The sequence below is a fragment of the Astyanax mexicanus genome, chromosome 12 (genome assembly GCF_023375975.1).
Source record: "Astyanax mexicanus isolate ESR-SI-001 chromosome 12, AstMex3_surface, whole genome shotgun sequence".
Lineage (NCBI taxonomy): Eukaryota > Metazoa > Chordata > Actinopteri > Characiformes > Acestrorhamphidae > Astyanax > Astyanax mexicanus.
The window spans coordinates 11,903,965-11,976,053 of NC_064419.1; the positions used below are offsets into that span (position 1 = coordinate 11,903,965).

Below are 72,089 nucleotides of genomic sequence, written 5' to 3' on the forward strand. Positions count from 1 at the left end.
ATGTTGTGGGAGTAACTGTCTCTGTTGTCCAGGTAAGGCTTTGAACTAGATTAGTTTGAAAGCATTTAGTGACAGGAGCATTAGTGAAGTCAGGATCTTGGATGATCACCACCCTACCTCATCCCCAACTCCCCAAAACCTTCCCGAAAGTTTGAGATGAAGTTCCATCATTCCAGAAAACATAGTTCCACTGCTCTAAAGCTTTATATCCCACTAGATTTGTGGTGATCATCTCCAGATAGTCCTATTCTATTGGCAATAAGACTAGACAACAAATAACTGAAATTATTATAAGATGTATCTTTAAACATTCAGACATACAGAGAGGTATAAAGTATTTGAGATGCAGACTTGAGTAAAAATAAAGTTTTTAAGCTCCACATTTAAGTGGAAGTACTAAAGTATTCAACTTTATTGTAATTATGTATTGCGAGTAGTATATTGTATAATTTAGTACTGAAATACTGAAATTAAAAATACAGTACATATAAACACCTGCATTTTAGTACTTAAGTACAGTAGCGAAGTAATTCTACTTTGTTACTATGCATCTCTGCATATAGTATATTGTATATGTTTGTGTGTCTACATTTACTTTAGATTTTATTGCACAATTCAGTATTTTTGTTAAAATCTGATTTTTATGTATTGCCAGTTCAACTTAATTTATACTTAAGATATAATAACCATATTTTGTGTTTGCACATAAAACAAACTAAAGATGTCCCACATGTAAAGGGTGCATACTGTAGGACACTCAAACAATGTTAAGTGTCCTGCTTGAAAAAAACATACAGCATAACTGAAATGAGGCAATTCCAAAACCTCATATCTGTTATGCAACAGTCTTGATGCATTACATATATGCCCACATAACTTACAAACAAACATAAACTCAGCCCATTAGAGAAAGCACTGCTAGCACTTATCAATTTTTAATTAACTAAAAAATTCTATAGGTTGTTTTTTGCTTTGCCAGTAAAAGCAGAGCTTATGGTTTTATTTTTACACTTTTCTTTTGTAAATGGAAAATCAGCATGTTTTATTCTAAGGCAAGACAAAAGGTTTGTAAATAGGTCCCAACAAAAAAGTAATATATTTATTGTTTTATATGTCAAAGAATAGCCTAAAATAAACACTCAATAAATGCATTCTTTGGCACAAAACAGATTTATGTCAGTCCAATCCTACAATGTAAACAATGCATCATTTTAACTAAATACGACAACTGAGTGGAAAGCCCAGCATTATTTCCCCGTCCTCATTTCTGCTGAACAAGAAGGAGGGGGAAAGACTCTTCTGCAAGAACAGCATTTATGCCGGAGGCTGTAACCATCACCGGTGCAACTGACTGGTCAAGAGGTCTCAAACGGGCACAGTTACAGTTCTGACGAGTGGTCAGATGGAGCAGGCTGTAATGTGCCCCACACTGTAATGTGCTCCCGTGGGGTTGAGAGGTGGAATCCAGGGCAGGTAGGAATGCATGAGAAAATGCTCGCTGCAATTCAAACCTCCGGAGAACGAGAGTGACACAGATTCTAGGACCATTACAGATACAGTTATACATCAGCCCACTTCCTAGGACCTTCACAGATACTGTTATACATCAGCCCAGGTCCTAGGACCTTCACATATACTGTTATACATCAGCCCAGGTCCTAGGACCTTCACAGGTACTGATGTACATTAAAGTCAGGGGTGGCAGTAACCCCCTGGGCTACTGAGTGGGATCAGTCTGGTGGTGGTGGGAAGGATAGCAGAAAACAACATAAATATTAGCATCTGCATGCAGCAAAGCATGTGTTCATGTCTTTTAAAGGAAGCTGGTGATTGGTTAAGGTGAAGGTGACCTAATATTAGAGTTGTTTAGCACAAGTTTAGCACTCCAGTTACAAAGGTAACATGTCTAACAAACACTAGACCACACAGTCCAATGAGGGAGGGTTCTGTGTGATCTTCACTCAACCACTTCAAAATTGTTAGCACTAAGCTGCTTCTAGAGACTTAAGAAGCAGATCTGATGGAATACTTAAAAAGGAAGCAGGAATACATGAAAAAATGCTATTGCTATTGGCAAACTGACATAGGTGTTCTATGCCCTGAGCTAAAAATACCCAGAGTCCATTATTGGCCTACATAATAATAGGTCTCGCTCATAGCTACAGCACATAAGTGAGAGGTTACACTAAAATGGACATAAAAAAGAAAATACCTAAGTGGTCCACTCGAACACCCATTTGTGAATAAAGGAAAGAACCAAGAAAATGACTAGTCTGCCAGAAAAAAATGCAGCACTTACAAGTCAACCTAAAAACAATATGGAAATTTTTTCTCCCTCTTATGTCATGTCTCTGTCATTATTTCTGTATAATAAATATAAATATACAGCTCTGGAAAAAAATAAGAGATCACTTAAAAAATTATGAGTTTCTTTGATTTTACCACATTGAAAACCTCTGGAATATATCAAGAGTAAGATGGTTGATCACAAACCATCAAACCAAGCTGAACTGCTTACATTTTTGCACCAGGAGTGACATAAAGTTATTCAAAAGCAGTGTGTAAGACTGGTGGAGGAGAACATGATGCCAAGATGCATGAAAACTGTGATTAGAAACCAGGGTTATTCCACAAAATATTTATTTCTCTTAAACTCTTAAAACTTTATGAATATGAACTTGTTCTCTTTGCATTATTTTTATTTCAGCCTTTTCTCATTTTCTGCAAATAAATGCTCTAAATGACAATATTTATTTGGAATTTGGGAGTAATGTTGTCAGTAGTTTATAGAATAAAACATATTCATTTTAAACAAACATATACCTATAAATAGCAAAATCAGACTGATTTCGCTTTTAAATGGAGACACATTGTAAGGAACATGCATTAGTGTGATGAGTGTCAGAGATGAATATGTGCTGAGGTTGCGTTAATTTTTTTTTTGGCCAAATCTTCTCTGCCAATGCCGAACAGCTTATTCTGCTGTTGCTATTGACACTTATTTTGAACCTTTGGTTCCTTCAGGTGCAGCCAATCCAAGCCAAGGTTCCTGATCAGTTGTTGTCTGTCTACTCCAAGAATCAGCATCATGCCATGTTTGGCTGATTTGGATAGGGCCATGCGATAAGACAACTTCAAGCTGGTGTTCCTCAAAACCAAGTTGTGGCAGCATTATTTGCAGTGAGCCCTGGTACCAGTATCTCCAAACTGAAGGCCAAGTTCTATATAACGGGGGATGGAAACAGTATCAGAGAAAAGTGGGTATCCCAAAGAGACAAAACCTCAAGAAGATCCTCAAACACCAAGCAAGTCAATGGCAGAATAAGTTGTTCGGCATTGGCATAGAGGATTTAGCAGATTTTTTATGTGCACAACCTCAGCACAAACTCAGCTCTGCTGCTCTTCCTACAAACACATGTTCCTTACAAATAACAAAACATACTTTTCAACAGTATAAGAAATAAATAATATACCAAACAAAAAATTCCTTACTTTTTGTGCTATGTTTAATATATATCTTATGGTATTATTATATAGTACACAACTGGATTTATCTGAAAAAGGGAAATATTTCGTATTGTTGTTTTTAGTCTTGATGATGTCAGCTAGTTCAGATGTTTCCATAATGTTAGTGTTTGTCTAACTGTGAACATTGTCAGAAAAATGTTTTTAACAGTCATTTTAGAACGTTCTGTGAATGTTACTGCTGTACTGTTACAGGCTAATGTTCCAGAAACCTTAGAAAACGTTGCTGAACGTTGTCATAATGTTCTCTGTTAGATGGGAAGTCACTGGCTGCCCACTCTAATCTCTGTACTTCACCTGCTTATTGTGTTCTGAGTCTCCGCCCACTCATGCATATTTATAAACTGCGCATGCCTATTTGCATACAGCCCTTCTGACTCCAGTATTAGTTGTGTTTTTTCCTCTTTATTTAGTATTTATTTATTTATTTTGGTCAGCGTATTTTGGAAACTTTTTGTACTCTTATGGAAAACTCAAAATTAAGATCGAACATCGGACTAATGTTAATCTATTATCTGTGATATAAAAATCAGATCAACTTCTCGTGAGGAGTAAAAACGGAGAGAGAGAGAGAGAGAGAGAGAGAGAGAGAGAGAGAGAGAGAGAAAGAGAGAGAGAGAGCACTGTTGTTATATAATAGCTGTCGTTTTAAAGTCGTGGCCGATTGAATCTGACGTTGTTCTCTCGAAGCAAACAGCGCGGAGAGAGAAGGATTACAGAGAAAGAGAGAGAGAGAGAGAGAGAGAGAAACAGAGAGAGACTAAAAGAGAGAGAAATAAATAGTATAGTGATAAACATAGATACAGACAGATAGTGTGTGAGAGAAAGTATGAAGGAGAGATACAAGGGAGAGAAATAGAGAGAGATGAACTGAGTAAGAAAGAAACTGAGTGAGAGAGAGACAGGGAGAGATAGAAACAGAGAGACAGTGACTGAAAGAGAGAGAACCCGTAAGTACGAGAGAAAGAGAGAAACACTAAGCAAGAGAGAGGACTGAGTGAGAGAGATACAGAGTGGACAGAGATAGATACAGAGAGAGAAACAGTGAGTAAGAGAGAGAAAGAAAGAGAGTAAAAAAGAAATAAGAGATAACTGAAAGAGAGAATGAGTGAGAGAGTGAGAAAGATAGAGATAGTGAGAGAGACAGAGTGAAAGAAGAGAGAGATGAACTGAAAGAGAGATAGAGATACAGAGAGAGATACAGCGAGAGAGAGAAAAGGAGAGTGAGTAAGGGAGAGAGAGAGAGAGAAACACTGAGTGAGTGAGAGAGAGAGAGAGTGAGGGAGAGATAGAGCGCGCGCTGGTGCTGGTGGTGTGGGAGAGTGAGTTTAACGCAGCGCTTGGAACTGAAGTTGGCTGAGGGGTCGGATGTATTCTGAACATGTCTGTTCTCGGCGGTTCTCTGTGTTCAGCTCCTCTAACCCGGGTTTATTAGCCTCTCCTGCGGGGAAAAGTTGAAGATGGACGCGCTGACTCTGCTCCTCGTGCGGTTCCTCGCGCTGTTTCTCGGAGGGAAGCAGGTGGTGAGGTAAGGTGGTGAGATGCGCTGCTGAGTGGACACCTCGTGTTCATATACCAAGCCTTCATTACAGGAATTACATTACAGATTTCTGCAGTTCTCTCGTGATTTATTGACTAACGATTATTACTGTGTAAGTCTATTTATGTGTAAAAACAGCTGCTGAGTGTGTACAGTCAGAAGAAGGCATTTTATATCAGATTCATTGGTTCACACTCCATTGTGTACTTTATGATTTGCTTTTATTAAGCTCAAAGAGACTGTAACACTAGTACATTTTTATTTATAAGGGAAATCTCTTTTGGATAAACTCCATCATATTCATGTAATCCGCTCTCTCTCACTTCTTAACAGTCCTTATGATTCTCGCTCTTCCTTGAAGCTCTTCTACAAGGTCCCTAAAATGAGTTTAGAAAAACGATTTCTCCTAAGCTTTCTCATATTTTTCTCCATGGTCTTGGAATAACCTTCAAAAACAATTACAGCTTAATATGTTTAATAGTTTTCTTAAGTGAGTTTAAAACTTTATTTTAAAACATAATTATGTTATGGATTCTGTTGGATTTGTGTTTATTCTAATAATCTTATATCTATATATTATATATAGATATATTAAACTATATGTAAATGCATAGTTTAATCTTCTGTTACTGGAAATGGGACCTTCTGGTTAAATTAAGGTTAAATAAAATGTAGCTAAAGTTAAAACTGCGTTTCATACAGTTCACCTTATTTTAATAATCAGTTATAGTGAAATTATACAAGTAAGGAGAAACCTAATCCCGTGTGACTCTTGGCTTTATCTCTATGGCTTCTCCAAAGACTTTTCACGAGAATCACTGAGCTAGCTAAGATTTGAAGAGTCTAAAATGCTCTCAAAGCTGTTTTTTTACATGTGGAGTTTCACCCCGTTAATCTTATAAAAAACACTTTATTTGGATGGTTCATCATACATCCTTCATAGATGTTGACCTAACATTCAACTAACATTCTCCCTATTAAATGCAAGTAAAGTAAAATGTGAATGATTCTCTATAGAACCCAACCTAACTCTAACCATACACTTTTCCTCAACCAATATTAAACCATAAAACTTAAACCTAACCCAAATATTAACCTAAACCTTAAATCTTTACCTAGCCTTGTTAAAATGTTAATATTTGAGTTTGGGTCAACAGAGAATTATTTAACCTTAAATTTTAGTTGCATTTAATAGACATGCAGTTGAATGCTAGTTAAATGTTAGTTAAGCATCTATAAGGCATCTATAAAGGGCCACACAAGTAAAATGTTATCTAAAATTAATTTCAACACATTGTTCCTTTATGTTCTGTATAAAACATAAAACAAGCCTATTGATTTCTCTATGTAGCTATTATACATACGTTACATGTTTATTCACTAGGTAGCCGTATATTTGTATGCATGTGGACACCCTTCCAATGAATGCATCAAATTAACTTACTTCAAAGCGCATACATTGCTGACACAGATGTGCAAATGTACATATACACACAGCATGTGTAGTAGGCCTACTTAAAGTGACATAGTACATATATATAAAGTAGTAGCTACTTTCTGGATTAGATAAACATGAACCTATTAACACCCCCGTCAAGCACTGAGCTGTGAAACAACCTCAGGAACCTGAGAAGCTCAGTATCCTGACACCCTGAATTCAGTCTCTAGTAGGAACCCCTTTCTTGGCAGTAAAAACAGATGCACCAACAAAATCAGGATACACTCATTTTAACACCCTTGATTTTGGAAACAGTGAAGAAACTAAACAGGTGTTTCAATACTTTTGTTCATAAAATGTATATGGAATGAAAATTGCTGTAGTTTGTGGAGGGAGGGAGGATGGGCGTCTGAAAAGAGTGTGATTGGTTGTTGGTTGACCTATTACACAATAGGAATACATTTTGTACCTGTCTCTCAATACAAACAATATGATTATTGTGAACATTCATCTCTAAGTTAAAAATAAAACAGCTTTATAAAACCAAAAGAAACCCTAAATAATAGAACCTTATATTTGGAATTATTATGCGACCCAACCCTCGCGTTATGTTTGGTCTCAGTTTGATTTGATGATCTTATGGGTGACCCTTAAACGCCCCCATGGTTATCTATTCAGCCTCTGAGCGCTGGGCTGTAGCAGGAAGGCAGAAAGAGAGAAAAGTAGCTGCTGGGTTCTAAGTGGCAGCAGGTTGAGAAAATCCTCTGCAGAAGTGTTGAGAGCAGGAGAGTCGAGGAGCTAATATTGGAATTATACATTTTAGCTGAGACCCACAATAGAAAATGAGAGAGAAATTGGATGATGCGCCATTTTGTCAAGCTTGAGTCGTTTTCCTGCTGAATCATCATTCTTACATGCAGTAGAAATACAGCATGATTCACTCCTAATATACTTTTTCCGCTGTCACTTGTTACGAGGAGTGTTGTGAGGCTGGGAAGGGTGACACTGATAGGGCAAGAGTGTAGATAACTGTTTTTCCACAGCAGCAAAACAGAAGTAATTGTAGTTTTAAAACAGTGTCTATTAATCAAATTTAATTATATATCCCCTTATAAATTAAAGATGACTAGATAATTAGCTAAAATTGCCAAAGACAGGATAAATATTTTCAGAGGATATATTATCCCATATATAATTGTGATGAAAAATATTTTATTAATATAGTACATAGTAATACATAGAGGGTAACCCTAATTTTTAATGCAGCCAAGCATTTAAAACTTAAAGGGACTAAAAAATAAATGAAAATAAAATCAAATATTTAATCAGGTGAGCTAAAATAAGGGACTTTATAAACAAACAAACAATAAATAAATAAATAATGGTAAGATCGTTAGAAAAAAACAAACAACATAAGGTTATAATTAAGAAAACATAAATAAATTCAGAATAAAATAATAAGTGGACAGGTTAAAATGTAAAGCAGTAAAATAAAAAGATAAATATTTAGATTAATAAAAATATAAACATGAATAAAGAAATAGGGCACTGAAAAATGAACTAGCTAAAATAACACCAAGATTATAAAGAAAGTGATAGAAATAAAATAAATAGTAAACAGAAGATAGAATAAATAAAAAGATGAAATGAATGAAATAACTAGGCAAAAAGTCAAAAGTAAAACAGGGAATTAAATAAATAAAAGGATGTAATGAATAAAATACATAAAATGAATAAAAAGGCTCAAAGGTAAAACAGAAATAAATATATCAATAAATTATTAAGTATGTATATTTGAACATATATTGATTGGATTGGAAGAGACTGAAAATGTCTCAATATCCTACATATTTAAAACATGAATAAACTAAACACACTGTTTTAAACAGTGTTTTAAAGTCGACATTCTGGATCATTAATGTTAATGAGCCGTTCTTGCTAATTAAACACAATGGCCAAAATTGAGGTTATGCTTGTTTATTTTACAATACCTCAATAATGTAATTACTGTTACTGACCTAAATACAAAAGATATATGATGGGTGATAAAGCTAAAATAAAGTGTTGGACTGATCCTAAACCTGATGGTAGACATCGAACGGCAAACCAATGTAAATCACAATTTTTCACAACTCTCAGTTGATGAAAACCACATTCAGGAAACTCATTATATCTGCCATCACGATTTGTGAAAATGTGTCTGTCACATTTTCCACTGACGCTTTTTTTAATTTCTTCATCGTCGCTCTTCTGAATGCATGATTTATTTCTGGCAGGGGTATGTGTGTGTGTGTGTGTATTTTTTTTCATTATCATTTTCAGCCTCCTTTTCTTCCTCACACACTTTTACGTGCTGCCTATGGTTCAGCGCAGTACTTGCCAGAAGAGCGTGAAAGCAGCTGATGTTACCTCATCACCTTCTGGAAGCTGCAGTTAACAGCTTTTCAATTAAGCTGCTGTAGCGAAGCAACGCTGAAGGTTCCTCACTTCTCTGTCAGTGCAGGATCTCAATCTGCAGACTGCTGCTTTGAAGATGCCTTTGTGCTGTAACACAGACACACACACACACACAGACACACACATTACATATATATGCAAGCTTGTGTACTTGTGTAGGATCTAAAAATATTGACCATATACAGTATTGTGCAAATTGTTTAGGCACCTGTGGGAATTTTAGTAAAGAAAAAGCTTATTATCTGTGAAGTAAGTGTTTATTATCTCAGTAAAACACCAAAGCATTACAATAAATACAAACAGCAATTTTACAAAAGGCTCACTGTTTTGCTTAAAACATCTCCTAATCTCTCCTTATCTGAGTTTAATAGAGTTATTTCTAGTTCTCATCATATTAATCAACACCTGGTTTGGTAAATTGGTAAATGTGGTAAATCAGGTGAGCTGCTGACGGAACTGAACATAATATACACATGCTGGCTGAGGAGCATCCAGGAGAAATCTGAAATCTCTACACTTTGTTCTTCAGCTTGACTCCTACTTACCTACTTACCTAAAAATGCGAATTTCTTGTTATGTTTTACTGTATGTTTATATGCATCTGTTTAAATCATATGTGGTGCCTTTTTCAGGTAAAAACACTCATATTCCTGAAATAAATGAATTAGTGTAATTTGCTTAGGTGCCTAAAACTTTTGCACAGTACTGTACTTTTATGTGATTAGAGTACAAGCTAAATACAGTATAGAATTAAAACATTTTCAATGCTCATTGATTACCTACAGAGAGTCAGTGGTCCAGGGAGGGACCGTGATGACTGTGGGAAGAAAGTGTCACGACACACAACAACACATCTCAACCTGCTGCTTATATGGCTCATCAGATAAATTCATACAAATCACTGTGCTTATGATGAGCCCTATGCTCTATCTATAAAAAAGTGAGTTGAGGGGCACCAAGTAGTCCAGTGGTCTAAAGTGCTGCCACTATGAGCGGGAGGTCGCAGGTTGGAACCCCTGCTCATGCAGCTTTGCCATCAAGCTGCCGGCGTCAGAGGGAGCACAATTGGCCCTGCTCCCTCTGGGTGGGTAGATGGCGCTCATTCCCCACATCACTCCTAGGGTGATGTCCGCAGCACAGGGCGTCTGTGAGCTGATGTATCAGAACCGAGCCGCTGCGCTTTCCTCCGAGCGCACTGGCTGCTCGGCAATGCTGCATCAGCAGCACCTCAAAAAGAAGCGGTGGCTGGCTTCACATGTATCGGAGGAAGCATGTGTCTTCACCCTCCTGGTGTGTTGGGGCATCACTAGTGATGGGGGAGTCCTAGTGAGTGGGTTGGGTAATTGGCCGTGTAAATTGGAAGGAAAATGGGAAAAAATTGAAATAAAATTATATTAAAAAAGTGAGTTGAGTAGAAGTTGAAGGGTTGTTTAAGCTCCAGTCTTAAGTAGACGTACTAAAGTATTCAATATTTTTTGTATTTTTGTATTGTTTAATTGATTTATAGTAACATGTAATAGTGAAGTATTAAATGCAAAAGTACAGTAATGTGTTATTAGTGTATTTATTACAGAAAACAGTGTAAAATTCTCTGAGTGAAAGGCAGAACAGAAACCGCGAGAGATTTTCTTATAAGATCAGCTTAATCTCTTGATTCACTCCATGATGAGCAGCTTCATCAAACTCGGTGAGCCCAGTGCAGATCATCTACCTCTCTGACTTTAGTGATAACGTGGGTTTAAAATGATTCCTCATATTTTATAAATATAACAAGTAACAATGCAGCACATAAACAATGTATCAGAGAAAAACTGTTAAACTCATCCAGAATATGTAGTGAAGTAAGTAATATAATACAGGAAATTGACAAATCCTGCACCTAACAGCTGGGGTTATGCATAGGGCTCAGCCAGGATCTACTACTCACTCAACTAACAACAATAGCAAAACCACCACAATCTGATACTGGCTCGACAAGAATCCAGAAGCACAGCCTAACACTATGTTCATGGTCCATTGCCTCAACTGCCAAGTAACAGACCTACCAAAAAATAACCTATGAACAAACAGAATCCCTCCTTAATCTAAGCTCACTTCCTTTAACTATGGCACCAACACACTTACCTAAGCACAATCACACACAATAAATCACATTATAAGTTGCTTGAGCAGAACACAGCAACCACTACCATCTGATACTGGCTCGACAAGAATCCAGAAGCATAGCGAACTATGTTCATGGTCCGTGCCTCAACTGCCAAGTACTCAGACGTCTACAAAAACTCATGAGACAAATTATTACAAGAGCAGGACCACACCAATCCCCTTCATCCAAACTCTAACACAAACTTCAGTGCAAGCTCTTCTCAGGGGTCATCAGGCAGGCACCTTCCTTCGTCAGTGTTTCGCTGAATTAGGCCCACGACACCTCCAGAAGGCTCAACAGTGAAGTCTGGCGTCCCAGACCCACCCCCCTCCAAGCTTGCTGTAGAAGCACAAACTCATTCCCTTCCCCACGTAGCCTCAGCCCTTCTGAACCACAACCACTGACTAGATCTTTCAGCTACATCTGACAACTCCTTCACTACAGTCCTTAGCACACGACCTCTAATTCCGAATTCAGACAGCAGTCTTGTGGCAGACTTCGCAACAAAGCCTCTAGTACCTACCTCTACCGGTCTAATATACGCTTGCCACCCACGCTCTCTCACCTCAGCCACCAAGTCTGTATACTTCAGCCTTTTCCTTTCATAAGCTCCATCTACCTCGTCTTCAAACGGAACAGTCAGCTCTATAAAATACACTATCCGCTTACTTTCAGAGTACAACACTACATCCGGCCTCAAGGTTGTAACCAGTATGCACTCTGGGATCTGCAGTTTACTACCTACATCCACTAATAACTTCCAATCTCGTGCATTGGCCCACTTACCAGCAGTTTTCAAGCACTGTGCTGTTTCTCCACTATGCTGCCCCTCACGCACAAACGTGATTACCCTACTGCAACCTACCACGGGCATGTTATTAACTTCTAACCGTTTCTTATCAAGTGCACCTGCAAGAGATCTAAGTACCTGATTATGCCTCCATGTGTAGCGCCCCTGGGATAGACTCACCTTACATGCCGACAAAATGTGCTTCAGCGTGCCACTTCCTGCACATAGCTTACAACTTGGATCCTCACCCACCCACTGAGCAAGGTTTTGTGGCGTTGGCAGAACATCATATGTAGCTCCCAAAAGAAACTTTATACGGCCTGTATCCAATCCCCATAACTCTCGCCAGGTGATTCTCCGCTTCTCTACACTTTCCCATCTCATCCACTGCCCCTGTTTACTCTGCCCTGCTGCTTTTGCCCTCCTTGCTTCCTCCTCCTGCTCACGAATAAACCCTGTAACCATACGCCTTTTCTCAGGTGATGTGGCCTTGCCGAATGCTTTCCAAGAATCACCTAAACCTAATCCTGCCCTCCCATTTTGCACCTGCCCCACAACATCCCTGTGCTCCAGTGCCCTCCTTGCGGCTTGAGTAGCTTCTCGAGCATTCCACTTCCTCCCAGACCTAGTCACTGGTGCTGTTGCTTTAACCAGCCCGTCTTTTGACCCTAACAACTGCATTTCACGTCCTACCTTAGCACATTTGAACTCCTCAACCAAGCTCGTCAATGGCAGTTCCAGCATCCCTCTCCCACACCACGCCACACTACTAAGGCAACGCGGCACCCCCAACCATGTCCTTATAGCCTTGCTCATAACCCTTTCTAACCTCTCAACCTCAGAAATCGGAATATCATAAACTGTAAGTGGCCACCTTAGACGAGGCAACAAACCAAACTGCAGACACCACAATTTTAATTTACCTGGCAGAAAAGACTTATCAATTCTATTAATGGCCTCCACCATTTCTGTCCTCAACCCTTCCACCTGCTCTTTATCATTCAGTGCTGCAGTATACCACCTACCTAAACTCTTAACTGGCTTTTCCAATATAGATGGTATGACTTCTCCCTCCATCATAAACCTTTCTTGTATCAATTTCCCTTTAACGATTGATACACTCCTAGACTTGCTCGGTTTAACTTTCATCCTAGCCAGCCTAAGATTATCATTTAACTTCCCTAGCAGTCGCCGGGTACATGGCACCGTGGTCGTTAATGTTGTCATATCGTCCATAAACGCCCTAACTGGTGGGAGCCGGGTGCCATCATGCAGCCTCTCCCCGCCTACGACCCACTTAGAAGCCCTAATAATCACCTCCATTGCCATCGTAAACGCTAGCGGTGAAATTGTACAACCTGCCATTATACCTATTTCCAGTCGTTGCCAAGATGTGACACACTCCCCTACACTAAAGCAAAACTGTATGTCTTCAAAATAGGCTTTAACTAACCTTGAAATCTCTTCTGGAACCCTAAAAAAATTGAATGCCTTCCACAACAATGCATGCGGTACCGAACCAAAAGCATTAGCCAGATCTAAAAACACCACATGTAGATCCTTTTTCTCGGCTCTTGCTGTTTGAATCTGATGCCAAATCATACTATTATGCTCTATGCAACCAGAAAAACCTGCAATTCCTGCCTTTTGTACAGACGTATCAATTAAATTATTTCTTTTCAGGTACGTTGCTAGTCTACGTGCAACCACACTAAAGAAGATCTTACCCTCCACATTCAACAAGCTTATGGGACGGAACTGATCAATAGCCACAGAATCCTTTTCTTTTGGGATAAGAACACCACCTGCTCTGCGCCACTCCTTTGGAATAATCCCCTTCTTCCACACTATAGCCATTAGTTTCCATAGAAACTTCAAAACATCTGGTGCACTTTTATATAATCTATATGGAACCCCGTTTGGCCCTGGGGCAGAACCTGCCTTTGCAGCCTTCACCACCTCCTGAACCTCACTCCACCTAGGGGGGTTAACATCCATTTTCCACTCTATATCACCTAACGGCGGCATGTCTGCTGGTAGGTCCAGGTCGCTAGACCTTTCCTTCTCTGTGTAAACACTCTTAAAGTGCTCCTCCAACTCCCTCTTTCCGACCTTTAGATTTCCTGATTTCTCCTTACTAAACAGACTCTTAACAAACCTAAATGGATCTCTAAAGAACTCTATCCTAGCACGCTCCTTCTTCTTCCTCTTTTTTCTCATAGCCTCTGCTCTCCGCAATTTTACCAACTTACTTCTCAACTCCTCCTGCAATAACTCAATGCCCTCTCTTTCTGCCTCATTCCCCTTCTTCCACTTCTTTCTGAGTAACCTTGATTCCTTAACCAGTTTTTCTATTTCTACCTGCCGCCTTGATTTAACTACATCTTGACACTTTACGTTCCTCTGCACAACACCAAATCTTGCCATTCCATAATCATAAATGACTTTACCTAGCCTGTTCAATTTACTCTCTGCTGTTCCCTTCAAACCCTCAAGCATACCTTTCAAATCATCATTAATACTCCTCCATGCCATTTTGTCTCCTGTGCCTGGCCATTTAACTTTGGATCTTTGACCGATTCCTTTCTCCCTACCCATCTGCTTTCCCTTAGCCTTTGACCTATCAACACCTCCTTCATCCTCCACTCCTTCTGTGCTTAAGTTAGCCTCCCTAGTATCAAAGGTATTGATATCCTGCGGACTGTGGCATGTAACCTGCCGCTGGACTTCAGCCGACTGACTCAAACAATTCTGTTCAAAGTATTGTTCAATGCGGGGCCCCTGCACTCCTTCACTCAAGCACCTCATCTTTCCTTGGTGTATCCTCAGCCCTCTCACTGATGTGACCTTGCTCCACCCACACACACAGGTCAGCAACTCCTTTCCACTTACCATCCCACCTGCCTCTATGCTTAACCCACTTCTCGTAGTCATGTCCGTTCCAGAGTCCGTAACCATGTTATCCGCCTGTGAGTCATCTTCCACCCCTGCTCTCGCTGACTCCTGGGGTATTGCTTTTTTCTTTTTCAATGTAGCTTGCTTGGTTGCACACACATGGTTAACCATGGTGGCTGCTACCATGGATTGCCAGCCCATGGCAGCACCGTTAGGGTCTATTCCCTCTTGTCAGCTGTCTTTCCATGCTGTCACAGGGTCTTTCCTCTGTTGTCAACTGTTCTCTTCACAGCAGTCACTAGCTTAACTAGATATCAAGTAATATAATACAGGAAATTGACAAATCCTGCACCTAACAGCTGGGGTTATGCATAGGGCTCAGCCAGGATCTACTACTCACTCAACTAACAACAATAGCAAAACCACCACAATCTGATACTGGCTCGACAAGAATCCAGAAGCACAGCCTAACACTATGTTCATGGTCCATTGCCTCAACTGCCAAGTAACAGACCTACCAAAAAATAACCTATGAACAAACAGAATCCCTCCTTAATCTAAGCTCACTTCCTTTAACTATGGCACCAACACACTTACCTAAGCACAATCACACACAATAAATCACATTATAAGTTGCTTGAGCAGAACACAGCAACCACTACCATCTGATACTGGCTCGACAAGAATCCAGAAGCATAGCGAACTATGTTCATGGTCCGTGCCTCAACTGCCAAGTACTCAGACGTCTACAAAAACTCATGAGACAAATTATTACAAGAGCAGGACCACACCAATCCCCTTCATCCAAACTCTAACACAAACTTCAGTGCAAGCTCTTCTCAGGGGTCATCAGGCAGGCACCTTCCTTCGTCAGTGTTTCGCTGAATTAGGCCCACGACACCTCCAGAAGGCTCAACAGTGAAGTCTGGCGTCCCAGACCCACCCCCCTCCAAGCTTGCTGTAGAAGCACAAACTCATTCCCTTCCCCACGTAGCCTCAGCCCTTCTGAACCACAACCACTGACTAGATCTTTCAGCTACATCTGACAACTCCTTCACTACAGTCCTTAGCACACGACCTCTAATTCCGAATTCAGACAGCAGTCTTGTGGCAGACTTCGCAACAAAGCCTCTAGTACCTACCTCTACCGGTCTAATATACGCTTGCCACCCACGCTCTCTCACCTCAGCCACCAAGTCTGTATACTTCAGCCTTTTCCTTTCATAAGCTCCATCTACCTCGTCTTCAAACGGAACAGTCAGCTCTATAAAATACACTATCCGCTTACTTTCAGAGTACAACACTACATCCGGCCTCAAGGTTGTAACCAGTATGCACTCTGGGATCTGCAGTTTACTACCTACATCCACTAATAACTTCCAATCTCGTGCATTGGCCCACTTACCAGCAGTTTTCAAGCACTGTGCTGTTTCTCCACTATGCTGCCCCTCACGCACAAACGTGATTACCCTACTGCAACCTACCACGGGCATGTTATTAACTTCTAACCGTTTCTTATCAAGTGCACCTGCAAGAGATCTAAGTACCTAGTAGTAAAGTGGAAGTAGGAGAAAAAAATTAACTCCAGTAAATATAGATACAGTATTTTAGTACTTAAGTACAGTAGTGAAGTAAAAATAATACTCCAATAGATACAGATACAGCATTTTATTACCTAAGTACAGTAGTGAAGTAAAAAATAATACTCCAGTAGAGTAAAGATACAGCATTTTATTACTTAGGTACAGTAGTGAAGTAAAAATAATACTCCAGTAGATATAGATATGGTATTTTACTACTTAAGTACAGTAGTGAAGTAAAAATAATACTAAAGTAAAGTACGGATCCAGCATTTCAGTACTTAAGTACAGTAGTGAAGTAAAAATAATACTCCAATAGATACAGATACAGCATTTTATTACTTAGGTACAGCAGTGAAGTAAAAATAATACTCCAGTAGATACAGATACAGCATTCTAGTACTTAAGTACAGTAGTGAAGTAAAAATAATACTCCAGTAGATACAGATACAGCATTTTAGTACTTAAGTACAGTAGTGAAGTAAAAATAAATAATACTCCAGTAGATACAGATACAGCATTTTAGTACTTAAGAACAGTAGTGAAGTAAAAATAATACTCCAGTAGATACAGATACTGCATTTTAGTACTTAAGTACAGTAGGGAAGTAAAAATAATACTAAAGTAAAGTACGGATCCAGCATTTCAGTACTTAAGTACAGTAGTGAGGTAAAAATAATACTCCAGTAGAGTAAAGATACAGCATTCTAGTACTTAAGTACAGTAGTGAAGTAAAAATAAATAATACTCCAGTAGACACAGATACAGCATTTTAGTACTTAAGTACAGTAGTGTAGTAAAAATAATACTTCGGTAGCTAAAGATACAGCATTTTAGTGCGTAAGTACAGTAGTGAAATAAAATGAATACTCCAGTAGAGTATTATTTGGAGCATTTTAGTTCTTAAGTACAGTAGTGTAGTAGTTCTAATTTGTTGCTTTACATCTCTGATAACAATCATGATAATTAATAATTATCTATATTAATAACAATACAAGCAAGAAGTAGCTTATTAAATAGACCAATAGACGCTGCCAGATTCATACAGCTTCTGCTTCATTACACTCATTACATTCATTGCTTTCATTACACCAAGCTCACCTGGACTGCACCTCCGATTTGAGTTGTGAGTGATGGAAATGTTTTTAATATTCTGCTGTACTGATGCAATCTCCTTTATTGTTGCTGTTATATCTGTAATACAGTTGATGGACAGTTTTCTCTGAGGGTACGCATCAACACCTGAAGCCCGCGCTCCCAAAATTTTATGGTGTACAATAATTCGAGTGCTCCGTTTAAAAGCTTCACCATGGTCAAAATATCACAGTGTGCCAAGACCAATCACAGAAATGGCTTTAGGCACAAAACAGTAATGAGATTCAGATTCACTTCATGTGCTTGGAATGGAGTGCTTAAGCTGCTGAAAGGGTGAAAGACCATCATTTCGTTTAACAGCTTCTTCCAGGTTTTTTCTTTCCTTTTTTTGGTGGGAGTTCAAGCAGAAGACCTAGCTATGTAATTTACAATATTTAATGTTTTTTTTTAATGTAACATTTTCTTTTAAACCAGAATCAGAGTCTTATTTAATAATGCATAAACAACTGCAACAATCATGTGCTGTTATATTTTGCGTGGAAGAATGCGTGCATGAGTTTCTCAGCAACTCTTAGCGCTGCTAATGGCCCTGTTTTTCTTCCTCCATATCCTCCATATCCCAAAACATCTCAGAACTACATTAACAAGCAGGATATTCTGCTGAATTTAGAGCTGATTGACCTACATGAGTGAGTCCTCTGTGATGTTAGCCTAGTTTGACTGTGCTGAAACTACTGAGAACCCATTTAAAGCTGAGCGTGTGAGACACTGCTGTTTACAGCGTTGTTCAGGGCTCTTTTCTGTGTTGATCTTTGTTGATTTGTAATTAATAGGGAAGACCCATATTGACCCATCTTGATCGTTTTTTTTAATATAACCATTGTTCTCTATTGTCTGCCAAAAAACAGTAGAGATACAGAATTATTTGCTTGCAATTAACTTGGAAACGACACTCAATATCATGCAATTAGTGAAGGATATAGAACACTTCCAGTCACTGCACCAAATGAGCAATAAAATTAATCATAAAATAATAAAAAAAAAAGTTTTTCTATATTTAGGTAACAGTTTATATGTAGAGTGCTGTTTTCATACTTTGACCAGTTTTCCTATGATTTGGTCTTAGGGATGTTTTTAACAGTTTTACGACACATCTAACACATCTTGCTTGCATTAATTGTCATTCTGACTTGCAAAACTCTCAACTCTCAACTTTTTCCAAACCTGTTTTAGAGCGTGATCCCCTATTAATGATCTCCCTCAGCTTCCCCACCTGGTGGCTATAATGACCCTGCATTAGCTAAAGATAAAAAAGTGCAAAAAAGTGCAAAGCAGGAACAGTACCCCAAAATGTATGGGGCTACTTTAACAACTATTTTTAGGAAATGGTTCTTTTAATGGTTTATTTTTATTTACTGAGTTTTCATGAAGATTATTATTTCTTACTTGGGTTGTTTTATTATTTTATTAAGACGACAGATGTTAAAGTAGAACTCCGGTGTAAAATAGACTTTTGTTGTAGTAAAACAAGATAAAAAGTACTTACCTTGATGAATAGAACACCTCCGTTCTCCCACAGTGTTCCGAGATCCAGAAATTGGAACAATTTGTTCAAACACCCTTCAGACTGGGTGACACGGAGCATAATTTGCTCTGATAAATCACTTTTTCCACCGCTATCCTGGCTCAAAGTAGCTCCTCCATTAAAACGAGGCATTAATAACTTAAAAAGTGCACAATAAGCTTATAAAAACCACTGTTTATGTCCTAAACCATTACAATTTCCGGATCTCTGAACGCTGTTTGAGAATGGAGGTGTGCTATTCATCAAAGGTAAGTACTTTTTATCATGTTTTACTACACCAAAAGTCAATCTTACACCAGAGTTCTCCTTTAGCATAGACCCTTTTGTAAGGACTACTCAAGAACATATTTAGAAACAAAGACAGGCTGGGAAAACTGTGATGATGTTTTATATAGGTTGGACCCAAACACATAGTAAAGCACAGCTAGGCATTTCTTGTGACAGCCACTAAGCAGTGTGAGAGCAAGGTGATATGCAACCTGTAATGCCAGGTGCCAATGCAGATGCTGTTGTGTCCTCTGTTGTACTCTGTACAGTGAAGGTGAATCCAGACAGCCAGAATTCAGTGATGCTGCAGAATGCCAAGATAGGGACAAAAGGGAAAGAGGCAGGAAAGTTCAGCTGTTTGTTGGATGGTGGCAGCCAGGCCCATTGCAACAAGGCAATGAAAACAATCAACTGCCTTGAGTCTAGAGCTGACCTGGGGCTTTAGACAACGACAGGCTATGAATTAAATGTAAAAAACAAACTGTGTGAGCTCCCCTTTAAATTCTGTGATGGTAAATGCAGTAAAAAATACAACAACACTATTATTAGAATCCCGCTCAAGGGGGCGCCCCCGACTAGTTACTGACAGCTGCCAACCAGCCAGGTTCATCATTCCTGCAGCAAAATATGATATGTTTATCATGGTTTCATAGTTTATCATATTTAAAGACAAGACATTGCAATAATCTTGATTTCAGTTTTGACCAAGGTGGCATAGCCTTTCAGGTATGCTAGCTATTTTACCATTTTAATCCATCTGAAAAATGGGGGGGTAGAATTTTAGTAGTATTTGCCCACCTATAGATTTCTTTAGTTTTTGCTTTTTTAATAAGTACATTTTTCAAAATAGCAAACAGTTTTTAGTATCAGAAAAAGATAACCTGAGTTAATATAAACACAGTTAAATTAAAATTTTATTTATTAGGTCAAAAAAATCTATTTAAAACAACCTGGCCCTATGTGAAAATCTTCTTTTAATTCAGCCACTTTGGAGGGTTTTTAAGCATCAACTGCTAGTTTACGATCATGCCACAGAATCTCAATCAGACTTGACTGACTAGGCCACTTCAAAACCTTCAATTTGTTTTTGTTTTTTTGAGCCATTCAGAGGTGGACCTGCTGTCTGCTTCGGGTCATTGTCCTGCTGCACAACCCAAGTACACCTGAGCTTAAGGTCACAAACTGATGGACTGTTATTCTCCTTCAAGATTTTCTGGTACAAAGCAGAATTTATGTTTCCATCAATTACAACAAGCTATCCAGGTCCTGAAGCAGCAAAGCAGTCCCAGATTATCACACTACCACCATCATGTTTGACTTTCAGCATGGTGTTCTTTTTTGAAATGCTGTGTTAGTTTTATGCCAGATGTAATGGGACCTTCGATTACTTTTTCACATAGGGCCAGCTTGGTTTGGATAGCTTTTTTTGTTGTCTGATATTAAAGTATGTTCTATAATCTGAAAGATGTAAGTATAACAAAAAAGCAAAAACAAAAGGAATCTGTAAGGGGCAAATACTTTTTCATGTCGCTGCATATTGTATTAGATGACGCTGCCGTAAATGAACAATTGAAAAAGTAAATGTCTGTAGTCGATCACACTCACGATTAGAAGTGGTGTATTTTATTGCACAAATCACGTCTGTATGTCTTGTCTATTGTCTTGCGCTCTCTCTCTCTCAGCACTGTGTCTGAAGCTAAGGGACAGATAATGCACCGTAGCCTCAGGGAAAGCCGTGTTAATGAAGAGGAACAGAAAAGGAATGCCGAAAGGAAAGGAATGGAAATTAACTCTGATGGTTTTAGGAGAATGAGGTTGAGTCGTGAATCCAGACATTTAGTAAGTCTCTCAGGACTAATCAAAGAGGCAGCGACATTAGCATTTTACGACCTCTTTACCATCTTCCTCCAAGCCATCGCACATCTTCTGTTATCTTAGATATGGTCTCTGGAGGATACTTAGCAATTAACTGATTCAGTTTCGTTGCAGTTGTGGTAAATGGCATACATTTACAGTTTTTAGCATATTAAAAGACACAGATCATCAATATATAATGATGGTGTCTTTTGTGCTGCCATAACTGATCTGTCCATTTGGGGTTTGAACTCCAGAAAACCTCTGGATGTGTTCTGTGGTATCTGGTATTATTAAGACGTTAGTAGTGGATCCAGATGTGAGATGCCCATGACCTTGTTGTTACCAGGTTGTCCTTTATTGGAGGTCATTTGGTAAGCACTGACCACTACACAGTAGGGCTGGGAAACCTATTGCGAAATTTTATATATTTGTAACAGTTTTTACCTTATATAAAAATTACTGCAACATAATATTGTGCCGTTCTCGGGCCGTTTGATTGGAAATGTTTCGATTCTACAGGGATGACACTCAAAATCGAATAATATATTTTCATATCTCTAAAAAAATTCGCAGTTTGCAGTTTTAGAGCCACTAAAATACCTAAATATACATTTAGCTTTTAAATATAGCAGTTTAAATATACCATATGTAACTGTCAGAAGCTATCCGAGCCAGGGTGTGCGTGGGGTGGTGTGGGTGTGGGGACGCTTCCCCTTATTGAGTTTTACCCTGACTGGTTTCCTAGCCCTGCCCTCAGTAGTGGGTTCTGATTGGACAGTGATTACATTTCATTTTGGCACAATTACCACACTGCTCCTAGACGAAATGTAATCCTGTGCATTGTAAATGGCTTTCAAACATTTGCAGCACCACACAGTGAAATACAATGTCATTGAGCTGAATGCATTTTAAGGAGGTTTGCAAATGCATTTGCTCAGAGTTTTGGGTCATGTGACACAGTGAATATTTTGTTTGTTTCATATTGTGTAATATGTATTAATTAGGGCGTTTAAGCATTGTCATTGCGTACAAGCACAATAGTCACATTGCAGGGTGTGCGATGTCAATTAAGGCAATTAAATCATGTTGCAATGTTTTGATTCTTGACACAAGAAGTAGATACACAGCCGTGTCTCTGTGTCTGTGTGAGTGACAGGCTGCTTCTGCCTGAGAAGCACAAGGGGGAGGGGGAGCGCTAGGGCGGGCAGGGATGACAGGAGTAAACATATGTGAATTTAAATGTGTGAATTTAATACCATTTAATACCATACATTTAAGTACACTTGATAAGACCTTATTTATTAAAACAATTTTTTTGTTTTTTCTTTAAATCACAATGCCGCGCGCGCTTTCCTTATGACTGACGCTAAATCCTTATAACTGTTTGATCCAGCTGTTAAATAATATTATGTTATATTAATACCATTTTAACGTTTTTCGTTTCTATGTTTTGAAATTCGTTAGATTATATTTTTTTCAACATTTTGGGTTTATTTTCGTTTGTTATTTTTGTAATAATAATAGAAATTACATAATTTATTTTCTTCTTTACATTTTTTAAGGGGCGAGTAAAAAAGTAAGTCAATAGTTACTTTTACTGGTAACTAGTTACTTTTATAGTGGAGTAACTCCGTTAGTAACTCAGTTAATTTTTGGAGAAGTAACTAGTAAATATAACTAATTACTTTTTCAAAGTAACGTGCCCAACACTGTCTGACAATGAGCAAGTTTCCCTAAACAAGGAGCAGGCTTATAAGCGTGAATAACATGAAATGTTTAAAATTAATACAGACATGTAGAAAAAAAATGAAGACAAGCTGTAACCTAGATATAAATAATAATATCTTAATAATAATAGAATAATAATAAATAATAATAATATATTAATATGCCAATTAGGAGTAGGATATTTTAATTTTCATCCCTGACTCTAATTCATATAAGTTATATACCTGATTTGATCTTTTTCCGTACAATCCCTGCTAAAGTTTTAGGTGAAGGAGACCTAAAGAAGGTCAGTGCATGATTCTGGAAAAACAAAAAAGTGGGCGTGGCATGGGTCATAAATGACGATGGACGATGATGTGCACAATCCTACTGTAAACCACTATTTGTCCGAACCCAAATAAATTAACCCTGTTTTACATAAAAAAATTATATTTCCAAACATTTCTCAACTATTTTAAGTCAGCTGAACATATATTATTACATTCAAACAGAGATGTTTGAGTAGAACCAACTTATAAATACTGAGTTTAGTCTGTTTACATTGACAGCTTCTTTTCAATTGGCTTTTGGCACAATCTATTTGCATACTGGGTGTGTCCCCCATTTTCTGACACTCACCATTAGTGTGTAGGGATTCCCCCTAGACTACCTTAGGTAAAGTTGTAGATCATATATTATGATTAACTGCCTGGTGCTCTCAATACTGTTCACTATCTACTTTTCTATGAGTATTACAAAATACAAAATATTTCATAGTATATGTATATATATATATATATATATATATATATATATATATATATATATATATATATATATATACATATACTATGAAATATTTTGTGTTCTGGACAATTTGGCAAAAATTCTAACCACACCCAATGTAGTATATAGTACTTGAGAAATAAAAAAAAATGTAAGTTTAGGAAAATCTATGTATATCTATTTGTTAGCTTCACTGTAAAATATATTACATAAACTTAAAATGTTTTTGGTAATCAGTTACAACAAAAGTTTTGAGTTTAGTGAACTCATTGAGTTTTACCGTGTTCATTTTAATTTCTTAAAAAAATAATTGTTCAAGCTTACAGTATGAGTCATTGCCATTGTAATTTTCAGACCTATATATTTATGAAACTTTTTGGATTATAATTGTGGATATTTGTGTGTGCTCATACATATGTAGATAAATAAGTCGACAAATATATAAATTTGTAACCTACATTATTCTTTTATTACTTTCTTATTTACTTAGAACAATAAGTTTCTCTTTGAACAATAATTATAATCTATGGTTATTTTAAATATACACAACAAATCATTAAAGCATATAATTAGTAGTTATACAAAAACAGCGTCAGCCAGTAATTAACTGCATACATACATTAAATGCCAGTTGGAAAGAAAATAACAGGCTGTAAAACAATGAGAAAAACAGAAGATTAAACCTGAGAGTAAAATATATTGTTTAAAAGAAGGATACTAGAAGCTTGCTATTTTTATCTATACCTCAGTATAAACACATATCTCTCTCGGACTCTGGCTGCTGATGGCAAGCAGCCAGATACGTACGGTATTAAAACCGCTGGACCTCCTGAAGCCTTCGTCTGTTATTTTTTCTGCTTTTAAGCATATCACCTGTATGAACTGACTGTTCACTTGCTGCCTAATACACTATATCCATACCTGGGCAGATGTCACTGTAGATAAAGATAAACATTGTTTCTCACTCTCTCACTTTAATGGTTTCAGTGGTGCTTATATTAACTGTTTAAACATAACTAATGATTTGTGTTAAAATAATTTCCTAAGATATTTATTTACCCATGCTTTTAATACACTGAATGTGACTTAAGCGTGAATTTAGAAAAAAAAAACACATATATATGTTATCTGATTTATATTAATTTCATAAAATAATGTGTTTCTAACCTTTATTTAGCACTCCAGCTTGTTTCTCCTTTAGTGACGCCTTGCAAGGACATTATGTATAATAGTTCTCAGCTGTCAGGCTTTAAGTGTCATGCACAAGGACTTAGAGGATTTAATGTTTTCATGACGCTTGACATCACAGACTTTAAATAGCTGCTTGTTTCCAGGTCCAACTGGAAAAAAATTACTTTCTCGAGCCAACATTACTTCAGGCCTCTGAAAATGAAGTAATTATCAATTTACATTAAGATAAGATTGTGATCATTTAAAAACGTAATTATTCTAGATAGAATGCCTTGAAGTGAGAGCCTGTTATGTAATGCAGTATAAAGTACTAGAATTTGAAAAGTTATACAGCTGTAAAACAATATTACTGCACTTGATTACTGCATACTCAGCCCAATAATTATATATGTTTGTGGACAACATTTCTAATAAATGCATTTAGTCGATTTATGTTGCTGACATAGATGTGCAAATGCAAACAGCTTGTATGTACTGCCAATAGAATAGGATTTTCTGCATTCTTTAATATTTCTAATTCTTTCACTAAAAGCTCATTGAAAGCTAATTGAAATCAATTTTGTTGTTATTGTTGTTGGTGGTGATGTTTATTTATTTATTTTAATTGATTAAAAAATAAAAGTTTAAACTTACAATCAAAAGCAATCTGAACTGGAAGCATTTACTCTGCTATAACTCTGCCCTTGTCATTTAAAAAAAAAAAATTATATTAATGCACTGCCCCCATGTGCCCATTTCCGTCCTGTTCATCAAGGCAGATGAACATTTAGGAAGGCGACAATAAAAAATTGACAAATAAATAGAGGATGAAGATGGAACTATGGCATAATGACTAACCTCTGAGTCAGAGCTAATAATATATATTTAGGCCACATCTTGTTTTGACCAATCCATATGAATTATGTCAAAACTGTGCTGTTTTTTATATGAGCCCGAGAGTCGAAAAGCCAATGGGGTCGGCACCCGTGCTTTCTGAGGGTGCTATTGCTATTCTTACATTCCCAGTATACATACAGGGGTTGAACAATGAAACTGAAACACCTGTCATTTTAGTGTGGGAGGTTTCATGGCTAAATTGGAGCAGCCTGGTGGCCAATCTTCATTAATTCCACTTTGCACCAGTAAGAGCAGAGTGTGAAGGTTCAATTAGCAGGGTAAGAGCAAAGTTTTGCTCAAAATATTGCAATGCACACAACATTATGGGTGACATACCAGAGTTCAAAAGAGGACAAATTGTTGGTGCACGTCTTGCTGGAGCATCTGTGACCAAGACAGCAAGTCTTTGTGATGTATCAAGAGTCACAGTATCCAGGGTAATGTCAGCATACCACCAAGAAGGACCAACCACATCAAACAGGAATAACTGTGGACGCTGTAAGAGGAAGCGGTCTGATAGGGATGTTTGGGTGCTAACTCGGATTGTATCCATAAAACATAAAACCACGGCTGCCCAAATCACAGCAGAATTCAATGTGCACCTCAACTGTCCTGTTTCCACCAGAACTGTCCGTCACCACAATAAATTATTGTTTCAGTTTCATTGTCCAACCCCTGTACTATATAGAACAATATAGAACATTTTATTTTTGCTGTTTAATTGCAGGTATGCCTTTGTCCATAATGCAAAACCGAGTTAGGACTTCTTGATTAATGATATGTTGTGCTATAATTTTAATATAGTATGTACAAGCCTTAAAGATCAAAGAGTAACATTTATTATAGTAAGCCTACTTGTATACACTGACTTTGGGATTGATATAACACAGTGGACCAACACTGGCAGATGACATGAACAGCATGGCAGAAATCATCACTGATTGTGGAAACTTCACACTAGACCTCAAGCAGTTTGGACTGTGTGTCTCTCCACTCTTCCTCCAGACTCTGATCCCTTGATTTACAAATGAAATCCAAAATTTACTGATGATCATTGATGGTTTTGAGAAACATCTCATCTGCTGGTGTTGATCCACTGTGTTTTATCAAGTCCAAAGTCGGTGCAGTGGAAAATCTTAGTTTTATGGGGATGTGGAATTCATTTTTCAGCAGGACTGCCCACACTGCCAAATGGACCAGTTGGTCTTATTTAATATTCTAATATTTTGAGATCATCTGTTTATCACTTATACACATATACACATACTTACTCACCTCTGTTTAGCAAGGGAGGCATTGGTGATACTCAAAAACATGTTGGCGCTTTACATTAATGACACTGTATGTTCTTGTTTTTCATACAGCTGTTTTTTTCTTGCTGAATGTTATGTTATTTTTTTCTATAATTGTACCTTTCCATACCATTTAAGATTAATTTCTTAACGTCCTCAGGGTTTATTCAGCTACTCGATGCGGTTTGTGTGTCTCTGTTCCTGTAGGGCGATGCTGAGTGACATTGGTGACTATGTAGGTACAGACATTGAGATTTCCTGGTTGCCTAATCTGGATGACTTAATGAAAGGCTATGCTCGAAACTTTCGGCCGGGGATAGGAGGTGAGTTTGAGATCTATTGCTTGTGTCGTTGGACTGCCCATTCATCATTCTTCACATTTACAGTCATTCTTAGCTAATCGCTCTGAAAAGGTGCATGTTTGGTGGTAGTGTGGTGTGGTTTCCAGCTTCACTTCTACTGCTCCTACTACTACTACTACTACTACTACTACTAAGTAGTAGTATACTCCAGATGAGGTTGTGTTACAGTACCTGAAGCCGAATCCTGAAGTGCGATATTTAGGCCACACGTTTTTAATGAGCTGATTAGTTCTGACTTTGCACATTAATGAGCTCGCGATACGTGTGGAGCGAGCAACCCCACGGAAACCACTGGCACAATTATAAATCCATTATTAAATCCATTATGCAACAGCATGAATATGCAACAGCATGTACCAGAGCTGCCCACGGAAAGACGATGCTGCTAAGAATGCTTGTCAAATGTGTCTCATCCAATGGCTACAGCGTAGATTTCTCTATCTCACAGCTTAACTCAGCTCAAGCCTATGTGAACATGCGTCTGCACCATTTCCACTAAAACGGCCATTCGCAAGGTCCATGTGTGTCTGTTTCTCAGGCTTGCTTGTAAAACATTGCAGAGATGACAGTCAAAAGCAAAGATGTTGTTAGAGCTGTAAACAGCTGAATGTTGAACAGACATTCGTGAGCATTATGGAACTCTTTCTGCTTTTCTCCTTTCTGCTCCATTTCTCTGCCATTGCAACTGCTTATTTCATCACCATTTCAAGTTTCAGGAGCATGCAACATCTTAGAGGAAGTCTGAGGGAATTTGTCTTGTTTAAACAGGTGCTGAGGAATGTGTGCAAGTATTCAATTACAGAAGTGGGTTTGCTACTTTAAAGAAAAGTTCTAATCGCGCCGCGTGGTCTAGCAGTTTGCCATCAGCTGCCGACAAAGCCCTGAGAGAGCACAATTGACCATTGATGGCACAATTGACCACCCAGATAGGTGCACTTTTCCCTCATCACTCCAAAGGGTGATGTCGATCAGCACAAGGCTGCGTCTGTGAGCTGAGGTATCGGAACTGAGTCGCTGCGCTTTCCTCCGAGTGCGCTGTGATGCTATTCAGCAATGCTGCATCAGCAGAGGCTGACTTCACATGTATCGGAGGAGGCATGTGCTAGTCTTCACCCTCCTTGTGTTGTGGCATCACCAGTGATGAGGGATATACAGTTGAGTAGCAGCTGAACAGGTGGAACAATTGGAGAAAAAATGGGAGAAAATTATAAATAAATAAATAAAAGAAAGGTTTCTGATAGTAAGGGCCTAGATCACAAATTATGCTAATCGATAATACTGGATGACAGTTGAAAATGAGATATTATTCATGATTAAAGAGCTTTTGGAAGTTAAGATAATAAGCTTTATTCTGAATTATCATATGATGAATCATCATCAAAAAATAGTTGCACCCAGACATGTGAATGATTCAAGAATGTTTCACGCTCGACCATGCGTGTGATATAAGCAAAGATGAGCCTTATCTCTATACTTATCTTATCTCTGACTGACTATATTAAATTGTGCTGTTGAGTTGGTAGCATCGATCACATCTGCAAGTGAAGTATGCTTTAGAGGAAAGGTTAAAGCGGTTGGAACAGTTTGAGAGGTGTCGCGTCATAGGGCTCCAAGAACTGATATGATATTATAATGTTAAGGCTGATTAAATATCTGTTTGTGTTCATGCCGAAAGATGTCAGAGAATGGGCGTGGCTTATTTTAGTAGATTTTTGTGGTTTGATCAATTGATTAGGATGATGAGTTTTTAATTTCAAATCAATGATCATTTAATTAATAGTAATACAGTAGTATTAGCCAATATAAATATTATATATGGCCATTTAAGAACAGATCATACACATGGTTCACAGTGATTAGCACTAAATAAATAATGAATATGATTGTTAAGAGAAAATTTAAGTTTATTATTTGTTGTTTTGTAGGGCTTTCTGTGGATTTTGTGTTAAAATACAGCAGATAAGCTTAAAAGTGTTTTTTGTTGTTTTTTTGTTCAGTTTTTTTCCTCTTTAAGTAAACATGTCCTAAAGGTTCAAATAGAGTGCCTAAAAGTCTGCACTTAAAAAGTTGCATTATGTTCTCAATTTATTTAGTTTATATTTTGTAAGTAATTTGTTGCACGCTCCACACAAACAGATTTTGTTTAAGATTTATTTAACATTTAGAATTATTTACAGCATCTTTAATCATTTTATTTAAATTTTTTCCCATTTTCTCCCCAATTTACACAGCCAATTACCCAACCCACTCACTAGGACTCCCCCTATCACTAGTGATGCTCCAACACACCAGGAGGGTGAAGACTAGCACATGCTTGTCTGATGCAGCATTGCCAAGCAGCATCACAGCACGCTTGGAGGAAAGCACAGCGATTCGGTTCCGGTACATCAGCTCACAGACGCCCTGTGCTGCAGACATCACCCTAGGAGTGATGTGGGGAGAGAGCGCCTTCTACCCCAGGGAGGGAGCAGGGCCAATTGTGCTCCCTCTGAGCACCGGCAGCTTGATGGCAAATCTGCATGAGCGGGTGGTGATCATGGCCCAGACAAGCCATGCTGGGCATCCCTTATTTTTTATCTCTGAAAGGTAAAAACACTAGATCTGGGTGCAACTGTTTATTTGATGATGAGTAGAGATCAGTGTAGATCTGTTAGCTTTGCAGAAATGAAGGACGTAGTTTAGGAGACTGTTAGCAAGAAACCATTACGACTTTATGTTATACAGTCTGTAAATGGAGGTGGTGTAAGTGTTCATTGGCGAGGAATGGGAAGGGTCCCTTAATGACCAGAATGTCCGTTCAGGATTGTTTCAGTTCAGTTGACCTTAACCGTTGCCATGGGACCTAAACTATAGAGCGAGATGCTGTATAGTTTAGTGTAACAAGGGCCTGAAGCTCTAATGGCTTTTCAAAGCACAGCCTTTTGAACCCAAACCTCTTTCATACTGCCTTTATGTCCCTGTAATAAAAACGACACCTGATGTGAAAAGCCTCATAACGGCACAGATATCCCTCAGTCTTAATGACCTCATCAAGGACAAAACCCAAACATCGCTTCATTAAAATGGCTGCCCGGTCATTAGTACATTTCAGCATGTGTTCTTTTACTGACACTGTCGAGCTTTCTGTGATGTCCGGGGGACCCTGGGGAATGGGGGTGGGTGGCGGTGGAGTGTTTCTTTTCCTCATGTTTCTTTTCACAGGACCTCCAGTGAATGTGGCCATGGCTATTGAAGTAGCTAGCATTGACCATATCTCAGAAGCCAACATGGTAATGTATGAATAAACATGTTTTTATGTTCATTGCATTGTATGTTTCTTTTTAAAATATTTCTGTTTAATCTTGATTTAATTATTTGCGTCAGTATATTGCACAAAATTCCAAATAAAAGCTCATTTTTAGATCCAGTTTATGGTTTGCAGTGGCTAGGACCCCTCCCACAACACGCTTGTACACCCTAAATTAAGCTTTAATCTCTTCACTTCTGCAAACAAGCAACAACGTAGTGGCACACTAATTTAAATATGCATTTTTTAGTCTGACACTTTTTTTTGTGGCCAATTTATACTTATGTATCAAACCTGCGTATATTCTATGCTTAGTTGCGGACTGTGGCTTAATGTGCACCTCCACAGAAATGTAACTATGCATCACGCCCAGACAGCATCAGCTGTGATTGGTTGACTGAGCCGTGGACGCAGGCATTCAGAAGTATAAATGCGGCAGTTGGGCGCCGAGTGGTCCAGCGGTCTAATGCGCTGCCACTATGAGCGACAGGTCGCAGGTTCGAACCCCCGCTCATGCAGCTTTGCCATCAGCTGCCGGTGCTTAGAGGGAGCAAAATTGGCTCTGCTCCCTCTGGGGTGGGTAGATGGCGCTCTCTCCCCATCACACTTAAGGTGGCGCTGGGTGGCACGAGGCGTCTGTAAGCGGATGAATCAGAACCTAGCCGCTGTGCTTTCCTCCGAGTGCGCTAGCTGCTCAGGAAATGATTCATCAGCAGCAGCTCGAAAAAAGGGGTGATTGACTTCACATGTGTCGGAGGAGGCGTGTGCTGGTCCGAGGGTCACGGGCGTCGCCGGTGATGGGGACGCACAAAGGGGTGGGACAATTGGATATCCAAAATTGGGAGAAAATGGGGAAAAATCAGAAATAAAAAAAAAAATAAATAAATAAATAAATGCGACAGTTGCATAGGGCGCTCGCCTATGCAACTAGGCGAGCATACTGTATGTAAACCAGCCTTTAAATGGCGGAGCAGGTTTCCCTCATGCAGCTTTTCAATAGATTCATTTGAATATAAAAACTTTGAATATGAAACTGTAAATGATCTGTTTGACTCTCAGGTTGTGCTGCATGTTATAAGCATTTTCTGCACTTAAGCTCGGGTCCTCTATAACAGACTAAAGAAGCTGAATGTACTGCTTAGTTAAAGAACAGCAAAGGCCTTACAACTGTGAGAATATGTTGATTTGTTGTTGATGTAAATTGTATATAACAACAGAAAAAGAGCTAATAACATTGTAAAGCATAGCAAAAGCTTCGAAGGGTGATTTATGCTAATCTGTTTGTATGAAATCTGAGAAAAATAATCTGTAATAATTATGTTGGAAAGAAAACATACAAACCATAGAAGACAGCTGATACATTTAATATGATACAGGAAAAAAAGGTAAAGAGATAAATAAGATTTTAAAACATAGCGAAGACATTAAAATGTGATCATTTGTTAATGTGTTTATATGACATGACATATATATAATTACAATTATACAAGTTGCAAAATGTTGAACAATATTAAAATGCATTATTTTTCATATTAATGCTGCAAAGCACTGAAAGGTAGATAGTAATCCTATTACCCTATAAGATAACCACTGGCCCTAGATTTCCCCTCCCCAGCTGAAATGGTCTAGAACTGCCACTGTGTGAAAAAACTAAATTATAGATCATCTATTGGCAGGCATAAATATGTTTTGTCTTTGCTTATTGGATAACTGGTGTGATTTATTAAAAAAATATATATGTATATAACATTGGGTCAACAGTATGAGCTCATACTGTGTTTGCATGTGTACATGTGTGTGTGTGCTGGCAGGAGTACACTATGACAGTGTTCCTGCGTCAGAGTTGGCGAGACGACCGTCTGTCCTACAACCATACGAACAAGACCCTGGGGCTGGACAGCCGCTTTGTAGATAAACTCTGGCTACCGGACACATTCATCGTCAACGCCAAGTCAGCCTGGTTCCATGACGTCACGGTGGAAAACAAGCTCATACGCTTGCAACCTGATGGGGTCATCCTCTACAGCAGCCGGTGTGTGTGTGTGTGTGTTCATGTACATGCGTTTGTGTGTGTGCGCATGTGTAAAGAAACATTGTCATTGTCAACTCTTAAAGTCAAGTGGAACAAAAATTAAAAATATATATTAAAAATATAATCCTAAAAATGAAGCCCTATATTGATCATTTCTTCATTTTGCAAGAAACTAATGATTTTTTTAAACTGGACAATACATTTTAATGTGCTTTATTTTTTAATTATTCAGGATAGCACTTAAAATAATATGCAAATACTGTACAGTAAAAAAAAACACTGTAGTTTAAAATATATTTTTTTTTTGATAATTTAGGCTTTAAACGATTAATAAAAGACACTTACCCACTTACCAATTTCTGATATAGATGCACACAGATATAATACAGCATAATACATAATAAAAAAAACATCCTCACACAAGGATGCTCATCTCACTATTGTCTCTTCTTTTCTATTTCAGAATCACGTCCACAGTAGCCTGTGACATGGACCTGACCAAGTACCCCATGGACGAACAGGAATGCATGCTGGACCTGGAGAGCTGTGAGTGGAAGTGAAAACATATGGGTTCTATCTTACATCTTGCACAAGGCGCATCACAATTCTCATTGCTATCTTAAACCAGGTCAACAGAATATTAAAGGCAATGGCAAGTGACGTGCTAATTGGTTTATTTCACATTACGCCCAAAACACACCCATGAATAATTAACAGAATAAGTACATGTTTTTTGCCCTTTTTGAGCCATGCAAGGCATACTTTTTCCGTCGTTATGATAGCAAAGACACACTGACACACCCTAAACCAAGCTTGTCTATAGATCACTAAAATAGGGCCCTATGTCATACTGCTGTTATATCACTGTGTGTTTCTTGGTGCTGCAGATGGATACTCTTCAGAGGACATTGTATATCACTGGTCAGAGAGTCAGAAATACATCCACGGCCTGGACAAACTGGAGCTGTCCCAGTTCACTATTACAGACTACCGCTTCGTCACCGAGATTATGAACTTCAAATCAGGTGAATCTCAGTAAAGCTTTTGACTAAGGCTTTTTAATATGCTAATATACTTTTACATTACATTAAATCTGTATTCTTATTATAAATACTGGTCTGCGTGGTGTGTAGGATATGGCACTAAAGATATTTGCTTGAACTGGACCTGGATTTTAGATGCAATTTGTTTGTGTATTGTAAACCATATCAGTTTCATGACACTGTGTTAATGTTTAAGGTTGGCAGAATGCCAAAATAATGTTTATTGTTATTATGGTATATTTATTATTGTGATTCATTGTTTTTTTACAGTGTACAGTAAAACTCAAGAACAATTTCTTGTTTATTTACTCTGGTATTATGGTTGTTTATGGATATTTTCCCATTGTAATGAATGTATTGATGCAAATATGCCAGTGGGACCCACCATAACAACCACCTTGCAGCAACCTATCAGTGCCTAAGCAACATCATGGCAGCCACATGGCATGCCAAAGCAATCAGTTAAACCACACATTAGCACCCATCTAATGTCCACCTTTCAACACCATAACAACCACCTGGCATGCCACAGCATCCAGCAAGCAAAAACACAGCAAGTTCTAGAATCACCTAGAATACCATAGCAACACCATAGTAACCGACTGGCATGCCACAGCATCCAGCAAGCGAAAACCTAGCAAGTTCTAGAATCCCTTAGAATACCATAGCAACACCATAGTAACCAACTGGCATGCCACAGCATCCAGCTACACACTATGCAGCAAATTCTAGAATTACTTAGAATACCATAGCATCCACCTGGGATACCTAAGCACCTAACTGGCAACACCGTAAAAAACACCTGGGATACCATAGCAACCCTTTAGCAACAGCATAGAAACCGCATAGCAAATAACGAACTGTAGTCACTGTAAATCATCTTATTGTAGGAAACAGAATTCATGTCCAGCTTAAGTGGTTCTTACCTCTAGGCTGCTGCTATGAAATTGCTATGTGGCTTATATGCTGTTGTTAAATGGTTGCTATGGTATCCCGGGTGGTTGTTACGGTGTTGCCAACTGAGTGCTATGGTATTCCAGGTGGTTGATATGGTTGATGTTAATGTTATTTTTAGTTAATAATAAGTCAAACAAAAAAAAAACTCAGGATTGCACTCAACATTAAAAAACATTTTTGCTCTCTATTTTTTTTAGCTGGAAGATTTCCTCGTCTCAGCCTGCGTTTCGAGTTGAGGAGAAATCGAGGAGTTTACATCATCCAGTCCTACATGCCCTCCATCCTGCTGGTAGCTATGTCATGGGTCTCTTTCTGGATCAGCCAATCAGCTGTCCCTGCAAGAGTGTCGCTAGGTTAGTTTATTCATTTTTTTGGCAAGCCAAATATTTTTACTGTTTATCTATGTTTGTACTATATATATATATAAAATGCTAAAATTAAGAGATTACCCTTATCGTATTGCCCCTAGGGATCACCACAGTGCTCACCATGACAACCCTGATGGTCAGCGCTCGCTCCTCGCTGCCCCGCGCCTCCGCCATAAAAGCCCTGGATGTCTATTTCTGGATCTGCTATGTGTTTGTGTTTGCTGCTCTGATTGAGTACGCCTTCGCCCACTACAACGCCGACTACAGCAAGAAAGAGAAAGCCAAGGTCAAAGCAAACAAGAGTGCTGAGGTAAAATAACGGAGCTGAGCTCCAATCAGAGTCATGTGCTCAGGCTGCTGCCAAACTGTGAGATTCGATGTTGGTTCTGAGCAAACAAAGGAGACATTCATATTTTATGGTGTTCTTTTAAACATAACAGAGTCCATATCTGTGATATTCTAACTGATTTCTTCTCTCATTTCTTTTTAAATAGGAGAGTTTAATGTTGCACATAGATATTGATAAAGTGTAAAGGCTGAACTGTCACTCAAATTCAACTAACTAGTTTTATGTACTTTAAATTATTTTATTGAAGGAAACAGAATGGATGCCTAGCTTCGAAGGTTTTTATCTACAGAAAGTTTCTAGGAATTTGCAAAGAAAGGAGACATTTAGCTTTTCAGTGTTCTTTTAGGGTCCATATGTGTAAAATTCAAACTGTTCTTTTTAAATAGGGAGAGTTTAATGTTGCACATATATATTGATGAAGTGTAAAAGCTGAATTGTTAAAACTCCAATCACTCCAATTTATACATAAAAACCAAGGTGTAAATTAGTGCTGCACAGTATATAATTTCATCAACACCATTTCAGTGCAGTGTCATATAAAGTAAATTGAATCATAATCATAATTCATTAAGTCAAAATTTCCCCCTGATATTTTTTTTATAATGGATCATATCTGTCCAATAAGATCTTACTCCAAAGTTTGATACACAGAGAAGATTATTGTTATTTTGAAATGTTAAATCAATATCTTTTAGAGATTTTGTTTGTAAAAATGATTTTTTTTTAATATTGCAATGTATATCATCGCTGTCCAATGAAAAACAAGTATCTCCATTTTTAGTTTACTGTTTAATTTGAACAGACTGTCCCTTATACAGTGCCAAATTTTCTCAAAGTTTCCCAAAGAGCTTCGCAAAGTGAAAATTAACGGAAAAGTTTTTTTTGAGTCCTCGTCCGAAACAGAGCGCTTTGTCAAACCACAAACATCGATTTAACACTGGCAAATATAGGGCAATATCAGCCAAGGACGTCAAAAGCACATTGAGCCATAGCGTCTGCACGTCACTGTATATATATATATATATATATATATATATATATATATATATATATATATAGACAGATACATATGACTAAAAAAAAATCTAAAATATTAAACATATTTTAAAACATTTTTAATAGATTTTTTATGCTATAAAATAAATTGTAGCATTAACATAGTTAAATTTGTTTATTAATTTTGTCATATGTGTTATTACATATGTTATCACCATCTCAGTTTGGTTTAGGTCAGGGAATTGTGAAGGCCATGCATCTTTTCGATTGCTAGATAATTCTATATGCGTCAATTAATAGTTTTTATGGTTAATCTACAATGTAGCAAATAAATTACATAAAAAAAAGGAAAACATTGACCAATGTGTCCAAACTTTTGACTGGTACTTATACATATTTGTGATATATTTGTGAGCTGACATGCCCCAAAGTTTGCCCAGATGAACGGCAACAATGTTGGTTAGAAGCATTATTATTATTAAATATTACCTGCCCATTCACAGCAGAATACCCTTTACAATACGCGTAGGTGTGAATAAAGACCCGTGGATCTACAGTACCAGGGATTTTCCCAATTAGCGTTGTGCTGTAACTCCCGGCCTGGCACAGAAAATGTGCAATATGCATAAAACCAAAATTTGACCGGTGCAAAAGTATGGGCACCCTTATCATTTAGCCTATCATACCCTATCAATAGGGGTGCCCAAACTTTTTCATATGACCTTATGCATGTATGAGACAGTAACAGCCTGGTTACAGAATGCACAGACTTGGAGACTTTGCAGCTTAAACTGTGAGCATCATCTGCATAAATTCATTAATTGTGTTCATTGCAGCATGAATGTCAAGAACTCTATCACCGCTAATCTGGATTTGGGTTTAATCTTTTAATCTGGGTTTGATAGGTCAATTTCAATATGCTCAGTTAGACTACAAGCTACAAAAAAGTTATAAAATAATATAATATAATATAATATAATAATTAAACCACGGAAATAATCATTTTTCTCCCTCAAAATTGGCGGTCTCTGGTGTTTAAGGTGCTGAACTGATGTTCTTTAAGAATAACGACTGGGTCAGGTCTCTCTTTAATCTGCGAGCGAGTTTATGTAGTAGTTTATTTATGCACGGATTTGGGAACCACTTTTTAATTAACGATCTTAAATATGATTCTTAATGTTACGAAGCTTTCGGGAAATTCACCCGACCAATAAAAGTACTTCAAAAATCTCTGTAAATTTGCTGTTGTGGAGACACTTGTTTTTCTTATCTATATAAAAAATGTGTTTAATTTTAAAATTGTTTAATTTTAGCAGTCTTTGTTAAGGCAGCTTCATTGAGGTTCTTGGTATTCACATATAACATCTTTTAAACACAGTTGATGGTGCATTATGATCATAATTCATAATGCAAAATAAACATGGCTATAATGTCTTATACATTTTTATAAATATTTATAACCTATAATTAATGCTTAATAATGTGTCATGAGTATGTTTACAGTGTCTTATAGACATGCCATTCATAACAAATGTTACTGACCTAACCATTTGTGCTCCTAGGCAGAAATCCAATTTATTACTGAAAAAGAATTTGTTATTAATTTTTTTTTAGGCTAAATTGTATAGTCTTTAACTGTTCAGTATTAACAAGCCTGTGCTCACTGCAGCCTCAGCTATCTGTTCTTGACTGACAGAAGTGGAAACAGACCTGGTCTTCTGCTGTTGTAGCCCATCCTTGTAAAGGTTGCATGTGTTCTGCATTTTATAGAGTTTAGAAGTTATCAGAGTTGCAGTAGCCATTCAACCAGTTATATCCCAAAATATGGTCTATATAGATTGCTCTATATGAAAGTCAAAGTGAATTTTGTCATTTAGACTTTACAGTAATAGTAAAGCTGTGTAGCTGTGTAGCGACTGTATAGCTAAACAAGATTACTTTTTTCAGGCTTCAATGTGCAAATGTAACAAAATTCATTCAAACATAAAACATACATAGAGAAAGAATATATTAAGGTAAGCATATCAAAATATTTATTTATTTATATATGTATATATATATATATATATATATATATATATATATATATATAATATTTTGCTTTTTTTAAGGAGAACTCCGGTGTAAAGTTGACTTTTGGTGTATAAGAAGTACTTACCTTTGTTGAATAGTTGACCACCACTCTCCTACAGTTTCCTGAGATCCAGTAATTTTGTGCTTTTTGCCCAGCACAACGGCCGTATTGGGGCATATTTTGCCCCAATAAATTGCTTTTTTACACCGTTATCCAGGCTCAAAGTAGCTTCACACCTTTCACATTTAAAACATAGACATATATATATACTCTTAGTTTTAGACGGACAGTCTAAGCACCCGAACATCCCTTTCAGACAGCTTCCTCTTACAGCGTCCACAGTTAATCCTGTTGGATGTGGTTGGCCCTTCTTGGTGGTATGCTGACATATGTATGTATGTTTGCTATTAACAGTTCAGTAATGGTGGCACACAGAGCTGAAAGCTAGCAGTACGGGATGTAAACAGTGTTTTTTTAATAAGCTTCTTGTGCTCTTCTTAAATTATTAATGCCTCATTTTAAATATCAGGGCTCTCCGTATTTTAGCAAGGAGGTGTAGAGCTACTTTGAGCCTGAATAACAGTAAAAAAGGGATTTAATAGGGCAAAATATGCCTTGATATGGCTGTGCTGGGCAAAAAGAACAAAATTACTGGATCTTAGAATGCTGTAGGAGTGGTGGTGGGCTATTTAACAAAGGTAAGTACATTTTATCATGTTACTACACCAAAAGTCAATTTTACACCAGAGTTCTCCCTTAATTATTTATGGGAAAAATAGGATTAAACAAATATTTGATGCATATTTAAAATACTTAAATAAAATAAATAAAATCCTAAATAAGAGTATAATAAGATAAGAGTAACTGGACCTGCAAAATTTCACTCATATTTTAGCATTTGCATCATTAGCATCTCCTTCCTTTTGCAGTCTATGGTAAAGAACGGCAAGCAGGCCATGGTCCTGTTCTCCCTGTCAGTAACGGGAATGAACCAGGGTGTCCTGATCTCCCGGCAGAACCGAGCGCAGCGCCCCTCGGAGACGCCGGCGGAGCCGCAGGACGAGGCGGAGACCCGCAGTGCCCGTGTGCGGCGAGCCGAGCGCGAGAGCAGCCAGGAGAAGAAGTGCTGCAAGTGCAAGCCCATCGACGCCGACACCATCGACATCTACGCCCGCGCCGTCTTCCCTTTCACCTTCGCCGTGGTCAACGTCATCTACTGGGTGGCTTACACCATGTGACTTACAGAGGCCTCAGCACTGGATGCATGTAAATAGATCAGTAAAGCGATGTGGTGCCAAAGCCATGTGACCATGGGGGATTTAACATTTTTATGACACTGGATTAACAGGATGATCAAACACTGGGACTGATGGAATGACTAGACTTTTATGTATATTTATAAAGCCAGACTGTCGTGTTGTTTTGGAGAGCTGATCTTCAGCTGGACTCACTGATGAGAAGCTGCAGAGAAGCTCAGTATTCAGTCAGAGAAAAGGAGAAAAAAGAGGAAATTATGAGAAAGTGCCACAAGAACTGCTTTGTATTGAGAACTTTGGACCTCGCTTTTGCACCCTCAACCTTTTTTTCAGTTGTTTTTCTTCATGTGTTCCTATATTTTGTGTTGCAGTTGGTTCTGAACTCGCCTCTGCAGCATCTGCCCCAGTGTCCTCAAATTAGAAATTTCAACACATTTCAAGAGTGTGATGATCAAATGATTGACACACAGTGTTGCATGACGGCTGTAGTATGTTTTGTTTGTTATTAACCCATTTTAATTCACATCAGTTCCCATTCTTTGGGTTTTTGAGTACAGAATCTGTTTCTGAGGGTCTAATTATTAATCAATAACAATTCAAGCAAAACTGAGCAAGTCTATGTCTATAAATATTATGACCATCTCCTTGTTTATCTCCTATACACACTGTCCACCTTATCAGCTCCACTTACTGTTTAGGCACACTAGAGCTTAGATCAGCCTCCAAAAATCCAGCCCGACTCGACCTGAGCCCGGTCCGTCCCATTATCTGTCATTATGTCATTATAGACCGATTTAAACCCTACATTAATTCAGTAAGTAGAGCTTTAAAACTGATATTTTAACAACAATTATGAGCTGTAGGTTTCTGTACTTTTTGATTTCTGCCTCCAAAAGTTTCCATTATCTTGCCTGACTTCTGCCAGTATCTTACCAGTATCACATCCCCACGAGGTGCCTAGTGCACCAATTAAGCGACATTTGAAGCTCTTAATTATAACATTATTAGCGTGATTATATCTTTATAACTTATCATTATTACAAAGATCACAGTGTGATTTGTTGTATTAAAAACATAGGTCTAAGTTACAAATACATTTTATGAGCCCAACCCTACAGAGCCAAAGGAAAGTGGTGGGAATTCTCAGCCCCAGTTCGAGTTCAGGCGCTCGAGTTTGGACAGATAATCTGAACTCTAAGGCACCGTGTAGTTGAATGATTACAGACTATAATCTGAATAGTCTTCTATTTCTCTGCATACTTTATAATCCCTGTATTTTCTCACTCTATTTTATCGGTCAGAACCTCACAGGATAGACCACTACAAATCAGATATTTTTATTCTCTGCACTGCAGTGACGTTGACATGATAGTGGTTGTGATAGTGGTGTTGGTACAAGTGGATCAGATACAGCAGTGCTGCTGGTGTTTTTAAACTCATCAGTGTCACTGCTAGACTGAGAATAGTCCACCAGAACTACAAGAAAAATCCAGACAACAGCATCCTGTGGGCAGTTTCCTGTGGGCAGCATCCTGGCCAGCATTCTGTATGCAGTGTCCTGTGGCCAGCATTCTGTAGGCAGTGTCTTGTGGGCAGTGTCCTGTGGGCAGCATGCTGGCCAGCATTCTGTAGGCAGTGTCCTGTGGGCAGCATTCTGGGGCCATCATTCTGTAGGCAGTTTATTGTGGGCAGTGTCCTGAGAGCAGCATCCTGGCCAGCATTCTGTGGGAAATGTCCTGTGGGCTGCATCCTGTGGAAAATGTCTTGTAAGCAGCATCCTGTGGGCAGTGTCCTGTGGGCAGTGTCCTATAAGCTGCGTCCTGTGGACAGCATTCTGTAACTACTGATGAAGGACTAGAGTTTGACCAACACTGTAAACTGTGGAGCAACAGATTCAGATCTTCTGTCTCTGACTTTACTTTATCTGTAAGGTGTTTCAGCTGAAGGCAGGAGTGTGTAATAGAGTAGAGGATAGTGAGAGATTAAACACAGTGTTTAAAAACTCCAGCAGCACTGCTGTATCTGATCCACTAGCTGTACCAGCACAACACACACTAACACCTCATGCACCACCAGCATGCTGATCAGAGCTTCTACAGACAAGGAGGTGTTCGTAATATTCTGGCTTGACTGTGTTGTCATCTAATTCGTATTTTTTCTCTCACTTGAAAATAATGTTTTAATGAATTCCACTTTGGTGAATGAAGAGCTAAAGACCACACGTTAAGTAAGGAACCTGTTGTGGTGTGAATGTACTGAACCCGGAAGACCTTAGGCCTGTGTTCTATCAGTGAACCAAGCCATATAAGATACATTATGATCAGTGTTATGAATAACCTCAACAACCTTAATGCATGTTAGTATACACAATACCTTCTACCTTAGATAGCATACTCTAGATTTATTCATTTATTTATTATATGAAGATTAAACACAAAGTAATGATATAAGAATTAATTTATTAGAACCCTATCCCCTATTACTTCCCCTCACTGATAAACTTAGGTATCTTACGTTGCTGCAAAATTGCAGTGCTGTAACCCGTCTGTTATCATGCACAAAATACTGCACCACACAATGTAAAAGGGTGCGGGAGGGGTACTGAAAATATTTTTGGAAAATTTATTTAAAAATAAAAATTAATGATATAAACAATGGTCTGTTTTTATGTTTATTTTCCAAATAAAGGTATACAAGATACAGCTTGACAAACTGAAGATCAGTTTTGGTATTATTCACTCACTGATCTGACTATAGTTGTGAGGAATAGGAAGATGTTATTGTGACAGTGATGTGTGATGCAATATTATTATACTTGTATATTTACTGTTTGAAAAAATGAATGAATGAGGTTACAATTATATAGCACCTTTCTAGAAACCCAAGGATGCACAACCATTTATACTCATCCACATACCGGTGAGAATCTGCAGCCAATAGCACACAACCGGAAACCACAGTCCACCTGGAGGACTGCAACGACACTACACATATACATATGTAAATATATATATATTGAAGTATAGCTATACAATATCATGCAAACGTTTGCACACACCATAAGTCACATTTTAAAATGTTCTGTATTGTAGATTAATACTAAAGTCATTCAAACTATAAAGAACATCATATGAAATTGTTTATTAAACAAAAAAATGGTATCATGCCAGAATATGTTTTATTATTTATATTTTTGAAAGTAGCACCTCTTGCTTAGGTAAGACTGTTATTTACCAATTTAAATATGGTTAATATTCCCATGAGCACTGTTATTTATGACCCTTATTATGAAGTGTTACCATGTAACTCGTGAAATAATGGTGGATTGGCTATACTAACATGCTAATATTTACACTGGCACTTAATTAAGAAATCACAGGCTGTATTGTGTAATTATGTCAGTGGACATTATACAGCACTAGAACTGAAAAAAAACTGCATTATTTTTATCTGTTTTTTTCCCAGCTGCACTAAATTTGTGAGTTCCAAATAGAGTTTAGATTCTCTTGCTGAGCCAATATAGTACAATATAGTGTATTTTAAATAAATAGACTACAATGAAGTATACTTTTAGTTTAATGTAATTCAATGTAATTTTTAGCAAATGTTTAAAAAAAATATTTAGTTATTACAGTTAAAATGTATATCAATGCTCTTTAATTATAATTAGGAAAATATAAATATAAGTAAATGATAGGATACATTGTTAAATAACACATTTAAATGTCAAATAAAAATGTAAAGTTAAGGCTACAAATTGTAGTACAGTATATTAAAATATATTTTTATACTCAACAAAACATACTACAAGTGTTCTAGACACTATTATTTAACATTATTATTTAACACTAATTATATTTAACATCAATTCTTAGTACATTTCTAATATACCTGGTGTATAATAGTGATACTCAATAATGGTATTGTAATTTTACTTTAAGCATATGTAAAATATGGGGTTACATACATGAAGTAGTTTAAATGTTTAAATGTTAATTAAGTATTTTTAAAATAGTTCCATTTTAGTACAGTTAAGTACAGTTAGCACAATTTAAGTAAGACTTTTCTACTATTTTTATACAGTTAAAGTATAATAAGTACAAAAAAATATTTTACTTAGCACTCTTTAAATATACTGATTAATAATGTGGCCACTTGTACACTTTAGAGCACTATAGCATAATAATGCTTAGTATACTTTAATCTAGTTTTTTTTTCACTAGGGTCTTTTACATTGCTCTGTTGATTAGCGTCATTCTAAACAGATTTCACTCTTTCAAACAGCTAAGAATTGTAGTTAAAATTGACAGTTTTAACTACAGTCTACTTATTAAAATAAGTGTGATGTTAATATTGGGCTCGGGCTCATAATGACAGTTTATGTGGTGGGCCAGTTGGGCTCAGATAGAACGTGCACAGGTTCGAGTATGGGTCAGGCTGGAGTTTTGGGGCACAATCGTAGCTTTAGTGTTAAACCACAGAGTGGATTTTTTGTACCATTATACTACAAGAATACACAGATTTTCAAAAATGCAATACATAAGCTGAAGTAAGGAAGAGGAGGAGCAACAGCAAAGGAACTGAAGAAACACTGAGAAACAGCAAAGCATGGCGGTTGAGGTACAGCCTAAGCTTTTGTTTCTTAAGGCATTTTTCCCTTTTATATTTTAAGTAGTTTTTAACCAGTATTTTTATTTTTTTTACTTTTACAGAGGTTTTTTAAACCCTAGTATCTATACCTATATAGATACCTATATAGAGCCGTCTCTACTGAGACGGCTCTGTTGTCTGTGACAGAAGCGTTAAAAACTGCTAGAGCTGCAGGACAGTCCTCAGTGCTCATTCTGCTGGACCTCTCGGCTGCTTTCGACACAGTCAACCATGACTTCCTCCTAACTATACTCTCGAACATGGGGATCTCAGACAATGCGCTGTCATGGTTCAGATCGTACCTCACTGGGCGCTCGTTCAGGGTGTCATGGCAAGGACGGCTGTCCCCAGCCCACTCGTTACCCACTGGGGTTCCCCAGGGTTCGGTACTACTCTTCTCTTCTCAATATACACCACCTCTCTAGGTCGGGTTATCCGCTCACATGTTTTTTCCTACCACTGCTTTGCTGACGACACTCAGCTATACCTGTCGTTCTCACCAGATGATCACTCAATCTCTGCACGAATATCACAGTGTCTCTCAGACATATCCGCATGGATGAAGGAACATCACCTCCAACTAAACCTCTCAAAGACTGAACTTCTGGTCATACCAGCAAAACCTTCTATTCAACACAACTTTGCCATAACCATCGACTCTCTCTCTCTCTCACCGACAAAGGTTGCTAGGAACCTGGGTGTCATGGTTGATGACCAGCTTCTCTTCACGCACCATGTGGCCTCAGTTGCTCGATCCTGCCGCTTTGCGCTTTACAACATCGGAAAAATTCGACCGTTTCTGACACAACAGGCCACCCAACTCCTGGTACAAGCTGTGGTAATCTCACGCCTCGACTACTGCAATGCCCTGCTAACTGGCCTCCTGGCCTGTGTAGTAAAACCACTACAGATGATTCAGAATGCAGCAGCACGTTTGGTCTTCAACCAACCAAAACGGACACATGTCACCCCGCTGCTCATTGAGCTCCATTGGCTACCGGTTGATGCTCGCATCAAATTCAAAACTCTTACAATCGCCTACAAGGTGATGACAGTACAGGCTCCTTCCTACCTGCACTCGCTCCTGAAGGCTTACGCTACCTCCCGGCCGCTGCGCTCCTCCAATGAACGTCGCCTCGCTTTGCCAAACACTCACACAAAGCAATCCAGACTGTTCTCATACAGAGTTCCCCAATGGTGGAACAAACTACCTTCCACTACCAGATCAGGAGAATCTCTCACTATCTTTAAGAAACTCCTGAAGACAGAGCTCTTCAAAGAGCACTTACTCTCTTAACACCTCTAACAAACTAACTAATTCTAACCTCATCTCCTTCTTCCTCTTCTCTACTCCTCTATCCCATTATTTCCCTCTGACCTCCTTAAGGCCCTATCTATAGATGCTTTATTTTTAACTTCTATTATTTTTGTACTTAACCTCTTTTATTATTTGCACTTCAATATTGTAAGTCGCTTTGGACAAAAGCATCTGCCAAATGTAATGTAATGTAACCTATATCTATATGAGTAATAAATGCGATGAATACTTTTCACACTTTTGACCTTCAGTTATATTAAAGCAGAAGTCCTTATTTTTCGTTTACATTTAAAGTAGTAATATTCCAGAACCTGAGCAGAGGAGAGGACAATTACACATTCTCAACAGAGAGATCTCTAATCCCCCAAAACGTACAGAACACAGGTTGACTTGTGTGTTCTGTTATAGTTCGAGTAGCTGCTGTGTCACCTCTGGATTTGCATCCATGCAAGACATAAGCTGAAGTAATGAGGAGGAGGAGCAATATGGCAAAGTAACTGAAGAGCATTGAGAAACAGCAAAGCATGGCAGTTGAGGGATCGAGCGAATGAACTCTCATTATGTATGTAAATCCCTGCTGACTGTATGAAGTCTCTGCTGAGAACCGGAACTTCAAAGTGTCTGAAGCATGTAAGAGAACGAGAGCAAGGAGTAGACTGACTGGTAACTTTCTAAGATGACTTCATCTTTGATGGAAAGCAGTAAAATGTGTGAAGAGCTGCTCCTCTGCTTCCTATACGTCCAATTATTTGTGAACAATCCTTTTAATTAATACATTCAGCAGAGGTTTCGAGTAACGAAGTACAAACACTTACTTAAGTAGAAATGTTGGTTATCTATACTTTACTGGAGTAATTATTTTTACATTTTCACACAATTATCTAAACTTTATACTGCTTAAATTAAAAAAACTGTCTAAAAACCCTATCTAGATAAATCTCTCCATTTAGATAGAGTGAATCTGATTGTGATTAGATGTAGAGAAGTATAAACATATACCATTCCGACACCTTATTGGTTTATATTGTGATCCATCACACCTGCACACATCCCCCCAACATTTCAGCAAGAACATAGCAGACTTATGTAGCCTAATATGAAGATAATCCCTGCAGAGACTCAACATCCAAATAAGCTTAAACTTTAATATATTTACATTGTAAATTACTAAAATACATTCATTTACAATGTGTACATATGCTGCCCCAATTTTTCAAACATTAACATTTTAATAGAACATTATAGTCATTATGGATTATAGAAAAATGTGTTTTTGGGGTGGGGGGGATGTAGAGCACTATAGTGGCTCTGTGGTGCATCCTAAGCTTTTGTCTTTTATGGCATTTTTCCCCCTTACATTACTTTACTGTTAAACTTTAAGTCGTTTTGAAACCAGTATTTTTACACTTTTACTTGAGTAAAAAGCTTGAGTTAATATTTCAACTCTACAGAAGTATTTTAAACCCTAGTATCCATACTTCTACCCGAGTAATGTTTTAAAAACCACAAATAATAAATATTATATATAATAAAAATTAGATATTATTTAAACAATATTCATATAAACAGTTGTGAACAAAATTCTCATGTTTTTTTTTTTTTTTTCAATTAAGACCAGCATAAAATTCACTTAAAACAAAGTACTGTGGTAATTTGCTTTGTTGCTGGTTTTCTGTACATTTTTCTTTTTTTAGTGAAAGAGAAATCTAATCTGTTTTGGACTTAAACAAGAGCAGGAAAGTCCACTTTCTGAGAAAAATGTGTGAAAGGCCGAATACAGATTGGCAAAGGGAAATCTGTAAAATGCCCAGTTCTGCTGTAGAGAAGTTTTGGTAATCATGGTTATATACAAATAGTGTGAGCAATAGGGCCCTCTACTGGATGCACAACTACATTACCTGAATGGTTCAAACCATCCAATCCTGCAAAGAACACACAGGAATACTCACTCATTCACTCTGCACTTTATTAAATCCTACATACTGTTACTGTGTTACTAACTACTAAAACACAGACCCATGATGAGGAAATGCACTGATCCATTTACAACAGTAACAATATCACACGAAACCACAGGCTGTATTGTAACATTTATATACTAATAATAGACATATTCTCTCAACACAGAACAATATCAAATGTTTTAGTATTTCAGATATAAGGTTTAAAGCTTTTCAACTTTAATTATGAGACATATTCCGCTAAATCTGTGCCATTTATGTTACATGTATAAATGTCCACACAAAATAACTTTAAAATAAATTTTATTATTAAGCATAGTGTCTTGTACATCGACCTAATGGCAAGAGTAAGATATGTAATTAAAAAAAGAAATTAATACAAACTATTTAGAACATTGACAAAATAACATTAGTTTCCTGCCTCTAACTATAAACTTTATCATGAAATATAATTATTAAAACTATTCAGAGATGTAATGTTTTGCATTGTTGTGTGAGTCCAAATCTCATATATGCATTAAAAAAAGGTCATAATAAATCCATAATATATAAGGTAAAATACACATTTTAGTTCTGTCCCTGGGTTTCACTCAGTTCTGTTACCATAAAATATTAATTAGTTGGTTCTTCTAAAAATCTTGGGAAGACCAAAATTAAGTTCTCTCATTTGTTTTTCTGTATATTTAATCTTATTGTAACTATGACGGAGGAGGTCAATCTCAGCACTTTGTCCTGTTACCAAAATTAATTCGTAGATATTATTTGTTTATTTTTAAAATACAAATTTGGGGAACATTACTAGAATGTGTTCAGTGGCCATTTAACTTTTTTCATGTTAAACATAACTAATTCTAGTTATTTGTATTCCTGTTACTCAAAACATAAAAAGTAACAGGAATGAGTACCATTAACAGGAGTGATTTGTTTTTCATAAATATCAATTATTTTAACATGCAGTCAACGATTTCTGAGAAAATCAAAAGAATTAGTGGACTTGCTTTTAAATGTATTGTTTTGTAAATAAATAGAGAAATACATGTGTCATGAGATTTAGAGTTGAAAAAAGATTTTAAAAAATCGGAATGACCCATAAACCTTTTTAACACCAATCAGCTCACCAACCAGTCAGCACACTGTAGTTAGCAGTAATGCTAGCGTCTTTACTGTCTAAAACCTGTTTGCTGTAGAGAAACGGAAATAATCAGGACAGTTTTCTTTACTTCTTTGGCAAAACACTTTATTCTACTCTCCAAAATTAAAGGATGACACAGGACAAATAGTTAGCTGCTACTTTTAATTTGAGCCTTTAGCCGTTTAGCTGTATTCACCACCATTCATTGAGAACTCTCTCACAAGCTCCCTCTAGCGGGGCCCTTTTTACACTTCCGCATTCTTTCATCCGGAAGCAGTTGTGGACGGGTAACGCTAGTTCCGGTAAACAGTAAACAGTGATGGCAGAGTCCAAGAACAAGAGCTTTTGCAGTGTACCTAGGTGTTCAAATTCGAAACAAAAACAACCGTATCTCAGTTTTCATAGTTTTCCGGCTGATAACGAGCAGAAGAAAAAATGGGTGCGTGCTATTAGGAGAGATGAAGGGACAAACTTTGTGATTCGGCGGGGAAGTACCTTTGTGTGCAGCCTGCATTTCACTGCTGCAGATTACAGAGAGGGAAGCTCACGGTTGAAAGCTGGTGCTGTTCCCACCCGGTTTCAGTGGAACAAGTTTAATGTTCCCCCTAAAAGCCCTTCAGCACCGTGTCCACCGGAGTCGGAGGCTGTGGAAAACCTGAGCATTTGCGCTAATGACCATGACTACGCAGCTCGACCTCCTGCCGGTATGTATGCGTGATTAACTACTTTACCTACCTAATTGCTATTCAGAACAAGCTGGTTAAACTAGTAAGACCGTTTTTTTTCAGTTGAATTTGATGGTTCATGGGTTAGAAGCATGATAAGTCTGACCAAGCTACACATTCAGTATGACCAACCCTGACTATGCTGTGCCACCAGCAAAAACATCAACCCGCTTGACCAGATAATCAAACTCAAATGCAACATACACTATGCTTGTCAAGAGATAGTTAACAAGCTAGCTTATCAGTGTAGGTTATGTTCTCCCCTGCTTTTCAACTACTTTGACCATCAAAGAGCAGCTTAGATCATAAGAAACCAGCTACCAGCTTTTTTTTTCAAGCATAATAGCTAAATGTTTGCACCATCTGTTCTGTGCTAATGTTTCATTAAGTATATCACATTGGAATTACATAACTTACATAACAATATTGCCATTGCACTTAATTATGCCATGTAAAGTACTGTAATGTAACACAATAATAATAATATTTATATATTTTTTTATAGGTGCTTTAGATGATGCCCTGCAATACATTGAAGAGCTGGAGGACAGATTGCAGAAAACATCAAAGAGGTCATCAAGCATCCTGGGCAGATTTTGTGTTTCTGATGAGACCATCTAATCTACTGGATGAAGGCACAAAGACTGGGAGAAGCAGCATTCCCAACACCAAACCCTGCACGAAAGATCCACCTACTAGATGAATTGCTTATCTATTGCCTTTGTGTAGCTGCTAGACTAAAGGAGCAGGTGATTACTGACATCTGTGGAGTAAGCATAGCTACAGTCACCAGAATAATTATTACATGAGCAAATTACCTGTTTTTTGTGCAGGTTGGATGTCGAGACAACAAGTAGATGACTCCATGTCAGAGAAACTTAGACAGTACAGTCCAAAATGAGAGTACATGAACTTGAGAACACAGAACTTGACTGCACAGAAATTTGCTGCGAGAGCGCCACCTCTCTGACACTTCACTCTGAGACCTTCTCCAACTACAAGAACACTACTACATTTAAAGGTCTACTTGGCGTAGCGCCATGCAGTGCAGAGATTTATTTCCAGCCTTTTCACAGGTTAGATTTCTGACAAAAAGATCACAAGACAGTCAGGAATTCTGGAACTGCTGGAACCAGAAGATGAGATTATGGCAGACAAGGGTTTCATCATCGAGGATATATGCTGGCGACTTAAGGTGCAAAACTGATTATTCCACCATTCAAACATGGAAAACAGTTCAGCAAAAAGTACTGTGGACAAACACAGGCAATTGCATGCTTCAGAATCCTTGTGGAAAGAGTGATTCGCAGGGTTAAGGAAAACCATATTTGGGATTCTACTGTGCCACTCAGCCTGGCTGGAAGCATAAATCAGATCTGGCATATTTGCTGTTTTATGGTGAATTACCTAGGACCAGTGTTTATTGATCCATGAGTGAATGATTTAAAGAATGAACTTACATACTTTTTTATATTCACTTTAAATCAGTTTCATAATGTAACTCAAAAAGGTCCTATGTGCAAATAAAAAAAAAATCAAATATATAATTATTTTTGCACAAACCAATGCCATACTGAGACAATTATTTTTTTATTCAGAATTCTATTTAGTAAACAATAAAGATAAAAACACATTTGCTGCTCACTTTCCTTTTTTAATTTTCCCTCAATTTCAAGCGTAATAACCAAATGATCTGCTAGTAGGTGCATGAAAAAAATAAATACTTTGAGAATAACTTTACACATTTCTATATACATAAAATATTTATAGATCTGTCACACTCATGTGTCTTTAAATACAAATGCTATTCACACCATGGGAAGATACGTGTTTATGTATATGTTGTGATAAAAACATCCAACTTGTCTTTCATTGATGCTATGAAAACATCATCTTTCCAGATTCGCTGTATTGTGAGGTCACCTTTTGTGTCTGTATTCATGGGATTGTTTTAATTTGGCCTGATCGTTGTGCATTTTGATAAATGAAACTCCAGCTATACTGTCAGCTGTAGTGCTTTTTTACTTCTACCAGCCCAAATGTTGGGTTTTCTGAAAGATCATACACTCTCCCATCTCAACTGGCTCCTAGATATGGTGCTTCTGGGTGCACGACCAAACCACATGGCATTACAGTTGCCTTGTTCCCCTAATGATTCAAGCTGCTAGTGACTGTCCAGCTGAATCCCCTACCACATGGCTTACCTCTCTAAACCTGCTTGCAGGTACACTTGGTTGATGAATTTGTGCCCATGCAGTGCATTTTTTCTTCAGTTTCTGCAGCCAGACTAAAAGATACTTTTAAGGACTCTAATCGAAGGGCTTAATGGTGAATGGGAACGAAGATAAAGTTGGATCGCAATGAATGTTCATCAACAGGCAGTACAGGAAAGTTCACAGTGTCAGGACCGGTTGTCACTGTACTTATAGGAGGACACTGCCACAAGGTACAGGCCCAAAACTAGAGGGGAGGAGGGCTGACTTGACTCAGTTTCTCTGCCTATGCCAAAACATGTTCAGCTGGAAGGGTGCCCAGAGGTAAGTATTAAAATAATTAGTGTCAATGTAACAAACTTGTTTGCCTTTAAAACTGTAAAATATTTAATTTAAATGAAAAAAGACTTTCCTCCTTTCTTCTGCAGTGTTTTAGGCTTCCTCACAACAAGCTGACTCAATGGCTCTGGATGACAAAACTATTACATTTAGGCTCATTTTGAAGTGGGTTGTTCTGTTTTAAGAGGTGAAAACAACTCAGTGTTCTTCAATTCTGAGTGCCAAGACCAACTGCTCTGTACTTGTTAATGCATTATGTTTAGTGCTGCGCTTTTCATGCTTTAACAGGCCCCATAAAGGATGGTTTATCTGATTAGGTGTTTTGGGAGAGCAGGGCAGTATAAATTCAGGTATAGAGTTAAGAAATACTGCAGTAAACCCACTAACTGGTTAATAGGAACAGTAGCCTTATTTACATTTGGCATTATTAAAATAAATGAATAAATGTGAAGTAATGAAAGTACACATACCTGAGTCCTTGGCCTATGCCATCTTTGCAGCTCGCATGTGCAGGCCAGTGGCACAGCTTTTAAATTAAACTGCACATAGTGGGCTGTTTGGAAAAGCAGTGTCACCATTGTCACGTAAATAAAGAAAAATAAGTTTAGATCATGAACTACCATGAATTTACACAAAGCATTTCAGGAAAGCTGCATATTAAATGGAAAGAAAGCATCTGTAACCGCAACCCTAACTAATATCAAATAAAGTCAATAAAAATAAGCTTAGCTAATGTACTGTCACGTATACAGAGCATTATAGTAAAGCTGCATATTGCAGGGAATTAACATGTCTGCTATTGCAGGCCTATCAAATGAAGTCATAAAAAAACTGAATGAAAGCTGCAAACTGCAGTGGAATAAAAGGTACAGCAAGAACAAAGGTGTTCCAACAGACTTTTAATCCAACAGGGGTGTTCTGTCGAGTTATGCTACCCAGCAATAAAAATCTGTTTTTTTGTGCATTAAACAACCTGGACTTGCTGTCATTGCACGAAAGTGTAAATGGAAATTAATAATAATAAATACAATAATTATTACACAAAATATATAAAAGCAATTTGTAAATGAGAGCTCTGATTGACATAACTTTACCATGATACAGTGTTTTATGCTATCCAAATATACTAACTACATCTACTGGGACTTTTACTGGAAACAGGCTCTAATATGGTGCTTCTTTTGTATTTTTACAGGTAAACAACAATATATACACGGTTTGGCAAGGTATTTCTCAATCCTGACTCCCACAACCCTGCACATTTTAGTGATTCTCCTGCTTTAACAACCCCCACTAACTCAATAATGGGCTGTTAGTCAGCTGATTAGTCACTTCAGATGTGTTGGAATCAGGAACAACAATGAAATGTGCATGGAAGTGGACGTTTAGAACCAGGGTTGAGAAACACACTCTCAGGCTGCCCAGCAGATGGCGCAATAGTCCTATTTATACACACTACTATGGCCACACTGCTGTGATACCCTGCATTAGAACTGGCATCTAAACTACCTCACTTTAGTTCAGACTCCGTCATTGTAAAGGCAAGTATTAAACTCATCCAACATATGTAGTGATACAGATACAGCATTTTAGTAGGATAATTAAGTACATTATGAAGTAGTTCTACTTCGTTACTATAAGTTACATCTCTGCTAATTGGAAAATGCATGTAACAAGTTGCTCCTAAGTAATAAAATATATCACATGTATTTTGTTTTAATTAATAACTTTTGGGCCATACAGCTTGGTTTATGTGCTTAAAAACAACTTTAGATAAGCACATTATATGAGCACTGATTCAAATGTTATCAGCAGGGCCAGACCCCTTTGCTTCAGCTTTGCAGAAAAACTACACCTCTTACATCACTTCCTGTTTGCTACATTTTCCACCACTCACCGGCCAACCCCCTACCAGAGCCCTACACACTAGATCAGTTGATGCAATGTCATTTTGGTCTGCTGGTTGAGAACCTCAGTACATAGCAGGATTGCTCAGCAGACTTCCTCTGAGTGAGGGATCTGTAGCTACTGTCCGAGGCAAGTCAGCAGATGAGGGGGATGTATGTTTTGTGCTTTTGTCGCAGTTCGTGCGACACTTTGCCATTTAGCACAAGCTTTACACAAAATTTTGTGTAACGAGCTTCATAAACATGTTTTGTAGAGCCCATAGACCTGTCCTTTTCTAACTTTCTAACTTATGTAAAAACAGGTAAAATATGTCAAATATTCATATATTTCATGCCTATATCTGATATTGCTATCTTATCTACTAAAAATCTTACCGCAGAATCTCTAAATACAGTCCAGATTGACACAAACTGAGATTTCAAGACAAAAAATATAGCCGCAAGCGGCAATCAGCGGGTTCAAGCACCAACTGGCACAATGGTGCCTACTAGAGCATTGAATGGTGATGTGTAAGAAGGTCTAATATGATTGGAGATGCCCTGCCACATTTAGAAATTATCAAGTTTTTCACCTGTTATTAATGTTGAGCAGAGGCCTTTCAACATGATCAGTGCTTAAATTCACATGCAAATCTATTGAAGTTTGTAGGATAGTCATCAAGTGAGTCAGAACTAGTCAAAAGGCGTCTACATGTTATTGGTATTGATCAGGTGGCTTCAACCAAAATGTTCACAAAGTGGTGTTCAGATCGACCTTTTAACCTTTGCAAAACAAGCTGAAATGTTTGACCAAACAAGTTTAAATTAACACAAACGAGTGCATTGTCTGACATGACATTTAATTAAAAAGTTATTCTAAATCTAGTTCTGAATTAAATGGCGCTTCATCAAGCACCAACTAGCACAATGGTGCCTACTAGAGCATAGGATGGTGATGTGTAAGAAGGTCTAACACAATTGGAGACATTCTGTCACATTTAAAATGATCAAAAGTCTTTCACCTGTTATTAATGTTGAGCAGAGGCACAAGAGAGTGCATGTTCTGACATGACATGTAATTACAAAGTTATTCTTAATCTAGTTCTGTATTAAATGGCGCTTCATCAGAGTGATATTGTACAGAGGTCTTTAACATTGTGAGATTACAGCAAATACTGCAGAGTTACAGCAATTTAGGTTAGAAATTCCAAGGACACACAGATAGCTTGATACCTGGACACTATTGTATGTGAAATTTTCACAAATGTTTTAAATGAATCTTTACCTAGAGACTCTACAGTGTGCAACAAGACCGAAATGGAGGTGATAGGCCAAATATCCAGAGAGTAGTTTCAATATAGCTATTTTCAAACAATTAGCAATTATGAATAAACAAAGCACTTTTTAAACATAGTTGTATTGACAGATTTGTCAGAGGCACTGTACTAAATATGGCAAAAACAAATAGATGTCAAAACAGTACAGTATGATTGACATATCCTAGATTTTTTGGAACAGTGCCCCCAGTGGCCGGATTGTTTCAGCACTTTGCAGGTCACTACAGTGTCTCCACCTGAACATAACTGCCAAGTGTCATGCAGATTGGGCAACATTCAGCCTGCCAAAATGTCTCTGATCTCTGAACTGTGTTTGTTGTCAACAGGACACACAACAGCACTACAGCACAGGCTGCACTGCTTTATTATTTACTGCTCATAATTTGTCAAAACATTAGCATTTGTTAAATCAAAAGGATCTCTGAAAAAGAACCAGCTCTACAGTTTGAGATCTTTTTAAACTTAAAGACAAACAAGTGAAGTGTCTGATTGCTCTGCAGATGTCTGTGTGGTCAAGATCGAATCTTCTCCTTCATTTGATTCAATCTCTCAAAAGCAGCACTTTTGCATCACTACAAAGAAATTAAAGGCGTTTTTAGACCAGCATTATTTGGTCCGTTAAAACAGACTTTAGTTTATTTGTACTCGGATGTGGATCAAAAGAGTGAGACTGAGACCAGCTAGAGGAGGTGGTTTTAATCCGGTCCCAAACGAACTCTGGAGCAGTTTGCTTGTGGGGAGAACGTGAATAGGGTAAACTTGTGATGAATATTGCAAATCTATATATATTTTTAAGCTTACATATAAGTTTAATTAAGGAATTGTGAATTGTTTTAACCCTCCTGTTATGTTCAAATTTACTAACACCTTTTATGTTTGGGGTCAGTTTGACCCCAGCAATTTTAAATTACAGAAAATTCTTATATAATAATCACTTTTTACCCAAGTTTATGTCACATTCTATATTTGCTTGTTGACTACTTAAATAGCCATTTAAAAATGATCACAGGAGTGACAAAACCTCACTGAAAGAAAATCTCTCCTTCATTCAGACGTCATTTTCAGTAGAGAGAGAGCAGAAAAAGAGAGCTCACAGAGAACCAAGAGAGAACTGCTTTAGAAGCTTCTGTATAAACATTTTATATACCTGCATTACAGCTATGTTGTGTGAACTATCTAAATGTTTGTAGGAACAATATATTCCTCCACAGAATGAGAAGCATGAGAATTATCCCCCCCCCCCCTCCTCACATCATTCAACACAAATGTGTGTAAAATTCAGATATGTTTTGTATGTTTTACACAGTTAAAACAGCCTGAGGTCAAATTGACCCCAAAACAACACTGATGTATATAAAATGTGTACAGAACACAAAAAACATACCATCTCTTTAATTTTATGTTTACCCAGCTGGCCCCATTAAATTAGGTAAAGTCTCCAAATATGAAGTAAATAAATTGATATTAAGTGCTTATTTAATATATATATATCATATAATGTCTGCTGAATGCTGATTGGCTGATGGTGTTCAGCCATGTTGATTGATTAAGTTGCCCTTTGAACATCCTTTAGAGGCTGTATGATAGATTCTGCATGCAAAGTTTCAGCTTGCTAGGTTGCACGGTTGCTGAGAAATAGTGTTCCAGATTTAACTGTTGGAGTGAATGGGGCATATATCCGGAAGGACTAATTTGCATATGGCCATATTGTTTACAACATTTCAACATTTTTTAGATGAATATTGAAGGCCATGCTCTCACGAGCATTTTGATACCAAACATGCCAGGATTGTTCAGGATTGGACTAGTTCGCAAAAGTATGTTTTGCATATTATGCAAATTAGCAAAAAATCTATATAGACGGAAGTGCATGATCCAAATTGGAAAGTTGTAGGTATTGACCCATTTTTGTTGTCCACCGAGATGCACTGATCCTACATCTACCTACCAAGTTTCATATCTCTACGACTTACTGTTTAGGCTGCACAACTGCTTTTTCAGAGGAAAAAGAATAATAATAATAATAAGAATAAGAAGAAGAAGAAGAAGAAGAAGAAGAAGAAGAAGAAGAAAAATCTTAGCAAAAACAATAGGGTTCATATAGCCGCAAGCAGCAATCAGCGGGTTCAAGCACCAACTGGCACAATGGTGCCTACTAGAGCATAGGATGATGATGTGTAAGATTGTCTAACATAATAGGAGACACGCTGTCACATTTAGAAATTATCAAGTTTTTCACCTGTTATTAATGTTGAGCAGAGGCCTTTCAACATGATCAGTGCTTAAATTCACATGCAAATCTATTGAAGTTTGTAGGATAGTCATCAAGTGAGTCAGAACTAGTCAAAAGGTGTCTACATGTTATGGGTATTGATCAGGAGGATCCAACCAGAATGTTCACAAAGTGGTGTTCAGATTGACCTTTTGACCTTTGCAAAACAAGCTGAAATGTTTGACCAAACAAGTTTACATTAACACAAAGGAGTGCATTGTCTGATATGACATTTAATTACAAAGTTATTCTAAATCTAGTTCTGAATTAAATGGCGCTTCATCAGAGTGATATTGTACAGAGGTCTTTAACATTGTGAGATTACAGCAAATACTGCAGAGTTACAGCAATTTAGGTTAGAAATTCCAAGGACGCACAGATTAATTGATGCCTGGACACTATTGTATGTGAAATTTTCACAAATGTGTTTAATGAATCTTTACCTAGAGACTCTACAGTGTGCAACAAGACCGAAATGGAGGTGATAGGCCAAATATCCAGAGAGTAGTTTCAATATAGCTATTTTCAAACAATTAGCAATTATGAATGAACAAAGCACTTTTTAAACATAGTTGTATTGACAGATTTGTCAGAGGCACTGTACTAAATATGGCAAAAACAATTACTAGATTTTTTGGAACAGCGCCCCCCAGTGCTCGGATTGTTTCAGCACTTTGCAGGTCACTACAGTGTCTCCACCTGAACATAACTGCTAAGTGTCATGCAGATTGGGCAACATTCAGCCTGCCAAAATGCCTGCTGAATGCTGATTGGCTGATGGTGTTCAGCCATGTTGATTGATTAAGTTGCCCTTTGAACATCCTTTAGAGGTTGTATGATATATTCTGTATGCAAATTTTCAGGTTGCTAGGTTGCACGGTTGCTGAGAAACAGTGTTCCAAATTTAACTGTTGGAGTGAATGGAGCATATATCTGGAATGACTAATTTGCATATGGCGGCCATATTGTTTACAAATGTTAAATTTTTTTTGATGAATATTGAAGGCCATGCTCTCACGAGTATTTTGATACCAAACATGCCAGGATTGGTCAAATAATTTGCATATTATGCAAATTAGCAAAAAATCTATATAGACGGAAGTGCATGGTCCAAATTGGAAAGTTGTAGGTATTGACCCAAGGAATCCATCAAAAAAAGTTATTGAGAAAAATGTGAAAAATGAATTTCCTTGTTTATAGCGCCACCACTTGACCAATCGGTGCCATTTTTGTTGTCCGCCGAGATGCACTGATCCTACATCTACCTACCAAGTTTCATATCTCTACGACTTACGGTTTAGGCTGCACAACTGCTTTTTCAGAGGAAAAAGAATAATAATAATAAATATAGCCGCAAGCGGCGATTTACGGGGTTCGAGCGTCACAGACAAAGAGGCCCCTGGAGGCCAGTTAGGCTTAAAACATGTTGCCGGTTGACCGGCATCACCAAACTGGATGACCATGGCAAACGTGGTTTGCCAGTATGACCAAGCTGGATGACCAGCATTGCTATGATGACAAAGCTGAATGACCAGCAGGACCATAATGACCAATGTGAATGACCAGAATGACCTAGCTGGATGAGCAGCACAACCAAGCTAGGTGACCAGCCTGACCATAAAGATCATAATTACAATGCTAGATGAGTGGTGTGAGTAAACTAGTTGAAATGCATTGATAAATTGAGCTGTTGTGTTCATCAGGTTTTATGTGGTCTCTTGCTGCACTCTAGTGGACATTTGGTGAAACAACTTCAGTTCTTATATTGAAAAAATACAAGCCACAATAATCCTGCTGAGAGCCTAGCAGTGAGGCATGAAAAGGGCACATATCAATAACCAATAATATCAATAATAGTGTATATAAGTTTTGACCTGATTAACATTCAGCCTGTCAAAAGCTTGCTGGACTGTGATTGGCTAATAGTGACCACAAAAGTGTCCATATCAAATTTTCATTTGGTGTACCATTAGTGCATGGGCCATTGATGATAATTGGAAAGGGTGACCTTGATAGCTTGTATGGTTCTAGAGAAACAGCTATCGAGCATTGACTCCGCCCCCTGGGGGTGTATGTCTACTTAAACTGACAGGGTATCTGAGAGTCATGTAATGATCAAAGGACTGAAGTGGTATTAATGTCAGGTTCAAAAGCATTCAAAAGTTATAAGTGTTAGAAGACATTTTACTGCACCATGGTAAAACTAATTTGCATATGGTGGCCTTATTGTTTATAAATGTAAAGATTTTTTTTAAATAATTATTGAGGAGTAAGCTCTGCTGAACTGTTTGACACCAAACATGTCATGATTGGTCAAGGAGGCAAAGACAAGATCTCAAAAGTAGGTTTTGCATATTATGCAAATTAAAAAACAATTAAGTGGGTGGAGCATAAACAATAATGACCCAGGTGGCTGACCAGCATGACCAAGAAGGATAGAGATGTTCAATTAAGCAAGACAAGCAAGATTAAATAAGTTCAGCAGAGCTTTAATTTAGAATAATTCAAATGTAGCTGTTTCACCAAATGACCACCAGAGCGCAGCAAGAGACCACATATAACCTGCTGAAAATCTATTTGTCTATAAGAAAGAGAGATGTTCCTCTCCGAGCATATCTATTTTATACAGAGAGAAGAAAAGTCCGACTGTGCTCCAAATTGGTAGTCATGATCAAGTGGTCTGTACATATATGTATGTAAATTTCTGTGTTGATAGGGTCAAAGGTTCCTGTCTTCTGTCCATTTAGGTTTGAAAAAAGCGATAATACAGGCTTGAGGCCTACAAAATCGCTGTAGTTTTCCAGCCGTTGTAGAGGGAAAACATGTCCGATTTGGCTGAAAATGTGCAATCAAGATCAGATTATCAGTCTATATATGTGTAGAAATTTGTGTGTTGATAGGGTGAAAGGTTTCTGTCTTCTGTCCATTTAGGTTGGAAAATAGCGATAAATAGAATAAATTGAAAATAGTTATTTTTTCACTGTAGAGCCTACTGAAGACTTATTTGGCTCATACTTGGCACATGTGCTTGAAATGTCATTGTTAATTAGTAGCTTCAACAGTTTTGGCATGTTTAAAACTTTGACAGAGTTTTGGCCAAATAACTCTGAAAAGGCTTTCACGTACATGTTTGATCAAGGTTTATGGGCCTCAAATAGTTAAAATGTCAAGATTTTTTTGATAATTATTTACCTACAGGGTCTCAAGATTGCATCAATCAATGCTGATTGGCTGATGGTGTTCAGCCATGTTGATTGATTAAGTTGCCCTTTGAACATCCTTAAGAGGCTGTTTGAAAGATTTTGCATGCAAAGTTTCAGATTGCTAGGTTGCACGGTTGCTGAGAAACAGTGTTCCAAATTTAACTGTTGGAGTGAATGGGGCATATATCCGGAAGGACAAATTTGCATATGGCGGCCATATTGTTTACAAATTTGATACCAAACATGCCAGGATTGGTCAAAATTCCTAGGACTAGTTCGCAAAAGTATGTTTTGCATATTATGCAAATTAGCAAAAAATCTATATAGACGGCATGGTCCAAATTGGAAAGTTGTAGGTATTGACCCAAGGAATCCAATAAAAAAGAATTTTGAATGTAGGTCTTATGGTTTTTGAGTTATTGAGAAAATTGTGAAAAATGAATTTCGTTGTTTATAGCGCCACCACTTGACCAATCCGTACTATTTTTGTTGTCCTCCAAGATGCATCCTACATCTACCTACCAAGTTTCATGTCTCTACGACTTACGGTTTAGGCTGCACAACTGCTTTTTCAGAGGAAAAAGAATAATAATAATAATAATAATAATAATAATAATAAGAAGAAGAAGAAGAAGAAGAAGAAGAAGAAGAAAAATCTTAGCAAAAACAATAGGGTTCTACGCACCTTCGGTGCTTGAACCCTAATAATAATCAGAACAATTACAATAGGGTTTCTAGCACTACGTGCTCGAACCCCTAATAAGAAGAAGAAGAAGAAGAAGAAGAAGAAAAATCTTAGCAAAAACAATAGGTTTCTACGCACCTTCGGTGCTTGAAAAAAAAAAGAAGTTGAAGAGATAACAGCACTGCAAAACACTGAACAGCTCAGAAGGCCTGGTCAGGTAAATATTTAGCAAGGCGGCCAAAAAACAGCTGAACTGTTTTCTTTCCCATAGAGACCTTGTTGTGGGATGCATCCTGGTTTTGCATTGTGTTGGTCATGTGACAGGCCAGGAGCAGGATATCCTGCCGCTGAAATAGCCTGCACACACACACACTCACATACACACACACACTGATCCAGTGAACTGTCCATTCACCCTGCTGCACGATGAGCTCAAAGCTGTTCTCAGATCTGTGGCAGAGGCTGTATCCCACCAACAACCTGTCTACACCACTTCCTGTCCTGTAACAAAACCAGGACTGTGGGTGTGTTCAGGTCAGTGCAGTTTCTCAAGCTGTACTGTAATAATCTTACAAGGTCACATGTATAAAACAGGAAATCTCTACACTAGATATCCAAACATGTGTAGAGACTCTGTGTAATGAATGGGCTATTCTACTGAATGGGTGCCATTTGCTGTTGTAACTCTTCCAAATTAAACTACTTTTTTTTTTACTCTGAATCTAATAACATGTATTTAACAAGTCAAAACATGTACTGGTCAAATTTTTTTACAAGGTTTCTAAGCCGAAAATGGATACAAACTCGTGTGACATTTAAAAAGCATGTTTAAAAAGCAAGTCTACTAATTAATTAGATTTTTTGATTAACAGGAAAGTAACATGGATGAGTTTTTAGCATAGAATTAGCAAAAACTTGAAAAATAGCTAAACGGCTATGCTAATAGCACAAGGACACTGAGCATAGTGATTTTCCCAAAATTTGTATTTTAAAAATAAACAAAACAATCTAAGAATTAAGAATTAATTTAGGTAACAGTACAGAGTGTTGAGATTGAGCTCCTCAGTCACAGTTACAATGAGATTAAATATACAGAAAAACTAATGAGGGAACTTAATTTTCAGAAGAACCAGCTGATGTCACTTCCTGTTGTAGATGTGACTTGTAGAATGTTCAGATGTTTCAGATGGGGTAATGTTTTACAGTAACAGGAATGAGTAATTACCCAAGGACACAACAAAAATGTGTAGAGATAGGATTTGGAGTACCACAACAATGCAAAAAAATACATCTCTGAAGCATTTTAATAATTAATAAATATTTCATATATACCACACTGGATTTTAAATTAAATAAATGGCATGCAATTACAGTTTTTCCCAAATGTTTAAACGCATTTCTAAAAACTTGGCTCAGTTTCTCAAAACTCTAAACACAAACTGAAAATTATTAACTCTGTTTAACTTTGTTGAAACTCTACAAATCTCCAGCAAAACTGATTCCTTCCACCAAAACAACACACACAGCTATTTTATGCTCATCTCTTACAGTGCATCAAATAAACACTGACACGATCAATTCAGAGCACTGTTATCAGAAGTATTTTGTTGTGTTTTTTACTTCATGAAGCCGCTGTACAAATTCAAATGCATACAAGTCCATGGAAATATGTTGGCTTTCTGTTGTTTTTATTTATTTGGTGACCCCCCCCCCCCCCCATTTACAGTACTACACAAATGTAAGCTATATTTACTGTATTTACAGTTTTTCTCTATTGCTTAAACACATTTCACAATACTGCCCCTCATTTTTCACAAACTCTAAACACAAAAAACTTTTCTAAAGCTACGTACACACAACCTCACAGTCTCTTTTCAAAACCAACCAAAACAGTTGCTCATATGCTCAAAAGCAAACTTTGACACCACAATACCGCTCAAGGCCTGCAAAAATGTACACACTACTGAGCATCATTAACCACATTACCAAAAATATTGAAAACACAATTTTCAGAGTGTGAGACTGTTCTTATTACAGTTTCACAGCTGCCAGGATGCATTTGAGCAACCCTTATTTATTCTCAAATATGTATTGGGCATTTGAGTACTGTAAACTCCATGGAGGATCCATTACACACAATAGATACAGTACAGTAACAATTGAAAACACAATGTTCAGGGTGTGATTTCTTTTATTAAAGTACGTTGTACATGTAAATTGACACAGTATGTTGTATGTTGACACTGAAATCATTGGGCGGCATCACGTCGTCTGGATGTTACGGCCTCTCCTCCTCCTTTTTGTGAGGTTGAAGCCAGCCTCATCCACAAATATAAATTCATGGGGTCTGGCCATGGACTCCAACTCGAAGATCCACTGTGGAAACAAATAGCGTTTTCAAGTGTTCAGAAAGACAGTCAATACAGCACATTACAGTATGATAGTATAGTATTGCATGTAAAGTACTGTAGGCCACTGTGTACATGGATTGTACTGTACTTACTTGCACATACTGGTGACGGAGGTGTTTTATTCTGACAGAGTTGCGCTCAAAGGGTACTCTATATGCCTGCTTCATGCGTACTCTCTGGCGATTGAGGACTCTGTCTATGGTTGTCAGGCTGATATTGTCAATGTTCTGAAAGTTCAAATTGTCACCAATGATCCTCTCCTGTATCTCACGTAGTCTCATCACATTGTTCTCCCAAACCATATCCACAATGAGGACCTCTTGGGCTGGTGTGAATCTGGAAGGCCTCCCACCTGCAAATGGCAATCTTTCAACTCATTGAGAAACAGTCATTTGGTCAGTAATGGTCCTTGCACTATACACTTTTACTGTAACCATGATTGCACTTGTCTGTATGTAGGTGCACTCCACTATAGTACTGTATATTGTAAACATCTAGTGTAGTGGCTAAAAACATAGTACATACAGTACCTGTTGTGTTCTCTGAAGGCCCGAATAATGGTGGCCACTGAGAATCTGCTGAGGTTAGGTTGGACTCGTTGTCCCGCTTCGGTCATTGTCATGCCGTGGACAGTGACGTGGTCAATGACTGTTGCGCTCATTTCATCTGTAATGAAAATGCATAGTCTTGCTCGCCCTCCTGCTCCTCTCCCTCCTCTGACACGAACTCCTCTTCTTCTGCCTTGATCATCCATTTTTGTTTGGAACCTTCAGCAAACTGACTTATATAGGTGTGGTCACATCATTTGCAACAGGTGTTTTCAATTATGAGTAGTTGTGTTTACTGAATGACACCAGGTATGTTCATTGTGTTCAAGTTTTGCTGACTGTGGGTGGCATTTTGCATCACATGAGCTTCACAATGCATATTGGAGCAGAGATATATGCAAAATGTGTTTTAGCAAGGCAAAATGTGTTTAGAGTTTTGAGAAAAAGGGGATGGGTTTTGTGAACAGTGTCTACAGGTGAATTGTGTTTGTGGTTGTGGCAAATGGGGGGTAGTTTTACTAAATGTGTTTAGGTAACTGGTCATTTGGTTTAGAGTACTGGGTTTTGTGTTTTGGCAATAGAGAAAAACTGTAATTTTCACCTATTTTCACAATGAGAAACATGATAAGGAAAATTCACATACAAAGAGGACACAAAAATATATTTATTGCAAAATGCAAAAAACAGATCACTGTTCATCAGATCACTGTTCATCAGACCCCTGATCTCGGTCAGGCAAGAAGACCTCATCTACATCAGCTGCAATATTCTCCCTCACCAAACAGCGGGGAAAAATGCCTTGCATGGCAAATCCATCTTTGGCAATCATCTGCGTGGATGTCATCACATGCCTCTCCCATTACATGAAGTAGAGCCACACGCTCGTGGGGTCTGCGTTTGTACACTTTCCACCTCCATGCAGAAAAGAATTCCTCTATTGGATTGAGAAATGGGGAATATGGTGGAAGGTGCAGCACAACAAACTGTGGATTTAGAGAACCAACCAGAGCAGCCCAGTGGAATTTTACATTATCCCAGATGACAACATAGTAGGGCTGTATCAGTCACATGAGGCCTCTTTTATATTCTGACAAATGATTTAAACATTCTTCTAATTAAGTTTACATAGCTGCAACTTGTGTGAGAATACTTGGAAATTAGGGTTTTGTATTTGAAGATCAGTGATTCTCAGGTGACCAAGGTGTACTAAATGATGCAGTTTATGTTTAGTGATTTGCAAAGCAGTGATTTAGAATGATATTTAAGTGAGAACATGTGGAATCGAGTTTAGAGTTTAGCAGTTTGGAGTCACAATGTTGACACATGAGCTTCATGTTTTTGGATTTGTGTGCATAGTTCCACATTTTCTGTGTAAACAATGTGGAAAAACTGTATTACATACAGTAAATATAGCTTAAGTTTGTGTAGTACTGTAAATGGGGGGGGGGGGGGGGGGGGCACACCACACCAAATAAATAACAACAAGAGAAAGCCAACATATTTCCATGGACTTGTGTGCATTTGAATTTGTACAGCGGCTTCATGAAGTCAAGAACATAACCAACTACTTCTGATAACAGTGCTTTGATTTTTTCTTGTCAGTGTTTATTTGATGCTCTGTTAGATTAGCATTAGCATAGATTAGCATAAAATAGCTGTGTGTGATGTTTTGGTGGAAGGAATCAGTTTTGCTGGAGATTTGTAGAGTTTCAACAAAGGAGTTAATAATTTTCAGTTTGTGTTTAGAGTTTTGAGAAACTGAGCCAAGTTTCTAGAAATGCGTTTAAACATTTGGGAAAAACTATATTCTCTCTAAACAGTGTGGGAAAAATGCCTTGCATGGTAAATCCATCTTTGGCAATCATCTGCGTGGATGTCATCACATGCCTCCCCCATTACATGAAGTAGAGCCACACGCTCGTGGGGTCTGCGTTTGTACACTTTCCACCTCCATGCAGAAAAGAATTCCTCTATTGGATTGAGAAATGGGGAATATGGTGGAAGGTGCAGCACAACAAACTGACCAGAGCTGCCCAGTGGAAACTTACATTATCCCAGATAACCACATAGGAGGGCTGTATCAGTCACATGAGGCCTCTTTTATACTCTGACAAATGATTGAAACGTTCTTCTAATTAAGTTTATATAGCTGCAACTTGTGTGAGAATACTTGGTAATTAGAGTTTTGTATTTGAAGGTCAGTGATTCTCAGGTGACCAAGGTGTTCTAAATGATGCAATTTGTGTTTAGTGATTTGCAAAGCTGTGATTTAGAATGATATTAGAGTGAGAACATTTGAAATTGTGTTTAGAGTTTAGCAGTTTGGAGTCACAATGTTGACACATGAGCTTCATGTTTTTGGATTTGTGTGCATAGTTCCACATTTTTTGTGTAAACAATGTGGAAAAACTGTAAAGTATTTCAGACTTTCAGGTTTAATTCAAGGGGTTGACTAAAAATGTCCTATAAAATGTTTAGAAATTACAACAATCAAAAGCCAACCTCAAAAGTAATTGGACAAATTAATTTTACCATAAATAAAATGTTCATTTTTAATACTTTGTTGAGAATCCTTTGCAGGTCATGACTGCTTGAAATCTGAAACCCATGAACATCATAACCAAACTTTGAGTTTCTTCCTTTATGATGCTTTGCCAGGCCTTTACTTACGCGTCTTCAGATGTTTAGCTTAGTTTAGGTTTGTGGGTCTTTCTGCCTTCCGTTTGGGGAAATGCTGTTCAATCAGGTTCGGATCTGGTGATTGACTTATCCTCTGCAGAATATTCCACTTGGAATAAACTGCTGGGTTGATTTCACAGTATGTTTTGGGTAATTGTCCATCTGTACTGTTCAGCACCGTCCAATCAGCCTTGGTTGCATTTGGTTGAAACTGAGCAGAAGCACAAGTAAATCCCTGTTCACTTCATCATTCCTGAATTCATCCTTCTGTTTCTGTCTTCTGTCACATCTTCATAAAACATTAGTTACCCCGTGCCACTAAAAGAAATTCTCCCCCATGCCATCATACTACCACCACCATGTTGTGCAGAAGATGTGGTGAGCTTTCTGTCAAGCTGTTGCAAACCTTCGCCATGCTTTCTCCTTTCCATCATTTTGGTAAAGGGTCGATCTTAGTTTCACCTGTTCAAAGAACACTGTTCCAGAACTGGACTGGCTTCTTTAGATTGTTTGGTCTAATCTGTTCTTTCTGTTAATTATTTGCAGCTTGTGATAAATCCTCTGTATTTGCTCTCATGAAGTCTTTTCTTTGTGGTAAACTAAGATAATGATAGATTATCTTAGAAGCATTTTTCTTTACTGTGGAAAGGATTCTGTGATCATCCCCCGATGTTGTCTTCTGTGAACTTCCAGGACTTTTTAAGTTCTTTAAGTTCACCATGGCCCTCTTGTTTTCCAGAATGTACCAAATTGTTTATTTGACGACTCCTAACATTTCCACTATCTCTCTCGATGGATTTTTTTTAGGCTAATGATGATCTGTTTCACTTCCACTAAGAGAACTTTAACAAAATACTAAAGATAAATCACTTTCATTTTAGCAACATGTTTTATAATGAGACATCCTGGACTAGTATGCTTTGTTTAATAGCAACTTCAAATATTGATGTGAAATAAATGTTCTATTGTGAGATGAATATGCTAAGGTTTGGGTTTGTCCGTTAATGGTGCCTTGAGCACACCAGATGGTGTTTGGGAAGGCATGGTTAAAACAAAGACTTTGAACTGGATTTCGATTAAACTAGGTAATCCCCGACCCATTAAAAAACATGCCTGGATCACACCTGATCCCGAGTCATCAGATTGCATTGGGACACTTCCAGTGTCAGTACTTTTGTCCTTAGAGTGGACTTGGACTAATAAAGCGTTTTTACACTGACCTCCATTAAAAGTTGAAATTGTTTTTTCCTTCTTCTTTCCTTCGTAAAGCTTGCATTTTTAGAGATATGTGACAAATATTTACAGCTCTGGAAAAAAATAAGAGACCACTTAAAAATAATGAGTGTCTGAGTTTTTGATTTTACTAAACTGAAAACCTCTGGAATATAATCAAGAGGAAGATGGATGATCACAAGCCATCAAACCAAACTGAACTGCTTGAATTTTTGCACCAGGATTAACATAAAATTATCCAAAAGCAGTGTGTAAGACTGGTGGAGGAGAACATGCCAAGATGCATGAAAACTGTGATTAAAAACCAGGGTTATTCCACCAAATATTGATTTCTGAACTCTTAAAACTTTATAATTATGAACTTGTATTGTTTGAATTATTTGAGGTCTGAATGCTCTGCATCTTTGTTATTTCAGTCATTTCTCATTTTCTGCAAATAAATGCTCTAAATTACAATTTTTATTTGGAATTTGGGAGAAATATTGTCCGTAATTTATAGGATAAAACAACAATGTTCATTTTACTCAAACATAAACCTAAAAAATAGCAAAATCAGAGAAACTGATTCAGAAACTGAAGTGGTCTCTTAATTTTTTCCAGAGCTCCATGTGTTTTATTTTGCAAAAATACAGATTAAAACAGTTACACAAGCACACAATGTTGTGTTTGGTCTGTGTTTAAGTTATGCTTTGTGCTGTTTTAAAAGCTGAGTGGGGAGACGCAGTGTGGTTTGTGGGCATTTTTGTACCTCCCACCAATTAAAAAGTGAATTCTTCTCATGAAAAGACAATCTGTCTGTCTGCCACTTCGTCCCGAGGGCAAACACACGGGCCTATATTAGAGAACCGCTGTGGAATATACCCAGAGGGCGTCTATTCAGAGCAGCACAGATATGAACTGTGAGAGGCTGGCCTCATTAGCATCATTATTACATATTCAACCTAATCAACATAAATTACCATTCATCCTCATGCACAACCCTCAGAAGGTGTGACCTAATGGGGCTTGAGGGGGAGTGGCAACGGAGAGACGAAAAGTCAAGTGTGTGTACAGTATGTGTGTATGCACGTGTGATATTTTAGGTTGACTGGTCAAAAAGTAGTGTGTGTACTGATGTCAGTTTACTAATGTTTTAATTTTCTGCATCAGTGTTTACCTCTCTCAAAAGGTCACGCTAAAGCCATTTTGGGCTGTTAAGGCCTAAATCATATTTTCTTATGATGCAGTGATATTACAGCATATAGGCCACCACACACGCATACACTGAATCAGTGAATCAATACACACATTGAAAATGTGATTTAAGGCTGTGAGGTAAAGTGTTAATACATTTTCCACTGCAGGAGCCTAAAAAGTATGAAGGAGCCAAATATGTATGTATTGAATGTTTGAATAAAATTGTTTGTAGCTTGAGATTCATGTTTCACTTTTAATAATATTTATCATTTTCAGCTGTTGAGAAAATATTTTATTCAGTTTTCAATGATTTGTAGGTTGTTTGTTTTTCTCCCTTTTACTTTACTTTAAAGGAACAATCAGTAATAAATAAGAGCGAGTGTGTAAGTGTGAAATGGGTACAGGAGTTACAGTTTTTTAAACACTGCATAGAGTTTTCTGCCCCACTCCCTCTTCCCCAGACGCAAAGCTCACATAAGTTGCCAGATTGACACACATTGGCAAGTGACGGCAAGTTTTGCGCTGTAGCTGATCAGTGAATATACTGTATATACATTTCTGTTTCCAAACCGCCCATCTCTACTATACTAGTGGTGGTGGTAAATTACCCAGCTGTGCTCAGCAACTTTACTGAAGCTCAGTGATCCTCTGTTCAGCAGAAAAATAGCCAGCTCACCCATGTTGTGTTCTCTACCTGACAACCCTGCGTGTGGAAATGGGACTGGGGGAATGAATGGCAGCGGACAGATTCGGAGGCCACAACCCATACAGATTACCCATACCCATACAGATTGTACACATGCCCTTCTTTATAATCAGGACTGTGAAAGGACACCAGGACTTTATGAGTAGAGGGGTGGAGGAAAAAGACAAGGAGAAGATGTTAGAGGTGGAACAACAAGCTGTATATACTTACCAGTAAACATAATGGTATATTGTATGTTTTATGTCTTTATTGTCTATCATGTTGTCTAGGTTTGGGTGTTTAAATAGGAAGTGGAGATTCATTATGGGTGAGTTCTAAATGTGGGTTTGTGTGTATGTGGATACTAGCTGGCAGATGTTGTGCTAGCTAAATCATGGCTAGAAGGCTATTTTAGTTCCTGACCAGTGATAATGCTATCCATTTTTCTTTTCTCTTTTTTCACTTGCTTGTGTGAACTCAATTAAACATCACTTAATGAGTAAAATCGACATGTGGAGTGACACCTTATCCATGCAGGTTAAAGCCTACCCCCACTATCCTTTCTGATACACTACCTATACAAGTGTTGCTACGAACAAGAGCACCTCATCACACTCTCACACACCTATTAAATGTTCCTTAATCTTTTTTTTTTACATTTCTCATTTAATGTTTAGTGTTTTTTTATCCAGTGTATTTGGTTCAATTCAAATAAAGACTAAGGGTCCTATCATACACCCTGCGCAAGGCGTGTTGCAATGCTCATTACTATCTTACACCCCGTCAATAGTTTATTTTCATGCCCTGTGCCTGCATCGTTGAAACGTCGGGCTTTAGGAATATATTTATTTGGATGGGCATGGTGGTCTGGAAATTAGATGGGTTCAGGTAATTATCTGGTATGTTTCTATCTTGGCGGTGAGACATACAGGTGCGCCACTGACCAATTTAAACCCTGACAACAGTCAACAGTCAGCCGCCAGTGCTCTTTAGACACACATATAAACATGCTGCTGTGTGCAAATCAAACTATAACATAAACAATAAACAGAATAAATAATTAATCACAAAGTCAGAGCTCACCTGCCTCTAAAAGGAAATAACAACTGGAATGACAACACACTGATTGGTTTATTTCACGTTACACCCAAAGCACACTCATAATTAATTCATGGAATTAGTGCATGCTTTTTGTGCATTTCAAACCACACAAAGCATATTTTTAAGCACTCATGATACCAAAGACACTCTGTGCGACCAGCTGCACTATTGATCACTAAAATAGGGCCCTAATTGTAGATAATTATTTGTTAAGAATTTGTTCACAAGGTTTTGTCCAGAGGTAGCCCAAGCCTCTGCCTGTGATTGTTTATGCACAGCATCTTTTAAGGAGCGAGAGGCCAGAAGTGGAGCAGTAGAAGGTTCTTTTGCTTGCGTTGCTTTGTTTTTTGGGCCGGTTCAACACTTCTGTTGGTGTGTTCACTAAGCCGGAACATCCAGGCGTCTATCTGAGTCAGCTGCCTACTGTCTCCAGCTGTGTGCCGACTGTGTGTGTGGTGTGTGTGTGTGTTGTGTGTGTGTGTGTGGCTGGCTGGCGGCAGAGCAGAGGTTATATGGGTTATATAAAAGGGAGAGAGAATCACAGAGCCAGGGAGCAACATCTATCACATGACAACTCAACTTAGATCTGTTTCTCTCTCTCTCTTTCTCTCCCTCAGTATTTCCTCATTCTCTCCCCCTTTTTTGCTCATTCACTCTTTCTGATTTCCAGTTGCAAGTTCCCTGTACAACATGTAAGCACTTTCTTCTGCTGAGACACTTCCTCTTCTTCTTCATTCTCCTCCCAAATCCACATATTCCACGTTTAGTTCTCTCTTCACTGGTTG

At 37.8% G+C, this 72,089-nt stretch overlaps 3 protein-coding genes across 4 annotated transcripts; 2 read left to right on the forward strand and 1 right to left on the reverse strand.

Moving 5' to 3' along the window:
- The first annotated feature begins 4,227 nt into the window (after nt 1-4,227).
- On the forward strand, nt 4,228-45,955 carry gabrd (gamma-aminobutyric acid type A receptor subunit delta). Of its 2 annotated transcripts, none has more exons than XM_007237019.4 (9): nt 4,228-5,053; nt 27,235-27,350; nt 30,591-30,658; nt 32,487-32,707; nt 33,171-33,253; nt 33,595-33,732; nt 34,905-35,060; nt 35,177-35,385; nt 39,424-45,955. In XM_007237019.4, exons 1-9 carry the CDS (start codon nt 4,986-4,988, stop codon nt 39,730-39,732), a joined length of 1,368 nt encoding a protein of 455 aa, XP_007237081.2. In that variant the 5' UTR covers nt 4,228-4,985; the 3' UTR covers nt 39,733-45,955. The 2 variants fall into 2 exon arrangements, with proteins under 2 accessions (XP_007237081.2, XP_007237082.2); XM_007237020.4 differs by having other exon boundaries at nt 39,511-45,955.
- Nucleotides 45,956-49,104: 3,149 nt separating this feature from the next.
- On the forward strand, nt 49,105-51,051 carry LOC111192697 (THAP domain-containing protein 2-like). Its single transcript, XM_022670800.2, has 2 exons — nt 49,105-49,515; nt 50,042-51,051. The coding sequence occupies exons 1-2, from the start codon at nt 49,131-49,133 to the stop codon at nt 50,155-50,157; spliced, it is 501 nt and encodes a 166-aa protein (XP_022526521.1). The 5' UTR covers nt 49,105-49,130; the 3' UTR covers nt 50,158-51,051.
- A 12,722-nt stretch (nt 51,052-63,773) lies between these two features.
- LOC125806128 (uncharacterized) lies at nt 63,774-65,019 on the reverse strand. The gene is made up of 2 exons (XM_049485976.1): nt 64,413-65,019; nt 63,774-64,248 (listed from the first exon to the last, which is right to left on the reverse strand). The coding sequence occupies exons 1-2, from the start codon at nt 64,634-64,636 to the stop codon at nt 63,810-63,812; spliced, it is 663 nt and encodes a 220-aa protein (XP_049341933.1). The 5' UTR covers nt 64,637-65,019; the 3' UTR covers nt 63,774-63,809.
- Nucleotides 65,020-72,089: the final 7,070 nt, after the last annotated feature.

Excerpts from the sequence above, each read along its gene's own strand:
- LOC125806128 (XM_049485976.1), bottom strand. The coding sequence starts at position 64,636 with ATGGATGATCAAGGCAGAAGAAGAGGAGTTCGTGTCAGAGGAGGGAGA. Across the intron at positions 64,249-64,412 it reads GCCTTCAGAGAACACAACAG|ATTGCCATTTGCAGGTGGGA; the intron begins GTACTGTATGTA and ends ATGAGTTGAAAG.
- gabrd (XM_007237019.4), top strand. The coding sequence starts at position 4,986 with ATGGACGCGCTGACTCTGCTCCTCGTGCGGTTCCTCGCGCTGTTTCTC. Across the intron at positions 27,351-30,590 it reads CTTTCGGCCGGGGATAGGAG|GACCTCCAGTGAATGTGGCC; the intron begins GTGAGTTTGAGA and ends TTCTTTTCACAG. Across the intron at positions 33,733-34,904 it reads GATTATGAACTTCAAATCAG|CTGGAAGATTTCCTCGTCTC; the intron begins GTGAATCTCAGT and ends TATTTTTTTTAG.
- LOC111192697 (XM_022670800.2), top strand. The coding sequence starts at position 49,131 with ATGGCAGAGTCCAAGAACAAGAGCTTTTGCAGTGTACCTAGGTGTTCA. Across the intron at positions 49,516-50,041 it reads CGCAGCTCGACCTCCTGCCG|GTGCTTTAGATGATGCCCTG; the intron begins GTATGTATGCGT and ends ATTTTTTTATAG.